This window comes from Aricia agestis, chromosome Z (genome assembly GCF_905147365.1).
Source record: "Aricia agestis chromosome Z, ilAriAges1.1, whole genome shotgun sequence".
NCBI classification, from domain to species: Eukaryota; Metazoa; Arthropoda; class Insecta; order Lepidoptera; family Lycaenidae; genus Aricia; species Aricia agestis.
The window spans coordinates 33,954,891-34,017,563 of NC_056428.1; the positions used below are offsets into that span (position 1 = coordinate 33,954,891).

The window sequence follows — 62,673 nt, forward strand, 5'->3', positions numbered from 1 at the left end:
TAGTCATCTAGCCAGCGAATTTGCTCAAGGGAACCTTACTTTGCAAATTATATAAATATTATTACTAGTGTGTCTCACCTTCAGCTGGCGACGCTATGCTGTTTTATCTAAATTCGTACTAATATTATAAATGCGAAAGTGTGTTTGTCTGTCGGTCTGTCTGTCTTTTAAGCCGATTTTGATGAAATTTTGCATGAAGATATCTTGAGTCCCCGGACGGGACATAGCAAACTTTATTCCAGAAAAATGTACGGTTCGCACGCGATGCACGATTTTCTGCACAAAAGAGCATTGCGGGCATCAATTTATTATTAATAATAATAATAATTTATTATTATTATTAAAAAAAAAAAAAATTATTAAAACTGTCTGTTACCACGTTTCCAGTTAGGGTGCCGGTTAGGTTACCATGATATAATATATATTAGGCACAACTACAAATCTATTTATTTTGCATAATAATTATAACAATATATTATATGAGTATAACCTTCTCCAATGCTTAAAAAAATTGGTTAGAAATATATTTTTAAGTACTCACCCATTTAAATACTTACAATGTATTTTTTTCGTTTTTGATCATTGAAATGTTACAAGACGTATAATTATAGCAAGATATAGTGAAAATAGTGTTGTCACCCCTTTTTTCAAGATGGCGGCCGGGGGACAAGGGTGGCGACCCCACAAACTTGAGGTTAAGCTTCTATTAACCCCCCCCCAACATAATATCCCAAAAATAAAATTGCGTTCTCTAATAAATGCAATGTTCGGTCCTAAAATTGTAATATTTCAACGGACTAATTGGTCGATTTTGTTTGGAAATGCCTATTCACTTTCTTGTTTAGGGAACAGTAATATACACAATGGACAGAACTAATCAGTAAGTCGACTTAAACAAATTTCAATCGACAAAGATTGTATTATTATGCAATTTTATTGATCGTTTGGATTCAAGGTGCCTTTCAATCTTATTGTACAATGTAATGTATTGTTCAATGTTGATGTAGGTTTAGACTTTAGGGACCGCCTAAGTCGGCCTACTGGTTCTTTTTGTCTACTATGGTATATGTCTATCTTCGTTTAGCAGTTATCGGCCTGTTGAAATTGGATCGGTGTGTCGGAAGTGGGAACTCGGTTAGGCCTATTTGAGTCTGATTCGTAACTAACGTCAATTTTCGTTACATACATCCCTGGGCTTTATTTTCAGCTAACCACATTGCGAATCAGGGACTCGATTCTGATACTTCTAATTTCACTTCGACCTCAGGCCCTTCTGCTTCTTTATAGAATCGCCGATCAAAATGTATACAGGGTGTAACAAAATATGTATACAGGGTGTGTACGTGTTCCTTGTAGAGAGTTCACTGTGAAAGTAGCAGCGCTGAAAGACCAAATTTTTTGTTCACTTTTGTATGGGGAAACTCGTAACGCTCGAACCCTTGCTCATACAAAAGTGAAAAAAAAAATTGGTCTTTCAGCACTGCTACTTTCACAGTGAACTCTCTACAAGGAACACGTACACACCCTAAAGTATTATCACTTATTTTTGTTACACACTGTATATGATATTGACATAAGCGTTCGATACTATGAAGTTGACGGTCGAATTTTGATGTCAATTACATACATTTTGATCGGCGATTCTATAGGGAAGCGATAAAAAAAACGTCTTAGCTAGGGGGCTCACGCTACTACTGTTCAGTTTAGATTCGATGAGCCATTCAAACTTTAACTTTATTACACATAAATTATAAACAAAAAACTTTTTGAAAAAAGCTTTTATTTAAATAATCTAAAAAAAAAAGAAAAATTTCTCCTAAAAAATTTTAACTATTAAGTTATAATCCTCAATACATTATACAATTTGCATGATAATAAAAGCTTGTCGCGCGATTTGTAAATAAAGTAGCACTAATAATGACACGTAAGGTCACGACAAGACACGACATGACACGACATGACACGACATGACACGCACGATACGACACGACACGACACGACATGACTTGAATATTATTTTTCAATGTACTCTCAATGAACCCTTTTATTTGATACCCATATTGCAGAAGTGCTTTAAAATAACTATTCCCCAGTTTCCCCTATCTCGGCTAAGCTGCCATATTGGATATAGAATGCCATTACATTCGTTTCCGAGTTACTCTCAGTAAGTCCTTTCATTTAATACCCATATTGCAAAAGTGCATTAAAAATAACTATTCCCGTAGGTATCTTGGATGAGCCGCCATATTGGATGTTGAATGGTGTTACATTCGTTTTCGAGTTACTTTCAATGAGCCTTTCATTTGATACCCATATTGCAGAAGTGCATTAAAATAACTATTCCCCTATCTTTAATGAGCCACCATGTTGGATGTAGAAAGAAATGACATTCGTTTTCGAGTTACTCTCAAAAAGTCCTTTCATTTAATATCCATATCGTAGAACTACATAGAAAATAATGATTTCGCCATCTTGGATGGTCGGCCATATTGGATTTAGAGCGATGTCACATACCACATCGTGCATGGTCATCCAAACTAAGCGTATGCAAAATTTCAGCTCAATCGGTTAAACATATACATATCTACCTTAAAATTGAGTTCCAAAATTCCACCGTAACATACATACTTCATACATACAGCCCAAGTTAAATAAAAGCTTTTAAAAAGGGTACATATTGAGTTGACGCAGTGGTTGTTGCTTGATATTACAATTTCGAATGGCTTATTTAAAAATTAATTGCAACGCCTAGAAACTTGATCGCCTAAATTGTAGAGTTGTGGTTACTTCAGAAGGTACCAAGTTCTGATGATCTACCTAACCTTCGTTAAAGTAAGGAGCTTAATTTTTGTGTCTTCTTTACTTCGGAATAACTGTAGCAATCTCGTCTTCTACTGCCGGGTACTTTTTACAGTCGCTTCCTACTGCCATACACCCTTAAAATCTTTTTTTTTTTTCACTTTCGCGATGGGGGATAGGGGGATGTAGGTCCCTAAGACAAATCTGACATGATTCCAATAAGCGACATAAACGATGACTATCATAGTGATATTATTTTTAGAGCAACATAATAATATAATGTTGACATAGTTTAGCAATTGGATAAAATATATTTTATTAACGTTAGTCGTGACATGGAACCAAATAGCTATCCGATGTTAATGTCCGATGTTATTGCTTACAATCAGCATAATATTTTGCTTTATTCAACTGCTTGTTATAATTAAATATGAGTTAATAAATGTTGCAATTTATATTTATACACCCAAAATGTTCTTAAATATGTCAAATAGCTCAAAATACAGCCAAAAAGTTGAGAATCATATTTTACATAGTTAACATTTTCGCATACAAAAACCGTTAAATAAAATCATTCTATCGCATAGGCACTTGACGCATCTCTAGAGACACATCACGCACGAAAATAAGCGTGTAACAAGCACTTAACAGTTGTTTATAGCATAATGATGCGTTGTTTTAAGTACTCTGTTTTATCATCTGTTTATTTTTGGAAAGTATAATGTCATAATGTTATAAAAAAAGTTAAACCGTGTGGACCACAAAACTCACACGCTTGAGTATGGCTTGAGTAAAGCTCGTCGGCTCGCGTGGAGTAAGTTCGAAGGAAAATAGATTTATTTAATTCCGTCAAGCCGGCTCGATGCGAGCCTTCGACCTGTGAGTAAATAAAGATATTAATAAATGTTATACTTAATAATATTAAAAATATAATTAAATATAACAATTAGTTTGTAAATTGAAATTATAAATTATTTTAAAAGAGCTTTAATAGCATTGACCAAGACTTTATAGACCGGGAGATGGTGACACCGGGTGATGGTAAAGGCAAAAAAGAAAATGATGGTCATAGCGCTCTTCGAACGCGTCGGATAAATGCTCGGCCTGATATAGATTGGACTTGTGAATCAATCGAATCGCTTTGCCTTACAATAACCTCTAATAAGTTACACTCCACGGTTGATTTGCATATCATTTTAGTATACATACCGCCTAATGACACCATTTTAACGCAATCTGTGCCTCGAGTTTCAGGCGCACTTAAGCTATTGTATGAACGAAAACCCTCTGACAATTACCTATTGGTAGGGGATTTCAACTTGCCCTGTTTAGACTGGTCAAACAGAGTTGGCTCAGTTAGACATATCGGCAGAGCTGAAGTTCAAGAAGTAGCTCAAAAACTTATTGACGATCTCTCATACTTAGGACTGAGTCAATATAATAATGCTCAGAATGTTAGTGGCAATATTATTGATTTATGTTTTTGTACCCTTCCTTTGGATATTCTCCAAACTAATCCCTCACCTCTCAATATTAACATATTGGACCTACATATAAAACCGTTTAAAGAGATTTCACAACCTAGATACAATTTCCGAAAATGTGATTATGACAAAATCAATGCTCATTTAAAAAACATCGATTGGCATGTTGAACTGAATGCTAGTGACATAGATACCGCTGTAGAAATTTTCTATTCAAAAATTTACGAATGCTTTGAGCTTTTCATACCAATTTCTTATAAAAAGTCTTCCTATCCTGTCTGGTATAGTCACGCTCTTATAAAATAATTAAAGAAAAGTCATCTGCACATAAAATATGGAAAAAGTACAATAACTCTGCTGATTATGATGAATTTAAGCTACTTAGGTCACGGCAGCATAAAATTCAAAAATTATGCTTCTTAAATTTTACTCGTAACGTAGAACATAAAATAAGGCATGCCCCTAAATATTTTTGGAAGTACGTAAAATCGAAAAAAGGTGGATCTATGTACCCGAATAAATTCACATTTAATGGCCGTGAATTAAGTACTGGAGACTCAATCTGTTCACCATTTAATAGCTTCTTTCAAAGTGTATTTGTTTCACCTGCCAATAGCGATGTCTTTGACGTCTCTTCCTTACCAGATTTTTCTGTTAACAACGAAAATTTATCTACTTTTTACATCTCCGAAAGTCTCGTATATAAAAAGCTTCGTTTACTAGACTGCACCAAGAGCCCAGGCTGCGACTCCATTCCACCTTTATTTTTAAGATCGTGTGCAGATAGCCTCGCATTACCTATTACATTGCTTTTTAACCAATCTTTAGCAGATTGTACGTTTCCGACTATTTGGAAAAAAGCCCACATCATACCAATTTTTAAAAAGGGTTCTAGATCTGAAATAACAAATTACCGTCCAATCTCTATCTTGAACACGCTTGCTAAATTGATGGAAAAAATTGTATTTGAAAATATATATCCAACCATCACGAAGGGCATCCCTGATACCCAACATGGTTTCCTTCGTGGCCGTTCCACTATTTCCAACTTAGCAGTTCATTCGAATTTCGTTTTAGAACAGATGGAAAAGGATGGGCAGGTAGACGTGGTCTACACGGATTTCGAAAAAGCTTTCGACCGAGTTGACCACGGTATACTAATACGAAAATTACTACATTTGGGTATTTACGGAGACCTTCTCAGATGGATATGCTCCTAATTGACAAAACGTTCTCAAGCGGTAATCATAGGTGGGTATAGGTCAGACTACATTTGGGTTCCTTCTGGTGTGCCGCAGGGCTCGCACTTAGGTCCACTTTTCTATGATGCATATATTTATGATATTCCATTATGTTTAAATCACGCTCATCACCTAACATACGCTGATGACAAAAAAATATTTATGAGTATAACATCAATTGAAGATTGCAAGAAACTTCAAAATGATTTAAATAAATTGTACAATTATTACGTAACAAATAAAATATCAGTGAATATAAGCAAATGTCAATTTATTACTTTCACTAGAAAGAAAAGTCCTTTTTCTTTTACCTATAACTTTAACGGCGTTCCTATTAAGCGAGTGTACGAAGTAAGGGACCTGGGTGTAATATTTGACTCTAAAATGACCATGATCAAACATATAGATACTGCAATCAGTAAATCCTATAAAAACTTAGGATTTATTTTAAGAACTAGTCAACCTTTTAATAATGTTTTGAGTTTTAAAGTCCTGTACTATGCATATGTAAGAAGCATATTAGAGTATGCTTATCAGATATGGCAACCTTATTACGCAGGACACATAAAAAGAATTGAGAGAATCCAGAAAAAAATTCATTAAACTGTTAAACTTTAAAGCTAAGAAGGAATTTAATGACTACATTAGCAATTGTCTCACGTACAACTTACTTACATTAGAGGAGAGACGTACACTAATGAACATGGGACTGCTTTTTGACATTCTGAGAGGTCGTATTGATTGTCCAGATCTACTTGCTCAAAATATGTTTAATACTCCGGCTTACCGCACGAGAAACTCCCCAATGCTAGCTGTACCGTCACATTGCACATCTTATGGACAAAATGCTGTACTAACAAAATTAAAAAAAGACTATAATAAAAAAAAATCTGATGTTGACATTTTTATCGGTGACAAAAAGTCTTTTATAAATAAAATAAAAAGTGTGCTATTTGGAAAGTGCTGAACTGAAAATGTTATTTTAATGTTGCATTGTACCAATTTCATACTACAACGCAACATTCCAAGAAATTGTAATAAAGTTTCAGATATTTGTTTCTACCGTCCTTTAAATATAATAAATTAGATTGTTTTGTTAGTAATGAACTTAAATACACAAATATTGTATATTCTTTTTTAATGTAGTCTTAAAAGTTAATAGCTTGTATGACGTTTATGGTCTATTTGATGGTATTCGGTATTTTGTACGTTGGTAAGGTTAATCATTATCAATCATGTAGATAACTTTTATTGACCTATAAGTTATGTATACATTGTTATTTCTATATTTTAAACTAAGTATAAGGTTGTTGTTATCTCAATAAAATAAAATAAAATAAAAAAAAATAAAAAATTTGTACTCTTGTCTCTGGGACGCAGCTGATCTCAGACTGGCCGTTTAAAGCATTGTCTAATAGTATCTAAGATTCAATAAAAAAAACTATAATCCATTTTCAATTTGTCAACTTGTTGTCAACTGACTTCAACCATAAATAAAGAGTATAATTCGTATGTATAGGTTTGTCACTCAAAAATCCGTCATTTTCTTGAGTGTGCGTATTGTAGTGTGTGTAATGTTTTATTTGTTAATTTTTTTTATGATAAAAGCATTATTTCAAAATAATATTAGCTCGATGCACTCTTTCATCATAATATAAACTATAAATGTGCAAAATTTTATTCGCCTACGTTTCCGCATTTTTCGTCAAAAGGGATACAAAGTTTTTCGCTTGCGTATTAATATATAGATGATGCATATATTAATATTAAAACATTTTTTTTGCAACGAAAATTTGTTATTAAATTGTAACAATAATATAATATTATGTGCTATCAAATCAACTGTTGGCAGCTTAAAAGCATCAGGTAGCTTGTTAATTAATAATAATAATAATAATATTTATTCAGTATTTACAATGATGGTGAGATACAATTATTATATTAGAGCTACTTAAACTAAATAAGTACAAATTTAATGATTATAGTATTGCCTGAACTAGGATAGGATTTTAGCCTGAAACACAGGGTCTGTTTCAGGCTAAAATTAGTGCTACAATAATTATTACGATACAAAATATAGCGACGCCTTAAAGTTACAAATTAAATTAAGTAGTTACATTAACTATAATTATTATACTTTTAAATTGCCTATACTAATATTAATTTATTATTACACAATATTATACTTACTTAATCTTATTCTAATGTTCATTTATTGCAAAACCACTAGAAGTTTTTTTGTTTCCTCATAAGTCATATTTTTAAGAATTTTTTTAAGGTTTAATTTACAATTAAAATAATTAACAGAATATATATTTAACAGGGTATTTATTCTTTTATAAAGAAGAGGACCTAAAAATATGTAGTACTTATCAGCAAAAGCATGTTTTGTATTTATTTCTAGTGGACAAACGATATCTTTCCGCCTTTTGTTGATGGAATCCGGGTAGAAGGGTAGAGATATGTGTTGCTTTAGTACTACGAGTACGTTTAGGATGAAAAGCTGACGAACTGTTAGTACTTCAAATGACGTATAAAGCTGGTTAGTAGGGAAAAGAAAAGGTCGAAAGTTACATATTTTTATTATTGCCCTTTGTGCTCTTTCAACAGTTAGTAACAGCGTTTTTCCTACTCCTCCCCAAGATGTAATACAATAAGTTAGTATCGATTGACATAAAGCAAAATACACCTGCTTGATTAAATGTTGGTCTAGTATATGACGAAGTTTCTTGAAAATAAACATCAACTTACGAACTTTTTCACATAGTTTATCTACATGAGGCCTAAAAGACAGATTTTCATCTATTATTATACCTAGATACTTTATATTGTTGATCCCATCAATACTAGGACATGTGCATGCCATATTAGAGAATGTTGTGCAAAGATGTGCATATAGTGGCTGGTTAGTAATTGCTGAGGTGGATTTACGCATCGAAAACTTTATGTGTTTAGTCTTTTCGGCGTTTAATGTTAATAAATGAGTCGATAGCCAATTGTTTACGATATTAAAACCTTGCTGTGCATACTCAAAAACTTCGCGATAGGTATGTGCTAGCAGAAAAAACAAGTGCTGTGTCATCAGCGTATGATATGATTATGCCACGGTCTAATTTTAGTTGACACAGATCATTTATGTATATTAAAAACAGTGTTGGCCCTAAAATACTTCCTTGTGGAACACCATAATTAGTATTATTTTCAAATGAGCTATATACACTGTCAACCTTGACACATTGAGTGCGGTTCTCTAGGTAGCTTTTAAATAATTTTAATTGTGTGTCCCTTATTCCTAAGGATTAGAGTTTGTGTAATAGGATTTCTGTAGATACTGTGTCAAAAGCTTTTGCAAGGTCAAGGAAGATTCCAATTACGTGATTACCTTTATCAACTTCTCGGGCTATATGATTTGTCAAATTATGTACGGCGTCAGCTGTTGAATTGAAGAAACAATTCAATTTATCCGACGCTAAAATTGTTTCAGACAATCTGCTTTATTGTATACAGTCCACAGTCCAAACAACGAAACGAAGTACAAAGCTTCATGACAATTTTGATGACTGGAATCATGTTTTATTGTCGCATTCAGAGACATTTAATGATGATTAAACTTCAATTTAATGAAGCGTTTGACAGATAATGTATCATGGGTCTCTTTAAATAATAATTGATAGTATTTGAATAATTATTTGTTATATTTAAACAATTAATATTCGTCTTTGAGTCCGGCCGACAGTACGACCTTAATGGTCGGCTTAAATATTATTTCAAATTTTCAATAATTCAGTACTTAATCCAGCATTCCAATGCCCGTTCACATTTTTCCAATAGTAATCCAAAACTAGATTGGATCACTGGATCGGAATAATGTAAACCGATCAATAGCTGCATATAATCCTTACAAATCCATGAGTCTAAAACAGCTGCTTTCTACAGTTTGTAGTAAGTGAACAATAATATGATCTTTTGCAATAATTACTTCGTTTATCTAAAGGCCCAAAGTGGCCGTTACTAACTTTTTATTTTAAGAAAAAAAAAATTGAAAAAAAAGTTGACGTGGACGCGGATAAAGTCACGGGCAACAGCTAGTACGGTATTTTATAAAACCGTTTTCCTAAACTGAATGATGATGATTGACATCATTCATCAAAAGATATGATCTAGCCCGTCGATCCCACTAATCTAACAAATTATATATCCATTATTTCCTTTTAAATGGACACTGCGGATTCGTCTGAAATGATTGAATCTGTAATTTGATAATAGCCCTGTTGTTATTCGATTTGACAGTGTTATAAATAAACGCAAAGGAGTTATGGGCGTCAACTAGTTTGTAATTAAAATAAATCGTTATTCGTTACATACATTTGCTTGTAATCTTACGGTGTAGCCGCCAATATGAATACTATAAATCTACCCCCTTACTAATAAACGCTGCATAAGCTTTGAATAGTTATACAGTGTTTTGTCTTCTTCAATCCAATTTAAAATGTCACTTGTGTGACTGGAACAAAACACTGTATAACTATTCAAAGCTTATACAACGTTTATTAGTAAGGGGGCTAATATATAAAAATAAGTCGGGTTTTCCTTCCTGACGCTATAACTCCAGAACGCTCGAACCGATTTCCACGGTTTTGCATTCGTTTGAAAGGTCTCGGGCTCCGTGAGGTCTATAGAAATTAAGAAAATTTAGAAAAAACTTCAAGAGAAAAGCAGGAAAACAGGGAAAATAATTTTTTGGCAAAACAACGTTTGCCGGGACAACTAGTATATGTGTAATGTATAAATTGTCTTGCCGTTCTCAGAAACAATTCGATAGCGCGATGCAGGATTGTGGCGCTAGTTGGGGTATCGCGCGTCTACATCCACATAATATTATACAGTGTGTTAGTGTAAACACAGTCATCCTTAAAACCATCAAAATATGAGCCCGTCAAAATGAACAACTTTTTCTATGAGAACAAAGCTGGGAACTAAAAAAACGGTTTCAAGCATACGGTGTTTACACTAACACACTGTATTTACTTCAAAATATACTTAATAAGTGTGAGCTTTAGTAAAATATGTAATAATTATATTTTGTAATTAATTGAACTTTATTATTCCCGAAACTGATATCAAACTGCATAACTGATATCAGATTTTTGACACTTTAGATAAATATCTAGAAATAGAATGTGTAAAGTGTCAAAAATCTGATATTCGTCAACGCGTCGTCTTTTGGTTTCAAAAGGACTTTCAAAGCGTGAATGTTAGGTTGTCCGTCATAATAAAAGTCCCAGAGCTTATAAAAAAGTGGTCATTGTGCCAATTTGGGTACAACCCTATAATTTCAATAAAATATATATTATTATTATTTTTTATCATTTTTTAAATTATTTATATTCCTTAGTACTATTATAAAATTAAGAAGTTTCTAAGTTTTTTATTGCTGTTTTGGTTTGGCTACAAATGGGTTAAGATGAGCTCAAAAGAATAATAAAAAATTTTGAAATTTTTAGCGTTTTATGTTAACACTAGCTGTTTGACCGAGCTTTGCTCGGTATTCGATAAAACACGAATAAAATGACATTTTCTAAAAATGGTACCTATCTAGATCGATTTATCGTCCCCGAAACCCCCTATATACTAAGTTTCATGCAAATCGTTGGAGCCAATTCCGAGATTCCAATTATATATTTATATACAAGAATTGCTCGTTTAAAGATATAAGCTTAAAAAAGTGACTATTAACAAATTAAGAAAAGCATAACAATTAAGCAAATTGTGATAATTTATTTTTGTTGGTGGATTATTGTTTAATGGTATGTATACTTTGTACCCAATTTTTTTTATTCCTTAATATTAATATTTAATCAGTTAAAATATTTTTTTAGTTCACGTGGCAGATTTGCGTTATATATAGCGTAAAGTATAGCGTTACTTTCGCCGCTCAATTAAAGTTATAAGGATTGTTGATACGGTTCTAGGATTGAGGATTTTTTTAGGCCTGTTCTTTAAGTATCTATGTTCAAATTTTGACTATCTCAAATAGTTTTTGAAACATTAAAAAAAACCAAACCCTACTTTTTTTTGGTTAAGTACTTTATTGTTTATAACTTTAATTGTTTTTTTTTCAGCCCCTCTTGGTATTTTGATAGAATGTGCTAGATGGTATTCCGAATCGAATGAGCCTACAATCATCATTTTCGGTGCAGGAGAACGGTTGAGGAAAATGGCACTTGCGGACCAGACAATATTTCTGAAGAAGAATATGCTCATTAGATCATAAAGTCAACTTTATTTCAATACTATTTTAACTATAATACTAGGATATTATTATTTATTACAAGTATTTTTTTAATTGCCCCAATGTGCTTGTTTGGGTACTATGATTGGGTATACTCGTATATAATTGGAAACTCGGAATCGGCTCCAACGATTTTCATGAAATTTAGTATACAGGCTGTAACAAAAATAAGTGATTATACTTTAGGGTGTGTACGTGTTCCTTGTATAGAGTTCACTGTGAAAGTAGCAGCGCTGAAAGACCAACATTTTTTTTCACTTTTGTATGGGGAAACTCGTGACTCTCGCACCCTTGCCCATACAAAAGTGAAAAAAATTTTTCGTCTTTTAGAGCTGCTACTTTCACAGTGAACTCTCTACAAGGAACACGCTCACACCCTAAAGTATTATCACTTATTTTTGTTACACACTGTATAGGGGGTTTCGGGGGCGATAAATCGATCTAGCTAGGAATCATTTCTAGAAAATGTCATTTTCATCGGATACCGAACAAAGCTCGGTCATACAGCTGATGTTATAATAGTTCACACCGGTTACTATTAATTACACCTGTCTTATAAATTGACTAGCTGTTGCCCGCGACTTCGTCCGCGTGGACTTCAGTTTATAGCGCGCGATGTCAACAAAATTGGTGTCAAAAGCTTTTATAAAAAAACCCTGGTACCCCTTAAATCAATACAGCTGTGCAGTGTGCAAACAATAAGTACTTCATTTTTGTATGTTAAACTTTATATATTATGCCAAATTTTAAAGCTTATTTAGCCCCCCAATTACACAACTTTACCCATAAACTATTTATCATTGATAGGTTTAGCCCCAATTTCACCAACGTCTGTTAGTGTTAACAGCTTGTTAAAATATCCTGTCTTCTCTTTTATTCATATGAAAAACGAAACAGCTAACGTGATACTAATTCGAGCATTAACTTTAACAGTCGTTGGTGAAATTTGGTCTTAAGGTTACGTCACTGCCTGCACAGATAAAGTACTGAGTTATTTAATACCGTAGAATAGATATAACAATCGAAAAAAATCGAGACTTAAATGTAAGATGATACCACCTCTTATAGAAAGACTTTTGAGCAAGCGTCAGCGCGATGTAGAATATAATAGAATGAATTTTTTGAACAAATTTACGACCCTTACAACCCTTTTTTCCAGTAAAAAAGTAGCCTATGTCCTTTCTCAGGCTTTAGACTATCAGTATACAAAATTTCATTACAATCGGTTCGGTAGTTTTGGCGTTTGGCGTGAAAGCGAGACTGACAGACAGACAGACAGACAGAGATACTTTCGCATTCATAATATTAGTACAGATTATGTGCACACTGCACAGCTGTTTTTGGGTATTTTGATTAATTAAGGGCCGCGCTACACCGGAATGGCAGCGGCGAGGCGAGCACTTTCAGCGCTGCCATTCCGGTGTAGCGCGCTGCGCGGCCCTAAGAAACTTTTTAAAAACTTTTTAAAACCCTGGTAAGTGGTACCCCACTTACCAGGGTTTTAAAAAGTTTTTAAATTTGACACAAATTTTGTTGACACCACGCGCTATAAACTAAAGTCCACGCGGACGAAGTCGCGGGCAACAGCTAGTTATGAATAAAAACAATAATATATAATAAAGTAGGTATGATTAGTTCTGTTATAATAATGAAGTAAAAAATAAAGCGCCATCTGTTTTCATATATTAGAATTAAAATGTAAAAATATTTTCTGGATGGAATATAGGCCAACACAACACACTCGAACTCCTTAGAAATGCAGTAGGAGTTCTATAAGATAAGATAGATTGATTATTATTATAGCAAGTGATAATATTATTAAACATAATATTCTAACGTATTAAAAACTATAAACAAAAACATAATAACTAATAAGTATGATTAGTTCTATGTTACAACGAAGTAAAAAAAAAGCGCCATTTGTTGAATCGTATTAGAACTAAAATGTTCATTGCATCGCGTCGATATATTTCTGGATTTTTTATAATATTATACATAAAATATATTTAAGATTTTTGAAATATTATTTTAATACACATCCAAGACCCAGGAATATTGAAAACTTTTTGTTCCGCCTGCGGGACTCGAACCCAGGACCCCCGGGATGAGCGCTGGCCACGCGCAATGCGAAGTAATTTTCATCGATATTTTCATGGAAATAAGATATTTTCCCACATCAAAATGTAGCCTATGTCCTTTCTCAGACTCTAGAATAACTGTGTACAAAATTTCATTGCAATCGGTTCAGTAGTTTTGGCGTGAAAGCGAGACAGACAGACAGACAGACAGACAGACAGACAGACAGACAGACAGAGATACTTTCGCATTTATAATATTAGTATAGATTGTTACAAGATTGTTAAAAGTACTTATTTGTCAAGTACCAGATTTTTCGCTGTAGAAGAGAATGATCCATAAAGATTCATTGGAAAACATCTAGGTAACATTTAGTATGATAATCAACTATGAGTTCAAAATGATATACTTCATACTTATGTCATTCATTCTGAGTTCACACATCGAGTATTCAAAATACAATATCACCCGGCTTAGACTAGAAACATCTGTCCCTTCATTGTCAATCGCGGTTTGTAAAGAAAACGATGAAATATGACAAGTTTTTTGACAGGGGTCAATGACCGCTACGGAGAGAATTCAGTGATTTGAGAATAGTAACAACTAACAATAACTTCAATGAACCGAATTGTTATTATATTAATTGTTAATTTGCGGATACAATTAGCGTTATGTTTCCGGGCCAGTTGGCACACCGCTTTAATAATGAATCATCCGGCCATCTCAACAATCCTTTAGGGTATAAATAGATAATGAGGACGTTTCACGCCACAACACACCCTTGTCAATTCAGACCGCAACGCGAGTCGCGACGTGTAGATGCATTTCTAGTATGGATTTGAAAGACTTCAATTGCGTGACACCTCATGCAATCTGTCAATTCAATACAAATTTAGAAATTCTTCTACGCGTCGCGTTGCGCTGAAAACTTAAAGGTACAGGTATTACATAGCCAGCAGTCTTACCCCCGAAACAGATACGATTTTGATTTACGAGTCTGATAGTTTCAAATTGAGCCGCAGCACGATCGTACGCTAGTATCGCTGTCAGGAGTGGGAAAAGCCATTGTGATCGAATTAGTTCCAAACTGAGCCGCAGCACGATCGTGCGCTAGTATCGCTGTCAGGAGTGGGAATCACCGCGCCGTTGTGATCGAATTAGTTCCAAATTGAGCCGCAGCACGATCGTGCGCTAGTATCGCTATCAGGAGTGGGAAAAGCCGTTGAGATTGAATTCGTTCCAAATTGAGTCGCAGCACGATCGTGCGCTAGTATCGCTGTCAGGAGTGGGAAAGGCCGTTGTGATCGAATTAGTTCAAAATTGAGCCGCAGCACGATCGTGCGCTAGTATCGCTGTCAGTAGTGGGAATCGCCGCGCCGCACAGTGGAAAATTTGGGCCCGTATCGGATCAAAAATCTGTAACTTCAAGGTTTTTCATCGGATTGTATTGAGATTTGGCACATGTATACAGTGATATACAAAGATTTTAAAAATAATCAATTTTTGTATTTTTTTTTCAATGTATACATATTTATTTTAGGTTAAAAAAAAAGAAAAGAGAAAAAAGTAATAAGAGTAGTATTTATAATATGTTTATTTTTTATAAATAAGTACTAATATGAGAAAAATTAAGAAAACTTGAACAATTACTTATCACATAAGCATAATAAAATACATAAAATTATAAAATCGTATAGTACCTATCTATACCTCACACCAAACTAATTGATCTCAGATTAGACAAATCTTATAATATTATTGGTTTTATATAACTAGGTTTTAGTTACTTAATGTTATATCTAATTGTTATTATCCTCGCTAATCCTAACTAAAATTACTTCCGATGTAAATGTAGGATCACCATCAGGTACCACCATCAAAAGACTTAGTGCCTCTTCATCAAGATCCTTCACATTTCTCACATAAGGTTTTCTTAAACTTGAAATGTTTATATAGAAGCGTTAGTATAAATCTATATAGAAGCGTTTTAAATACGTCTTCATTTGTATGCTATAAGGGAACATTTTCTGGCATGGTGCAGGCGCATATTTCTGTGGTCTTTATTGCGCGACTCTTGTGCATCTTCCGATAGTTGCCCAATAGGAAGAACAGAGAAATTTTTGATCACGTTTTCTCCGTGTATAAGTATTTTGTGCACGGAGGATGGCATGTAGTACCAATCATAGTTACTAACATAAATTCGCGCAGTTTCTAAGGCATAAACTCCAAATTTTTCGGGATCGATCATCATTCCAGAACAATTACATTACATACATAGTATTTATAAAATACAAGTTGTTTTCAAAAACATTTAATGTTTGCTGTAGAACTATGGACAACGATTCCAAGGTTCTGCCACGCTCGATATAGGGAACGATGAAATCGCCCTTAGTACAGTTGAAAGTTATTTTTTTTAATGAAATAAGGGGGCGAGCAAACGAGCAAACGGGTCACCTGATGGAAAGCAACTTCCGTCGCCCATGGACATTTGCAGCACCAGGAGAGCTGCAGGTGCATTGCCGGCCTTTTAAGAGGGAATAGGGTAATAGGGGAGGGTAGGAAAGGGAATAGGGTAGGGGATTGGGCCTCCGATAAACTCACTCACTCGGCGAAATACAGCACAAGCGCTGTTTCACACTGGTTTTCTGTGAGAACGTGGTATTTCTCCGGTCGAGCCGGCCCATTCGTGACAAAGCATGGGTCCCCCACGTATATAGTTGACATTTTAATGGAAATAACAAATTTAAATAAGTGTCACTTAATATGAAATACACGCTGAAGTGTGCAATTTGAAGATATTTGCTTCCCCTTATATACTGGTTTTTTAGATATGAAATACGTACTAATATCAATGTTATGGCATATTTACTCACGCAAGACGAGTGCAGAATAGAATATAATGAGCTATTGCTATCAAAATATTGTGGTTAATATTGTTTTTGTAAACTATGTCAGCAGTAACCGCAAAAGATACCGAACTATCTACTCCGACCTCTATCACATTTTTCCCCATAACTTCCAGGGCCGCAAACTTTCGCAGTTGATTTTTTAAATTTTTCATTTATGAATAATTAGGCTATCAAATAACATATAAAGTTGCGCGTGGGGAGTCGTGGGTAAATGTGAAAACCTTCGACGAAAAAAAAAAACCAAGTGAAAAATAGGGCATGTCAATTTTTAAGTACTTACTCAAAAATAAAAAGCATATTAAAAAAATTTACTAGCTCATTATTAAGAACATAAAATATCCTTTTTAAAAATGTATAAAACCGCATGCATGTGCTAAATACTTTTTTCACAATATTCATTTGAATTACGTGTATGCAAACATTTGAATGAGCCATCCGCTACTTCAACTTACCCTATGATAAAAAATATTTATGCAGTTTTAGTAGAAAAATGTGTCTGATTAGGATTATTTGGTTATTAGAGTATCGAATTCAATAAATATTTCATTCAAATTGTGATATTTTTAAAAACCATTTATGATATGCTCTAGTTCTACCATTTTCCATAGTGCGCCGTTGTGATCGAATTAGTTCCAAATTGAGCCGCAGCATGATCGTGCGCTAGTATCGCGCTATCAGGAGTGGGAAAAGCCGTTGTGATCGAATTAGTTCCAAACTGAGCCGCAGCACGATCGTGCGCTAGTATCGCTGTCAGGAGTGGGAATCACCGCGCCGTTGTGATCGAATTAGTTCCAAATTGAGCCGCAGCACGATCGTCCGCTAGTATCGCTATCAGGAGTGGGAAAAGCCGTTGAGATTGAATTCGTTCCAAATTGAGTCGCAGCACGATCGTGCGCTAGTATCGCTGTCAGGAGTGGGAAAGGCCGTTGTGATCGAATTATTTCCAAATTGAACCGCAGCACGATCGTGCGCTAGTATCGCTGTCATGAGTGGGAATCGCCGCGCTGTTGTGATCGAATTACTTCCAACCTGAGCCGCAGCACGATCGTGCGCTAGTATCGCTACAAGGAGTGGGAAAAGCCGTTGAGATTGAATTCGTTCCAAATTGAGCCGCAGCACGATCGTGCGCTATTATATAATAGTAGTATAATAGATCGAGCTGATTCAATTCTGATTCTGTCGAGAGTAAGGCAGCAGATTGCATTCGATACGTGACGTGCGACTAAGAATTATTGTCTCACCTTTGCATGGGTGGCTCCCCGATCCCCGCGGAAAGCGACCGCGACCAAAATTTCAAATGAAATGCCACTTTATGAACTATGCTATAGGTTTCATTATATTCCACGCTACTACAACGCAGCGGCGGCATCGGTCGCTAGACTAATTTCGATAGAAAATGAAAACAGTCAGTCGCTGTCGCGTGCCGCGAGAATCGGAAAACAGCTAAAGCTTTTTAAATGTCTTTTACGCAAAAGATCATGTACATAAACTATCTGATGTTTATTTTTAGGGTTCTGTACCCAAAGGGCACCCTATAACTAAGAATTCGTTGTCTGTCTGTCCGTCTGTCTGTCCGTCTGTCTGTCTGTCCGTCTGTCTGTCAGCAGGCTGTATCTCGAAAACCGCTATAGCTAGACTTCTGAAATTTTCACAGATTTCGTATTTCTGTTGCCGCTATAATAACGAATTCTAAAAACAAAATAAAATTAATAATGAAGGGAGGTTTCCATACATGAAACGTAATTTTTTTTTACTTTTTTTGCTCGATTTTAATAATAATATAACAACTAGACACTTGAAATTTTTATAAAATCTTTTATTATATGTGTAATTTAATAATTAACAATAATATTAAAATAAAATTAAAAAATTATGGGGGCTCCCATACAAAAAACATAATTTGTGGCTTACTTTTGCTCTATAACGGTACGGAACCCTTTGTGCGCGAGTCCGACTCGCACTTAGCCGATTTTTATTTACTCCGTTATCACCTGTACAATGTGTAGTAGGACGAAGTATCTACTGTAGAATCCAAGATATTTAGTTGCCGATTAGGTTTACCAATACTAGCTTAATTATTTAACGCAAAACCACTGGCTTAGTTCCGTTTAGCCGTAAACCAAAGTTAGCTGGTTGTGTAACCAAAGCCGCTTTGAGCTTTCAGTCGAGCTGATTGTCCGCATTGATTTGAAACAGTGTGCAGTACAAATAACTATGGACGACAAATACCTATAAGTATAAAATAGTCTGGTTAGATTAACCAAAGAGGTAGCAAGGGAGGTGTATCTTTTTCTCGTACGCCGACATCGGATTGAACCACTTTGAAATCATTTCAAAAACTCTGATAATAATAGCATATCTATAGCTATGTCTACACTGTGCGCTTTCGTTTTCAATTTTCGTCATGTTCTTTCATTCAACTTTCGTTTTGGCGCATTCAATAATTGAATGCGTCAACGAACGCTATGCCAACTGTCATTTTTAATAACAAAGCGAAAGTTTTGGATACGGTCAGAGGGCATGCGTCGCGGGCATGCCTCACGTTCGCTGTTGACTGCGCTATGACGCATCCCCTTGACAAACAGAAAATGGCACAGTGTGGACAAAGCTATCTATTGAGCTATATTCAAATCTAGCTCGTAGAAAACGACTTTTTGGCGTTAAATTCGATTTATGCGATTTTTTTTATTCGTCACATAATATACGTGTCACTATTTTCCATACCGCGTTACTATTGGCAGCTATTTCCCAATACTGCAGCCCAAAGGGTATTTGATATGAATCTGAGGGCGTTGGCTCAATGCTAGTTGTAATTATTTTCAAAATGATGATGAATAATTTCACTCTTTTTAGTTACCTAGTAAACTATCGCGTACTATACGTAGAATAATTAATACACTATATTATTCTACGTATCTTATTACAAGCTCACCGCTGAGCGAGACACAATAGAATAACAATAGATTTCCAAGAATCCACGATCGAAGGATTAATAGGAGTATGATCAGTAAAACCGTTTCGGAGGAGTAAGGACACGAGAATTTTAAATAATTAATGAAGATAAGAAGATGTACTTATTTATTGTATTAAATATTAATATTATAAGGCACTTATTTAAAGGGGCAGTTGTAAATTGCAGGTTTGGTAAGTTAAAAATTATAAATAGCACGTGTAATAACTAGTTTAGCAGTTAAAACTAAGCAGTAAAGTAAATAAAAATGAGTTATAAAAAATAATGAAACAGATCATTGATAACATTATTGAACAGTAAAATAATTAAATGAGCGGTAAAAATTAATGAATGAGTGGTTACGAATGAGGTATATATATTATATACCTCATTGTTTATAATATTATATTTTATTATTATTATAATAAAAAATAATAAAATCGGCCAAGTGCGAGTCGAACTCGCCCATGGAGGGTTCCGTACCGTTATAAAGCGAAAGTAAGACGGTCGCCGGCTGCTGCTGCAGCACGCTCCCCCCGTCCCCCCGCTACGGTATCCGTGGTTAAGTAGGCCTTCTGTTAAGTCGTTATCGAACCGCTCATTCCATCATTTTTATCTCTCATTCAGTTATTGGACTGCCCAATTATTTTTTTATTACTGTCCATGTTTTACAGTCGCAATAATTAATCAACCGCCATAAAATTAAATAACTGCTCAATATTTTTTAAACTGATCATAATAACATCTCAAATATTTAAATGACCGCTCAAAAAATTAGTTCCCATATTATAATAAACGTAATTATCCTAAAACGTATATAAACTACATAATAGAACAAAAGTTCTGATAAAATTTTAATAGTCTAATTCAGAAACTCCACAGAATATACATTTGTACAAGCTACTCTAATTTAACGAAATTATAAATGGTTTCTTTTAAACACATTAACTTATAAGTAGGGAATTATATCGTAAAAGAAACACAAGCACGAATATATTTATTTGACAACTACTTTGCTACATATCCACCAATAGGAGGTGAATTTGTGTACGAATTCGGACATCTACCGGTCCCTAGCACTTGTAAGTTGTATGACTCGAGCGATCTTTACACGAAATATTTCGAGTGTTTTGAGAATACACAAACTATTCGCAACAAATTATATCGTGCAGGAAACCGGTCTCGAACGCTTCCACTCCCAAGCGGCCACATGTGGTGTACGAATTCGGATCTATAACCGGTCCCACTCGTTTGACTCGAGCGATCTTTGCATGAAATATTTGAATGTGAAGTTTTGAGAATACACAAACTGTGTTACGCTCGTAAAAATCTCATAATTTGGTATTTTATTCGAAGGTGAACTTTTCTCACATCCTGAGAATTATGCCCCAGGTGCATTGGTTGGTTGCATATTATGGTATCTATGACTATCTCGATGGCCGCTGCGGCTCGGCCGCTAGTGTGCGCCCGGCCCCGCGCCGCTCGCTTGACAGATTAAAGCGAGACGGCAGACAGTTATTGTACTAATGAACGCTAAACGCAACGCATAAGCTTGAAATTAGGTTGTTTTCCAGAATAGTAGGTAAATAATATCTCGGCAATTTCGCGCAGTTTATATTACTTTGTATGGAAGTGAGACATGCATGTTACTTTATCGAAGCAGCTTACTTCTCAGAAGTAATGTCAAATGTGTGCCTTACGCTCTGGAGTTAAGGCTGAGTTTGTTATGTTTAATTTTGGTGACATTGGTGACCCTGACGTGGTAATGATGATGATGATGATGAATGTAATTTGCAGAGTAGCATATGCTTTCAGTTCTTAAAACAGCGCCTAAGCCCCCAAACTTGTATTTATAAGTAATCCGGAGTTCTGTTAGTATCTTCGGAACCATAGTATACCTCGGTGCAAAATCTTGCGTTTTGGTAGCATGTGCTTAGGATGCTTCTTATAAAACCAAAATCACCATATGTTTCCATATAAATTTCCAGGAGTTTCCTCGATTACTCATGGATCCCCTCATCAGGTAACCAATTTTGTGAACATGGTACCAAATTGGAGTGAAACTAATACAACAAAACAAAAATTTCGAAAATCGGTTCACAAACGGCGGAGTAATCGTTGAACATACACAAATAAAAAAAAATATATCCACAGCCGAACATATAACCTCCTCCTTTTTGGAAGTCGGTTAAAAACAATGGCGCACGTATCGCATACGAGAACAACTATAGTCGTTTCTCATTACAAATTGAAACTGCTACGGATTTAATCGAAAACGGTTTTGTAAAATTACTCGTAATGTTATACATAAACATTAAACGCGTGTACGTGAGCATTAATTTATTGTATGTACAGCCTGGAATCGTATGAAAATTATATAGATTTAGTTGTTCAGTGACAGTCGTGGTCAGGGAGCCCTAGAACATTTTTTTGGTGATTACTTACAAGCTAATTTTTTGTTTTTTAACTGTTTTAGGGTTCTGTAATCAACAAAACTTGGTTGACTACTGTATCCTAAAACGGAACCCTAAGCAGCAGATATTGGTAGGTTATGCCCGTTTTCACCAACGACACCTAAAATTTAGGTGACCCTTAAGCGAATATAAGGGGCACCTAACGCAAGTTTTGTTTTCACCGACGTTTAAGTGACACCTAAACCATTATAATTTAGGGGATGAATTGACAAGCCCGTAAAACTTAGGTGACGTATATTTTGATTAAAACAACCTATTATGCGATTCATCCGTCAAACCATTAGGTGACCCTTATAATTTAGGGGATGAATTGACGACCCCGTAACACTTAGGTGACGTATGTGGCAACGACGACGACGTTAGATGACGGTTGCCTTGACAATGAATCTGTTATCGAATGGTCGTCTGATATTTTACTTGTAAAATAGCGAACTCCCATAAATATCTTCATATTTACCACAAGCCTTCCCCTTTAATCACTCTATCTATTAAAGAAAACCGCAATTAAAGGGAACAAAGGGACATGTGGACAGAAAAAGCGACTTTATGTTATTCTATGTAGTGATATACGTCACCTAAGAGTTACGGGATTGTCAATTCATCCCCTAAATTATTGAAACAAAACTGACGTTAGGTGCCCCTTATATTGGCTTAAGGGGCACCTAAATTTTAGGTGTTGTTGGTGAAAACGGGCATATTTGCCCGTAATAGTTGGGCATAGTTTTATAATTTATGTTTGTCCTACAAGTAAAACAATCCACATTTTAGGACCATCCATAAATCCTTTCTATCTCTGTTAGCTACCACCTTCTATATATATAAAACTCAAAGGTGACTGACTGATTGATAGATCACTATGTCAATCAGTCAGTCACCTTTGAGTTTTATATATATAGATATTTAAATAAAAATGTTCCAAAAAAGCTAAAAGTTGAATAGCCGTCATGGCAAGGAATTATAATTATTTTGTGCGTATTTCACTCCTGGAAGTTCTATGTAAACACAAAATCGAAACAAACCGTAAGATTGTGGTTTGATTTCATTTATTATCTCAACACATGGTGCGTTGTACGTTTTTATTTTATTTCCCCCGTACGTAATACGTAGGTCAATTTTTACAAAAATATTTTATGTTTTCTACATTGGCTTGATTTTTTTTTCTTACATTCCTTGTCTCCTAATAATTCTCTGTGACATTTTTATACTACCGTGCTATATTTTTACATATCAATACACCCTTATTATATATTTCTCTTGATACAATATATTATCATTTTATATTATTATCTCTATTTTCATTTATGTACATTTTTTTCCTTACATATTACGCCTTCAGTCCGAAGTGTCCAACTCGTAATTAGTTTGCATATAAATTATATCACTATAATTATTTTGCTATGTCGCGATTACAATAAGTGCATATTTTACATTTTTGTGCCTTAATAGTAGGTGCGTTGTACGTTAAGACACCGTCCGACAAAACAATCAATATGTCAATAACAAAATATGTATGTAAAACGGAACAACGCATTCCAATACAACGTAGAAACAATTTGCCATACAGAAAATCGCGGTTCGTCCCAAATCATAAAAAGTACAAGTGACACAGAAATCTATACATCGATTGTGATAGTCCTGTGTTTTTCAAACAACGAGGCCAGTGGACCGATAGAAACAAAGGGTTAGTAGTGTTCGACTGAGCAGGGATCCCTGTTTCACATTCATCCTACTAGCGACATTTGAGTGCCGTATATGGAACTAGAAATTACAGTTGGCGCCGCGCCAGATCCCTGCAAATATCGGTCATGATTTTTGATGTACAACTCCGTACATTTGATCATTATTGCTTTAGTTATAAGGTTTATGAGTGAAAAGTTTAACCAATATATATATTAATACGTGAGAGAAAAACTTTGTAACCCTTTTTACGAAAAATGGGGAAACGTAGGTGCATGAAATTTCGCACAGTTATAGTTTATATGGTGAAGGAGTGTATCGAGCTAATTTTATTTTAAAATTATGCTTTTAACATATTAATTTTTAACAAATAAAACGTTACACACACTACGACTCTACTACTAGGAAAAATGACAGATTTTTGAGTGACAAACCTATACATACCTATGCGATCCTCTTCAAATTGTCCTCCTGATGATATAAATATGCATATTGCCATGGCGCAACCCGGTGCCATATTATTTGAACCGAAATTGTTTAAACAATTGCAAGGAATTTTTATTTTTCAACCGGACATTTTTTTATATTCTATGGCACCGGGTTGCGTCATGGCATCGTGCATTTATATTATTGGGAGGGCAATTTGAAGAGAGTCACATAAAAAAAATGAGGTGGAATAGTTTTCGGTACTCATGCGAAGATTCCTCCTGGACTAACTTGTTTTAATGTGTTTTGACAAAAAAGCATATTTTGTCTATTTTAGCGTAGGTACACAGAAGTTAGGTATTTCACCGTAAATTTTATTAAAACTGCGTTAAAATCAAAATCGAATATAATTTTGAGGCTCGCATGGCGATTCCTTATACAGAAATTAGTGAGATATACGTTTACACATTTTCTTTACGAGTATGGATTTATATTTCATGCGGTACATACTAATACACAAATAACACAAAAAATCACTTATTATGTATGTATACACAAGGATAACAAAAGTATGGAGCCTAACAAATAAACATACACGTACGAGTGTACACTTATCCTATTTAAAGACGCAAATTGAAAAATCTTGCTCAAAAGCATAACTAGTTAAAGCGACCGCTCATCCCACGCTCATCCGATCATTAAAATTCAAGTGTCGAATGTCTCGATACGAGAGCGATCCATCTGCCATAACACTTATTAGTTCACGAATATATTATTATTATAAAATGAATTTAACTCATCTTGAATTTAATGGAGATTTTGACATAGTCTATAGTCTTTAATGTACTTTTAAACTCTTCATTTAATTAGGATAAGTAGTCATTAAATTTCTATGACTGCGGTTGTTAAAGTTAATGGATTTCTGGCATTGTAAGAACTGTATAAGTGGTAGTAAGTAGACCTTTTTTTATACGGTCCACAAACAGGTTTAGTCTTGGAGTCGCAGGCAGCAACGAATATAATAGAGTATTTTTTTTAATGAAATAAGGGGGCAAACGAGCAAACGGGTCACCTGATGGAAAGCCATGCTTCGGCACGAATGGGCCGGCTCGACCGGAGAAATACCACGTTCTCACAGAAAACCGGCGTGAAACAGCGCTTGCGCTGTGTTTCGTCGAGTGAGTGAGTTTACCGGAGGCCCGATCCCCTACCCTATTCCCTTCCCTACCCTCCCCTATTCACTTCCCTTCCCTACCCTCAACTATTACCCTATTTCCCCTTAAAAGGCCGGCAACGCACCTCCAGCTCTTCTGATGCTGCGAGTGTCCATGGGCGACGGAAGTTGCTTTCCATCAGATGACCCGTTTGCTCGTTTGCCCCCTTTATTTCATAAAAAAAAAAACTACCGTCGCCCATGGACACTCGCTGCATCAGAAGAGCTGCAGGTGCGTTGCCGGCCTTTTAAGAAGGAATAGGATAATAGGGGAGGGTAGGGATGGGAAGGGAAGTGAATAGGGGAGGGTAAGGAAGGGAATAGGGTAGGGGATTGGGCCTCCGGTAAACTCACTCACTCGGCGAAACACAGCGCAAGCACTGTTTCACGCCGGTTTTCTGTTAGAACGTGGTATTTCTCCGGTCGAGCCGGCCCATTCATGCCGAAGCATGGCTCTCCCACGTATAAAGAAGGTAAAAGAAATTGCTAAAACCGTTATAGATTGGTAGTAGGCAAAAAATTGTGTTTTTGTATGGAATCCCATTATTTAATTATTATTAATTATTAAAAAAGAAATCTGAAAAAAAAAAACACGTTTGCTGTATGAGAGCCCGTCTTGAATTTTATTTCATCTTTAGTATTTGTATTTTGTTTCTCCTGAAACCACAGATTATATGTTTCTGTAGCGGCTACAGAAACACATAATCTGTGGTTTCAGAAGTCTAGCTATAGCGGTTTTTGAGAACAGCCTGGAGACAGACAGACGGACAGACAAACGTACCCTTTGGGTATGAAACCTTAAAAATATGTTGTTCAAAACTATCGATTCACGTGGGCCGTAAGTTGGGTATAGCTGGTTTCATATATTATGTTTTTTAAATTTATCTACGAAACTCGATATATATAGGTCGCTCGAGGCACAGAATATATATTAGTAGTACCAACAGAAGTCCAACTCATGAAACTCGTTTAAAAAAATAACAACTCATGCTGCGATACTATAAAGTTCAAATTCCTACAATTATATTTGCCTACATGTGCGCTCACTTTCTATCGCGTAAGAGGTACCCTTTCTGACGAAATCAAGATTGTCACCTTTTAGAAAATAAAATAATCTACTTTTAATTACTTTAACTACTAATAGCAAACTTTTTTATAGTAATAATCAAATTTTAGTAACCCAACGTATATTTTATGATATACGTTTTATATATTCGATTATAGTGTAGGAGCTGGTCAAGAATTTTTTACAACTTAAACATAGTAACTTGTGTTTATTTATGTGTAGTATGCGGTTTATTAGTAACAAATTGGTTTATTTGTCATGTTTGTGTATTTTTTTAAATCTTTTTTTTTTAATTTAAAGTCTTAAATTACTTTATTAAAATATTTCTTTGACTTTTTTCAATTGTTCATATTTATCAGATTAATAACGATTCTGTCACAGCGGTTAAATCAGTACCTAGCTATATGCGACAAAAAATTTTGCGCGCGCGTCACCGCTGGCTTGTGAGTCCCTTGTGATCTGCCCCTTTAAAGGGGTACTTACAGCTCGATACCTAAAGGCGCGAGTGGGACAGGCCTGCTCGAGGCCTACACTTCAGTAAAGGACCAAACCGCAATAAACAGCTAGCATTCATAAAATTTAATTGCAGAAACGTATTTGTAGGTAGTCCCACTGGCGGTGGAAATCGGATAGCCCTTTTAACAATAAACCCCGTGACCTACATTCCGAGGTCAAGGGTTTCCGCGTAGGCCACGAAACGCCACTCAGTCGCGCTAATAAACGCGGTAATTATGCGTTTTGTTCAAGTATGTAAGGCTGAATTCATATGCACTCTTGGGGGGTAATTTGCAACAACTTAGGTTCTTATCATTTTTGTAAAAAAATTGAAAATAAAGAAGATGTGATCAAAAGTAGGCTTAACTTTTTAAACCAATATAATAATATTAATGATATAATTATTATAATACTCGTATGTGCTCGTATAATATATCATTCATATTATTATATTGGTTTAAAAAGTTAAGCCTACTTTTGATCACATCTTCTTTATTTTCAATTTTTTTACAAAAATGGTAGGCAATGTGAGGCCTTGCACAAATTAGCTAACATTATTGCTTTATGTATTTTGAAATTAATATGCACTGGACTAAATTTGTACCTACAGCTACATGAGAAAGGAATTTTGACACAACACGAAATCTAGAATCTAGAATAAATCGAATGTCGAAATATAGCTATAAGTAATAGTAAGTTTCATCTGTATCAAGGGCTGTAGGTGATAATAATATTAATATTATCTTTATTATTACGACACACCAATATTTTTTTACTTACAGTATTTTTTCTATACATAATATTATTTTACTTTGTACTAGAGATCGCCCAATGGTCGAAATTCGACCTTAGATTCAACGACATTAGGATTACTACCTATATTTTGTTAACAAATATTGACTTTATCATTTTTTTTTTCAAATCTTGTCTCTGGGACTTAGCTGATCTCAGACTGGCCGTGTAAGCATTGTCTAATTTAGTATTTTAGATTCAATAAAAAAACTATAATCCATTTTCAATTTGTCAACTTGTTGTCAACAGACTTCAACCATAAATAAAAGAGTATAATTCGTATGTATAGGCTTGTCACTCAAAAATCTGTCATTTCTCATGTGTGTGTGTTGTAGTGTGTGTAATGTTTTATTTGTTAAAAAAAATGTATGATAAAAGCATAATTTCAAAATAATATCAGCTCGATGCACCCCTTCACCATATAAACTATAACTGTGTAAAATTTCATGCACCTACGTTTCCCCATTTTTCGTAAAAAGGGTTACAAAGTTTTTCGTTCGCGTATTAATATTATGATGTTCGCCGCTTTGTCGCCTCTGTACTCACAACAGCACTCGCACATTTCAAGGCCGCTTACATATTTCAAGTGGGAAATGAACTTGAAACATTACTCCGCTGCTTGAATAAATATGTCCTACTTTAGCTAATGCGTTCGTTTATAAATTTTTTATAGTTCAATTTTAAAGACGGACGAAAAATCTTGTTTATATTTTAATAATATGGGCAAAACAACGTTTGCCGGGACAGCTAGTATTTTAATAACTTTGTTGTATATAACTGGATTTTCCACGTAAAAAATAAATTTTGCGGGAACCATTCATTTTCCCGCAAAAATAGCCTGTGTTCTTCCCCGTGTCAACTTTTCATATTGACTAGAGATCGCCCAATGGTCGAAATTCGACCTTAGTTTCAATGACATTAGGACTACTACAGCTATATTTTGTAAAAAATGTTGACTTTATTATATATATTTTTTTATTCTTGTCTCTGGGACTTAGCTGATCTCAGACTGGCCGTGTAAGCATTGTCTAATAGTATCTTAGATTCAATAAAAAAAAAACTAAAAGCCATTTTCAATTTGTCAACTTGTTGTCAACAGACTTCGACCATAAATAAAAGAGTATAATTCGTAATGTATAGGCTTGTCACACAAAAATCTGTCATTTCTCATGTGTGTGTGTTGCAGTGTGTGTAATGTTTTATTTGTTAAAAAAATGTATGATAAAAATATAATTTCAAAATAATATTAGTTCGATGCACTCCTTCACCATATAAACTATAACTGTGCAAAATTTCATGCACCTACGTTTCCCCATTTTTCGTAAAAAGGGTTACAAAGTTTTTCGTTCGCGTAGTAATATTATGATAAGTGCATTTGTTGAATAAATAATAGTAAATTATCACAACTCGAGACTGACGGCGACCACTGTTTGTGCGACGGGATGGCGACGCGACGGACGTCGCCATGGTGACATACTTATTTAGTCACTTCAATAAAATAATACGGGCGAAACACTTTATATGGCAAAACAATGTTTGCCGGGACAGCTAGTAATATTATATTTTATAACTAGATGACGTCCGCAACACCGTTGCGCCAAAATTAGTGTATCGCGCGGGAAGCGTATTTTTTCCGGGATAAAAAGTATCCTATGTCCTTTCCCGGGACTAAAAGTATCTCCATGCCAAATTTCAGCAAAATCGATTCAGTGGTTTGGGCGTGAAGAGATAACAGACAGACAGACACACTTTCACATTTAATAATATTTGTATGGATGTACATATTAGTGTAGATAAATATGTTATTCTTGTAACTTTATAGTTTAATATAAAAGTAATTTACCATTATAATTATAGCAGATATCTATATATTAATACGTGAGAGAAAAACTTTGTAACCCTTTTTACGAAAAATGGGGAAACGTAGGTGCATGAAATTTCGCACAGTTATAGTTTATATGGTGAAGGAGTGCATCGAGCTAATATTATTTTAAATGTATACGTCCGCACCGTACCGTATGTTATTCGAATATTCGAATGCTCGTTTTATTCGAATATTCGACGATTTTATTATTCGAATACTAGGCGAATTATTTTTCGAATAATTCGAATAGTAAAAATATTTTTTATTTTTGTTTAAAATGCTATCAAACATACAATTAACATGGAATAAGAACATAATTAAGTTAATTTCGGAAAAATAATATTATTTATGAATATTCTACATCTTTAATGATAATATTATAATATACAAAAATCTTTTTAGTCTAACTAATGAGTATACGACCATTCATCGTCGCCGTTGATCATGTTTTAGAAACGTCTAATAAATTCATTTGCATGTTTTTTGGCAAAATAACGATTTTGCCTAAAGACATGAAAACTAAGATATTATAAACCCCTTTCAGTCATGGATTTCAGTATCGTCAGTAATGGTTGCTTACGATCTGTATCCATTGACTTTTTTCAAGCATAATCACATAAGAAAAGTAAAAGGTGCTACGATCGAAAACGGGTTACACTTTACAGCCTTTCTTTTATTGCCCAGCTGTAACCTTAAAATAAACATTTTTAAAGTGTTTGACGATAAAAATTAACTATGTCATTTACAAAGATTTATGTTGATAATAGTAAAAATTTGAATTGCTTACTTCGTAGTATTAACAAAATAGGTTGTACATGGTTGTACGAAGTTTTTTTGTTACTTTTGTTCAGAGTTTTCTGAATTTTTCAATTTTTTTTAATTATTCGAATAATATTCGAATTATTCGAATAGTAAATTTGTCGAATAATAACATTCCCTATATATATTTTTAACAAATAAAACGGTTTTTTAAATTTAAAAAAAAAAAAAATTTTCTAGTAATAGTGTCGTAGTGTGTGTAACACTACGACACTATTACTAGAAAAATTACAGAGAGAAGTCAATATTTTGTACAAAATATAGGTAGCTGTCCTAATGTCGTTGCAAGTAAGGTCGAATATCGACTATTGGGCGATCTCTAGTCTTAATAACCATGGTCGAATTTACGTTTGGCCGAGCAATGTGTACGGTGCGGACCGTATACATCAAATAAACGATAGACGAGATAATTGGCGCTTGTTAGTGAATGCCAGAATTGGAAATATCCGAATTTATACGGATATTCTATACTATTTGGAAACGAGCGACACGCGACAACTGCAAACGACATGTCGTCGCGACACTACCGGTTTGTATGTATTTTATATGAAACACCCTCCGCAGCTACGACACGAAGCTAGCGACACTTAGGCCGGTATAAATAGTCAGTACTCAAGAAGCATCTCCGTCTCAAGACATGGTTCAGGCTCTGTGATTGGTTGGCTATCATAATTTGGACCAATCACAGAGCTGAACCGCGTCTTGAGACCGGGTCGCATCTTGAGTACTGACTATTTATACAGGCCTTAGCCTGGGCGCGCACTAGCGACCAGGCCGCGGCGGCCATCGAAAGTATGGTGTGGCCGCAGGTCGCGTTGCGGCCAGGTGCGCGTCGTTTATGGCGGTTTCATACGAAGGTTGCTTGCCCGCTTGGCCGCTAGTGCGCGCCCGCGCTTATTCATAGAAACAAGGGCGTCGCCAGCCGATGGCGCAGGGGGGGGCAAGTTGACTTTACCTACTACAATTCATACTTTTCTCATTCTCTACGAATGAGAAAAGTAGGTATGAATTGTAGGTAAAGTTGACAGCACATGAAGGTTTTCACTTGTACTACGAGCCTTACATCTACAGCGATTGAAAAAAACAGTATCTTAGTACTATATAAATATATATTCTGTGCCAGTACAGAGTCCAATGTGTAAGCTACGAGCACGAGCTCTTGACTATGCAATAAAAAACTTGTAAATAAGTTATAATAACATTGTATTTTTTTTTTTTAATTATCAGATTTTAATTTATAGTGGTCGTTGTTTGCATTATATTTGGCAACTATTTTAGAAACTCTGGGGGGGGGGGGGGGCAGCTGCCCCTCTTTGCCCCCCCCCCCCCCCCTTGGCGACGCCCTTGCATAGAAATATTAAAACCAGTAGTGTCGCGACGACACGTCGTCTGCTGCCGCTTCATGTAGCCGGCTTCCAACTTGTACCTTATACTTGTATTGATTTCTAAGGACAGGCTCCTATAAAATACTCCACACAGGCTAAAATACTCCTTGTATGTTTTTCACGGTCTACAAGACTCTAGAGTAATGCTTGTATTGATTTGATAGGAAAGATTCGGATGCTAGCTTTAGGTATTCAGCCAACATGATTTATTTGTATTGTAGTAAAATAAGAGAGGACCGAACCGAACATTACAATGCGCACCTTGTAATGATGCAATGTGTAATATCTTGATAAAACTTGTAACATCAATGCTGCAATACTACATGACAGTGAAGTTAGCTTGCTATAGGATCAAAGTCGAATTTATAATATTACATTACACGCGAATGCTTGTCAGTCAGGGAGGTGGTACTGTAATGTAATGCTCAAAGTCGTATCCATGTTACATAAGACGCGCTCTCGGTGAGGAAGCTCCTTTAGCCGGGCGCGCACTAACGGCCAAACCGCAGCGGCCCTTGTCGCGACGGCCATCGAGATAGATACCTTAGTATGAAACCGCCATAGACCACGCGCACCTGGCCGCACGGCGGCCAGCGGTCATACCATACTTTCGATGGCCGTCGCGACCTGGCCGCTGCGGCTTGGCCGCTAGTGCGCGCCCGGGCTAAAGGTCAGGTTCACACATTTTGAATGGTTCTATGTACATTGTATGCGCTACTGGTTATTCGTTAAGATGTATGCTGCAAAAAAAAAATCGGCTAAGTGCGAGTCGGACTCGCGCACGAAGGGTTCCGTACCGTTAAAGAGCCAAAGTAAGCCACAAATTGTGTTTTTGTATGGGAGCCCCCTCATTTTTTATTTTATTTCAATATTATTTTTAATTATTAAAATTATTAATAAAGGATATTATAAAAATTTCAAGTGTCTCATTGTTACTATTATTGAAATCGAGCAAAAAAAACCAAAAATCACGTTCCTTGTATGAAGCCCCCCTTCATTATTAATTTTAATTTGTTTTTAGTATTTGTTGTTGTAGCAGCAACAGAAATACACAATCTGTGAAAATTTCAGAAGTCAGCGGTCAGTAGGCTGTATCTCTAAAACCGCTATAGCTAGATAGCGGTTTTGAGATATAGCCTGCTGACAGAGAGATGGACAGACAGATAGCGAAGTCTTAGTATTTTTTTTTTTATGAAATAAGGGGGCAAACGAGCAAACGGGTCACCTGGTGGAAAGCAACTTCCATCGCCCATGGACACTCGCAGCATCAGAAGAGCTGCAAGTTCGTTGCCGGCCTTTTAAGAGGGAATAGGGTAATAGGGAGGGTAGGGAAGGGAAGGGAAGGGAATAGTTGAGGGTAGGGAAGGGAATAGGGTAGGGGTTAGGGGATTGGGCCTCCGGTAAACTCAATCACTCGGCGAAACACAGCGCAAGCGCTGTTTCACGCCGGTTTTCTGTGAGAACGTGGTATTTATCCGGTCAAACCGGCCCATTCGTGCCGAAGCATGGCTCTCCCACGTAAAAGGGGCCCGTTTTTACCCTTTCGGTACGGAACCCTAAAAGGTGCAGGAAACGTGCAGGACAATGCCAAACCTAACCCAATGTTTCACTTTATTTGGCGTAGCGCCTCTACGACGCGTAGCACATCTGCTACAGGCTACGAGACAAGTGACGTAGCACTGCTACGGATTTCGCTACAAGTGAAAAATTCTGTAGATATCAGAGATTTCATTCATAAAATTATTTTATTTTATTTTTGAATATATTTCGTTATTATTTCAGTAAGGGCCTGTTTCACCACTTCCTGATAAGGCTATCCAACACTTAACTTGACACATAGAGTATGGAAGATCTGTCAAATAAGCCTATCTGGCACCTTATCAGGAAGCGGTGTATGTAATAACATATAATATCTACATGTCAATAAAAATTGCCATGGTAAAGCACAAATCAAGTTTTATACGTGGGAGAGCCATGCTTCTGCACGAATGGGCCGGCTCCACCGGAGAAATACCACGTTCTCACAGAAAACCGGCGTGAAACAGCGTTTGCGCTGTGTTTCGCCGAGTGAGTGAGTTTGCCGGAGGCCCAATCCCCTAGCCTATTCCCTTCCCTACCCTCCCTTATTCCCTTCCCTTCCCATCCCTACCCTCCCCTATTACCCTATTCCCTCTTAAAAGGCCGGCAACGCACCTGCAGCTCTTCTGATGCTGCGAGTGTCCACGGGCGACGGAAATTGCTTTCCATCAGGTTACCCGTTTGCTCGTTTGCCCCCTTATTTCATAAAAAAAGCGTGATAGTTTTTCTCGTAAGGTGTACCACAAAATATACAGGTTGTGGGATATACTGGGGCTCGCTTCGCTTATTATTATTCCCCGCTGTACTTGATGTGGAGCGAAAATGAATAATTGTGCCTGACGTTTCGTTTTCGCATCTGCCGGCACTCACGGAGTGCAGCTGGTTGTATTTTTTGCAGATCATTATAACATTACGAAACATGTTTGAGCTATAGCATAGCTTATATCACGAGCAAGGAATGCCGTAATGGAAAAACCTAACCCAGGGGATTAAGTTGTTTTCGTTACGGATGATGATGAACGCAACGCCGCGCCGCACCGCTGTGACGGAAATCGGCACGTTGCTAGTGTGCCTGCGGCTACACGTATGCGAATTGTTATTGCATAAGTTAATGCAAAAATACTATGAAATAGCTTTACCGCGGCAGTCCCCGAGTGCCACACGTATTTTTATAAATATTTTTGAGCAACGTACTGGACTCTAATGATAACTCATCATTTCGTAACGATTCACTAGAACACATCTCATTCTTCAGTCGCATTCAGTCCCAGCTCTAAATGGTTTCGGAGATGAAATATGCAATCACTTGAATTGATTGCCTCGGATGATATCGTTTTATGACTTTTTTTTTCATTATCGTACTGATAATATTATATAATGCCAATGTCAGTTTGTTTATCACGGGAAAATTAATCAAGAGATTATTATGAAACTTTGCACATATATTTTTAAGCTATTGCAAAGCTTTTATCGCATGCTTGAGCGCGGAGACCGAATCAAGAAATTCCGTAACGAAAATAAATCTAACACTCCCCACTTCAATGCGGCGTTGCCGTGCATCATCTAACGTCGTTTCAGTTCGGCAGACTTGTGTGCATGCGTCTAGACATATGCGAATTATAATAATTGCATAAGTTGATAAAAATGTTATGCTATATACCTTTACCGCGGCAGTCCTCGAGACGAGTGCCACACATATTTTGGGTAACACGGCATACTTACTATTAAAAATATATAATATCAAAATATGTAATCAAATCAGCCTATATTCGTCCACTGCTGGACACAGACCTCTCTCAATGAACGCTAAGATGGCCGATCTCCTGCTACTCGCATTCAACATGGACGCGCAACTAAAGGGTTAGTACAGGGATTCCACGTTTGTTTCCCAGGAGTCTCAATTTCCGCGCGTAGCCGAAACATAATATTATCGTACTTGATTACGATGAGATTAGCCGCGCGCCTTCAAACAATGTCTTCATATTATAACTAGACGACGCCTGCAACTCCGTTGCGCCAAAATTCGTTTATCGCACGGAAACCGTACATTTTCCGGGACAAAAGTATCCCGGGAAAGTTTTCCGGGACTCAAAGTATCTCCACACTCACACACAAAATCGCTTCACTGGTTTCGCTGTGTAGAGGCAGCAGACAGACAGATAGTCAGACAAACTCTCGCAATGAAAATATTCGTAATGATTTCTAATTACACCGTCTTTATTATTATTTTTACTTACCTACCTTTTGATTAAATATAGAAAGAAACTAAACGTTCCGCATACACATAAACCCATAAGGGTCAATTCGGACCGCAACGTGATGCGTAGATGCATTTCTAAATTTGTATTGATTTGACAGATTTCAATTGTGTGAGACGTCTTGAAAATCTGTCAAATCCATATAAATTTGGAAATGCATCTACTCGTGGCGTTGCGGTCTGAACTTACCCTAACGCGGTAATCCTCGCAATTATAGTTTGTGCGTTTTAAGATGATATGGGTGACACTTCTCATATTCCTTGCTACGGGTTTTTTTACAAGAAAACTAAAAAAATCAAAATGTAATAAATTATATATCATCTACAAAAACAAATGTTTCCTATACTTAATTGTAAATGAATAAAAATGAAAAGTTGCTAAATGCTAACTTATTAATATAAAATTATAAATTTTAACTGTGAAAATTATTGTTACGAAAATATTTGAAAAATGTCAGATGCATGAAATGGAACTTATGCCAATAGAGATTGACACTGTTGAATCGAAATCAAATCGATAAAAAGGGCGGCCATTTTAAATCGCCGGCGCCACTCTTAAGCGTCAGTACGAAATCGATAATTTCGATTGCAATTCCTTTACGAAGTGATTCGATATTTTTAAATTATCTTACTATTGTCAATTATAATGTGTCACCCATATCATCATAAAACGCACAAACTATAGACAGTTGTGATGTGGTTGTGAGTTGGCGCAGTTGACAGAGTGGATTGAGGGAATTACGTGTGACTGCACCAGCCGAATAAAAGCAAATACACGTCGTAACGCCAAAAACACGATTTAACACGAGAGTGGTACTACTAATATATATTCTGTGACGAGAGCGAGTTTCTGTGCATGGAACACTAGATAGCACTAAATTGTTTAGACTTAAGTCTACTGAATAGTAAGTCGTTAATTATAATATTATAGTGTAAAAAATGGAATCAAAGGTTTATAATTGATAAAATAAACGTTTCGGCCAAAAAACTATTTATATAATGACAGACATAATGCATAGTTGCTGTCGAAATAGGACGCAAATATTTTTTTTTTGTTTATTGTACCATCGAGGAAGTTGATTCCTATGCAATTGACAGACCAACGTTATTTGGTCGAATATGTCAATTCAATGTTAATTGTGATCTGTCAGCTGGGTTTGACGTAACGCAACCAAACTACTCAGGTCCCCGATTTGCATAGGAATCAAGTTCTCTGATAGTACAAACCGATTTTCAATGTTACTTGCCTATGCTTAAATGTTTCAAAGCACATTTCTGCCATCAGAATTTGAAAAATCTAATGATTTTTTTTATTTTATGATACCGCGATTAGCTACCACCGAGTGCGACCGCGTTCAGCATTGATCGCAAAAAGCCTTTTTGGGGTTCCGTAGCCAAATGGCAAAAAACGGTTTTCAAATAGGTACTTTATCCACTTTATTGCATGTTTGTACATAGCGTTCCACTGCTTAGCAAAATCCTCCCTTTCTTTCCTTTCAATCACATACGATTTTGCGCAGAAAATGTGTAAAGAATTTATGTAAAATATTTTATTACCATTAAAAGGTTTTCGTGTCGTATCAAATACTTAATACGTAAAGAAATCTCGCTTAATGCCATCGGCATTTCAACTCGAACCTTAGGGACTACGCTAAAAATAAAATACCGCAAATTCAATCAAAAAGTAAATGAAAAAACTTTTTGTTTTCCTGTGTAGGCAGACTGTAATCAGTAATCACCAATATCGATGACGAAACATAACTACTTAAGATTCTTTTGCAGTTTTAAAATTAGTCCTAAGAAAAGGTAACGGTTTCGAGTAACTGCCTAATAGTTGGGGAGGGGAAAAGGGTATTTCGGGAGTAGCTCTAGCGTGTCAGATTAAGCTTGTACAGGCTTCCGACATGTGTCTAGTTATCATGGTATAGAAATCAAATGTCTCAACTCTCATGTGGTGCGTTAATTTTTTTTTTTTTAATTAAAATGTCATCGGATCTGTCAGATTAAGATACTGAATGTTTAGTATACCCCGAAGGAGCTTCCATATAAAGCACTGACGATTCAAACGTTTGGTAAGTCTGTAGGTACATTTTAAAATATAAAAAAGTAAAACTTCATATTTTCCTAACTAAGCTTCGCAGATATTTTATTTTGCACTAAACTAAATGATTTAGTCCTTGCTGTCTAAAATATATTTATAACTAACTTAAATAAGTAATTTTCTGAATATATTTTCTATTTCAAAACTTTAAAATGGCTGCAGTTTCTGAACTCACCACTAAAATAAAAAACGCTCTTATTATTTTTATCAGTTTTATCTAATGTACAAAACCTACTAAGTCTCCATGACGCTCGAGTGACTACAAAAATAGCACCCTCCCCTCCTCTACTATAACCTAATAATTACACTTTACAATTAAAATTAGGTGGGTACTATTATAGAAGTAGGTACATTCATAAAGTAGTTATAAGGTTTATGGTTCTAATTTTTAAGTACTTCTTTTAATGATAATAATTATAACAATAAAAATAGTAATGAAACGATTAAAATAACGTACAAGATTATCAGTAATTTTTCTTTCTCACCTATCTCTATGCGCTAATAAGATTGTTTGTTTTAAGATTGTTATTTTATTAATGAAAATTGAAATCATGTTTGATTTTGAGTTACTATGAAGGCGGCTAAACTCGTGTGTACCATCGAGGAAATTTATTTTGATTGAGACCCACGTCATTTGGTCGGCGTATGTCAATACAATGTTATAGCTGTGATCGGTCGGATGGGTTTGACGTAACGCGATCCTTAGGTCCTCCATCTGCCTAGGAATAAACTCCTCTGATAGCTTCGTTTCATGCCGATTCAGGAGGCCTACAACGAAACCGTTTTTAGACTCAAACGATCGTATCAGAATGCCGCGTCCTACTTTAACAACGTCATTTCACATTTGTCAGAGTAGCATTCTAATTCGTTCGATTGAGTTTCAAAATGGTTTCGTTGTACGACCCCAGGATGAAGAATGTTTAAAAAAACCCACATCATGTTCTTTTATAAACTGGAATAAATAACCCTCCCCCTGCAACTCTCACGATAATTTGTCAGCGTCTCCTTTGAAAATGAAACCATGCATAGTTTATGTCAGGTTCAAAACTCAATAGCGACATTAATCTTAACAAGGGATAGATGAGGGACGAATCCTTGATAACAGGTAAAGAATATAAATTCAAAGTGCCAACTATTTCACCATCCTAATTGCGAGAATAATAATTTCAATGCAGGGATACCCGACTGCAATGAAACTTTATAATGTAAAAATTTTGGTTTTTGTATTGCCCTGTCCCACTCAGAGAGGTTTAATGATTAGTTAAGTTCAATTCAAAGTCGATTTTAAGACGTAGCCCCTTCTGCAAAATAAATTTAATTATACCTACCTACATCAAAATTTACTCGGGGTAAGTGTATTGTTACACTTTTGGTATCTTTGCCACGGTGTAGTTACAATTCGTGTGGTCTACGATTATTTTTGAATTTGTTATTTTTCTGTTTATATTATTCGGAGCATGCGGCAATCGTTTTCTTTACCCCTTGCACCCAGCAAGGGGTAAAGAAAACGATTGCCGCGCTTGCCGTGGCAAAAATATGCAATCAAAGGGGCTCATTAGTAGTCAAACAAACTTGTCAATCTTGTTTTGAAATTTTTAGAAATTGGGGAATGGTATTTGTATCGTAAACTGCAAAAATAGTATACAAATTTAATGTTTTTCCTAAATCCACTAGGAAATTAGATCAGATAGCTGCTGTAAAAATGAAAAAAAAATGTGATTCGATATAACATAAAATTGCATTATCAGTTTTATTTGAATTGCATTTTGTAAAGATATTAATTGAGTACCTAACTATTGTTTTAGTGTTGATGAATGATGGACACCATGTTCCACCACCACCACCATGTTCTCCAAAACCCGACGACAAAACTTGCAATGATAGTTTCATAGAATACCTATTTTATTTAAATCCAAAGTATCAGGTAGAAGAAACAGTGACTCACAGATTACGATAAACCAGATACCACATCTGGTTTAACTTATGTCTATGGGTTTAACTGTTCTTAGCTCTTCTACATTCCTTACATGTTCTGCTAACACCAATTTATTTCCTTTTAGCATAGATTGGGTTTGGGCCTTGAAACTTATTGAGTGTTTTATACTTTCAAAACCAGTTTTTTATGATTATATTAATTTTCCACAAGTAGTTTTCAACTAAATTTAACCCAAATACCATTAATTATTGTTCTATATATATTTTATTTGCTATAATATTTACAAAATAAACAAACTCTTGTTGTTTATTTTTTGACACATGCCCCTAAAACTTCGTTTGAAATATGTCACTACTGACGTGCACGTTCCGAATAATGGTAGTGTTTTTCTGTCATTTAAAAATGAATAAAATGATTCTTGTTCTTATTCTCTTTTTCTACGCGGCGAAAATGTATGCCTGCTTCAGTTGTCTCGTTCCCACTCCAGCATTCCCTGAGTATAAGGGCCGATCACACCGGAATGGCAGTGCAACGGCGAGCAGTTTCAGTGTCATATGATTTTAAACTTTATTTTCATTATTGTTATACATACAATGTATCCCTTGACAAACTTGGAAAGCGGCCGCCCGCGGCTGCCGTCAGCCGTGATTTCTCAAGCGATACTATGTATTACAATAATGAAGATAAAGTTTAAAATGAAATGAATAAATATTTATTATTATTAAAATCATATGACACTCAAAATGCTCGGCGCTTCGCTGCCATTACGGTGTGATTGGGCCCTTACCCTTTTTTTTCATTCGTATACAACCTTTTTTTTTTTTTTTTTTTTTTTTTTTTTTTTTTTTTTTTTTTTTTTTACATGGGGAAATGCGTTACGCATCCCCACCCCATGGTGCTCATCTCACCTCTTAGGCAAAGTTACGGGCACGATCAACCCACCGCAACTTTCATTCGTATACAACCTAAGAGTGATTATTATTTTTTAACAAAAAATTTAAACTGACTTCCAAGGTAAAACCAATTATATTCTTAAAGATCTGATCTAAAAAGTATGAAATAATTCTTATTCTTCATTAGTGCCTTTTTCCAAATTCGACTTCACCTCAACCAATTCTGTACCTATTTAATTTTCATTCGTTTGAAGTCGATACCAGCCTAGAACTGAGATACTTGACATATAACTTAGCCAGTACCGAATTCAAATGAATTAAATTGAAATAATTATTTCATACTTTTTAGATCATATTTTGAAGAATGGTCTTGTTTTTGTCCTTGAATGACCTTGGAAGTCGGTTTATTTTTTTTAAATAATAATTTTACTTTTTTAGTTATCTACAAGATAAGACTTATGCGTAAATAATCATTACGAATGTTAACTGTTCACATTATGTTACTGTAAGCGAAATTGTGGCAAAAGCTTGCAGTTATCCAAGCGATACTGCAATTTCCCAACTTTTATCTTTAAAGGTTCAAGAGTTCTGTTCAGTGCCTTCGGATCAAGAGACACCTTCGTATTTTGTGTTTTAATAAATTTCAAGGATTTACCTCGATTACTCATAGATCTCATCATCAGATCACCACTTTCGTAATGTGTTTATGAAATTAAGATTCTATCCTATACAACAACACAAGATTTTTGAAAATTGGTCCACAAATAGCGAAATAATCATCAAAATCTGCTTCGAGGCAAAATGTCATGAAAAGTACCAATGAGTCATAATGTGATGATGCATGCCATAATTATAGTTGTGATAATGATGATTAATCAAATTGATATATTGGCTTATGCTTTCAGTTGTTTAAACAACGCCAAAATCCCCGAACCTGTATCTATAAGGATTCAAAAGTTCTGTTGGGTACCTTCGAAACCAGGGTCTAACCTGGTGCAAAATCTTAGTTTTTGGTAGCATAAGTCGAATACTTCAGAAAAAATCGAAATCACTATATTATGTTTCCATATAAATTTCAAGGAGGCCCCTCGATTCCTCATGGATCCCATCATCAGATCACCACTTTTGTCAACATGGTACCAAACTCGAGTTAAACCCTATATAACACAAAAAGAATTTTGAAAATCAGACCACAAACGGCTGAGTAATCGTTAAATACACAAAAAAAAGATGTACAGGATGTAACAAAAATAAGTAATAATTCTTTAGGGTGTGTACGTTTTCCTTGTAGAGAGTACACTGTAAAAGTAGCAGCGCTGAAAGACAAAATTTTTTTTTCATTTTTGTACGGGGAACCTCGTGACGCTCGGGCCCTTGCCCATACAAAAGTGAAAAAAAATGTTCGTCTTTCAGCGCTGCTACTTTTACAGTGTACTCTCTACAAGGAAAACGTACACATCCTAAAGTATTATCACTTATTTTTGTTACAGCCGAACGTATTACCTCCTCCTTTTTGGAAGTCGATCAAAAGTAAATTGAACGGTAATTTTAAAGCCGTGGAGTGCGAACATCGACCAAATATCCTAGGGGTATTGGTATGGTATTGGTAGTTGTTCGATTAAAGTTATGGTCAAAGTTATGGTTACAGGCTAACTTTAACTTTAACCTTTACTTTGACAGATGACAGCTGGTCCGATAAGGCCTGAAATTTATATGATTTTTTTTATGAAATAAGGGGGGCAAACGAGCAAACGGGTCACCTGATGGAAAGTAACTTCTGTCGCCCATGGACACTCGCAGCATCAGAAGAGCTGCAGGTGCGTTGCCGGTCTTTTAAGAGGGAATAGGGTAATAGGGGAGGGTAGGGAAGGGAAGGGAATAGGGGAGGGTAGGAAAGGGGAGGGAATAGGGGAGGGTAGGGAAGAGAATAGGGTAGGGGATTGGGCCTCCGGTAAACTCACTCACTCGGCGAAACACAGCGCAAGCGCTGTTTCACGCCGGTTTTTTGTGAGAACGTGGTATTTATCCGGTCAAGCTGGCCCATTCGTGCCGAAGCATGGCTCTCCCACGTGTACATGATGACAGCCTTAGTTCCTTTTTTCGCCACGTTCATTCTAAGCCTTGTCGAGCTGGTTATAGTTAAAAATGGCGTCTATTTTTACTTCAACCAAAGATTTGACATTTTGCATTGTAGTTATAGTTAAAGTTACAGATAAAGCTAAAGTATGTTGGTGCAACCCACCCTTAAATCCGTGTGCGGTGTGGATTAGTAGACTCTGCAGGTTTATGAGTTTTTACACAAAGCATAATGAAATCGAGCGATGCGGGCTCAGGATGCTTAGCTTTATATTTTCGTCAAAAACCCTTTTATCATGTTTTAGTGATAAAAGGAGGATTAGCTTGTAAATGATACTAGGTCTTTTAAAATTATAATTCAAAAGAGATTGAGATTCTTTAATGACAGAATTATGAGAATCAAAATCCTTGTTCTCAAGTTTGCACAAACTTTAATATTATTGTTAGAAATTAGAATATATTTAAAAGTCTTGACAAACGTTATTCTAGGCTATTTATTGTTTGTTTAGTGATGCGAGATAGCATTCCTTGTGGAGAGGCACTTTGTTGTACGTTTATCAAATAAAACCATATCGAACTTCGAAACACATAACGTGACTCTTTTACACTAACCATACTAATATTATAAATGCGAAAGTGTGTATGTCTGTTTGTTATATATTCACGCTTTAACCATTAAACCGATTTTGATGGGTATGGAGATAATATATTTTAATTTTTATTTTCCCGAAAAGATGCGATTAACCTTAATATACCTAGCGGAATAGAGAAACAGATGCCTGAGCAAGCGACATGTCACTATCTGTAACACTGTGTGGCAAAAGAAAATATATATTTATTTATTTATTTATATATTTATATAAATCTATAAATCGATTTAGCTAGGAATCATTTTTAGAAAATGTCTTTTTATTCGTGTTTTATCAAAAATATATGTAATGCAGTCTCGTTTATTTTTTAATTACGTATAAGTGTAGTACTGCAGACCCCTTTATGCACAATAAAACTTTCGAAACTCCGCCTATGACCTCTCGGGTGAAATAAAAACACAAAGTAAGTTTGTTTTTTTTTTTCGTCTGATTCGAACCGCAACCGTAAAGTTGCTCGTTCCGTCATAATATTTCACTCTTTCAACTTACCACCATTTGCATAAGAAAGAAAGTAGTTGGGAAAAGTTAACAAACTTTCAACAGCAACATTTCCCTCGGATAGCATTAAATTCTCTTCAAAGAAGTTATTTTACAAACAAACATTATTTTTGTGTAATTTAGACGAAATTTATTGAATTTTTACAATAGTATTTTGATTGTATCAGTTAGTTAGTAAGATAAGTAGTACAATAAAAACTATTAAGTATCAGTTTATGATATTGAATGTACTGTAAGTTATTGGTGGAAATTCATGTTTCACAGCAATTATTATAGAGTATAAGTACACTTTCATTGCGCTTATAACACTTTATTAATTATTATATTATGTTTCTTATAATATTAATATTTTACACGACCGGTTTCGAAACAGTCATCCTCAGGTATAGGATCTGTAGGATTAAGTGCAAGAAAAGTGTATAATTATTGCTGTATATAATTTATAGAATCTACAATTATATTTTTTGTTAATATGAGGCACTCTTAAATTTTTGTCACTGAACACATGGAAAATCAGCCAGCCCATTGCTTTTTCCTTTCACTTGTTCATCAATATTTGGCTATTTCGTTTCTATAGGCAGAAGAAATCAATATTTTTGCAAGTAAACTAACACAAGTTATAAAGATATACACTATCCGTCAAAACCAAGTATTATATAACAAAAATTCTAGCAGACACAAACGAGCAAAAAGAATAATCTTCAGGGTATACCCAGACGTCACCTAGGGTGCTAACTCAGTTAGTCTATCGCCCTGTCCCCAAATTGATTGTTTATGAAATTACGCCAGGATTCCTGGATGCACCCCAAACAGTTCATAACCATTAAGGCGAGGATAAACCCCAATTTGTTATTCCGTGACTCCCGGTTTACCTAGTTCCAATATGTAAACGAAGTGTTAAAAAATATGAGATATAAAGCACAATATTCAAAATACCTTAAACCATAAACATTTTAATAAAACGTAATACTTTGGCTGTAATTAATTTATAAACTTACCTCCGAAAAAACTCTATTTCATCGAAATATAAGTATTAACTAGGATAATTGTACATTTTATTTGAATAAATTGTTAGTAAATCTATATTAAAAATTCTTTAACCGAACAATTTTGTTTCTTAATATTTATTTCCAAAGATATTTAAAAAAAAACATGAAAAATAGAGAAGATCCGCCCGGGAACTTACAGTTTTATACTAAGCTAAAATGAATCTTATTGCGATGCATATACGCTTGATCTTTGGTTGTGTGCAAGGTTATCGTTTTTGATTGAGATTAATCCCCGCCTTAACACCCTATCAGATTCCTTAATTTGCTTGCGGTAAATGGTTTGGTTGATTAAAATAAATTTGTGCGTGAAATTTATTAATTGTAGGATGGCAATTTTAATGGAAATACATAAATTAGAATGTAACGATTTTAATATTGTAATTTTGCGGTAGAGTGTTTTCGAGGCTTTTCATTTTTATGAAGAGCCTAGAAAACACACCCAGGCAAAAACGTAGAATGCTTTTTATTGCGACAAAAATTTTGTCGCAATAAAAAGCAAACAAATTTCTCTATCAGAATTTAACGGTATATTTAATATACCGTTAAATTCTGATAGAGAAATTTCAGAATGACGAAATTGCGGTCAATTTAAAGGTAACAATAATAATATATTCTGTCATAATAACATGAACGAGTGTTTATTTTGTCTATGGACTACGATTGAAAAATACCCTTGATAATTATTAGAATATTCTATAGCGTATCCATTGTGTAACTATATTTACTAGGACGTACGTGTATTTATGTTATCTGTTAGGCACACATACAATCTAAGGGCTTACTAATATTAGTTTGAACCGTCTACAATAATTACAATTTCACATCCACATTACGGTATAGAATATGGATTATTATTCTCACGGACACTTAAACGTAACAATAAAACCGTTGTATCCTTGTTATTTTGGAAAAAAAACACTCCATAGATAAAACATTATGATAAAGCCCATTTATTGTGTAACTATGTTTACTAATAAGGTGGCGCGTATTTATGTTATCTGCTACGAGTAAGAAAAATATAAACTAATTATCTGTTACACACTTACAAACACATACAAACTTATGACTTACTAATATTATATTAGTGTGAATCATCAACAATCACAATTTCACACCCACACTACGGTGTACCGTAGTGTGGGTGTGAAATTGTGATTGTACAGCTGCGTCATTATTCTAACAGACGGTTTAATCAGCACGAACTCTGAATGTTTAAGGCCCACCTGAGCCCATTACCAAGACGTTTTCTTAATCGCTTCTTTATATAAACTAGAGATCGCCCAATGGTCAAAATTTGACCTTACTTTCAACGACATTAGGACTACTACCTATATTTTGTAAAAAAAATATTGACTTTTGACTTTATCATATTTTTTTCAACTCTTGTCTCTGGGACTCAGCTGATCTCAGACTGGCCGTGTAAGCATTGTCTAATAGTATCTAAGATTCAATAAAAAAAACTATAATCCATTTTCAATTTGTCACCTTGTTGTCAACAGACTTCAACCATAAATAAAAGAGTATAATTCGTATGTATAGGCTTGTCACTCAAAAATCTGTCATTTTTCCTAGTGTGTGTGTTGCAGTGTGTGTAATGTTTTATTTTTTAAAATTATTATGATAAAAACATAATTTTAAAATAATATTAGCTCGATGCACTCCTTCACCATGTAAACTATAACTGTGCAAAATTTCATTCACCTACGTTTCCCCATTTTTCGTCAAAAGGGATACAAAGTTTTTGGCTCACGTATTAATATATAGATAATCGTTGATCATGGAATTGACATAAGCCTTCGATAATTATAAAGTCGGCATTCGACACATTTCACATACCTAGTAAAGACAGCAGGCAAAAAACTGGCTTAAGACCAACGATATCAAAATACGTTCTAATTCTATGCTTAAGACAGGGAGAAATTGAAATAATTGAAATAAAACATGGAGGAGGCCTTCACCCGACAAGGGACCTATACTACACAAGAAGGCTCGGCAGGGAACAGTGGAGGTTCTGGAGACACAGGTACTGACGGGTCAGGGTGTTAGGGTGACAGATTACCTTAAAAGTCTGCCGCTATGCTCCCAGGGTCCGTCTGGGCTGTGTTACCTTAAATATCCACTGTGCCACGCCCAGCCACGTGAAATTAAAAAGTAGTAAATAATAACAAATATAAATGTAATTTTAAAACATTGTGTAACTTATAGGAAATAAAGACTTTTTTATTTTATTTTATTTATTATTCAACTCATAATATCATGTCAATCCCATACATTTTGATCAACGTGTCTATAAAGAAGCGATAAAGAAAACGTCTCGGCGAGGGGTTCTGTTTAAGGCCCACCTGAAAGGGCTCAAAGGACGGGGTAACGAACCTTCTACGCAGCCGCAGACCCTACAGATCCCAATACCCTTGACCTGTTTTCTGTTTGTTGATTTTGGGATGTGTGCTTAGGAGATAAGTTGTAATAAAGCGAAGAATTATTGAGGACAAAATGCTCTAATAGGTTTGTAGTATTTGTTATAATGGAATCAATTAATATTGATATACTTAAATAAATATTTACGATTGCTATTGCTATTGGTATGGGTGGGCATCATATACTTTTCCAGAAAGAATTATTGTTTGTGACCAATTCGAAAGTATTTCATTTTATATATATATATATATATATATATATATAAAGAAAAGCAGACTTTGTGTATATGTCGTAGGATGATTTGATAAATCGAATTTTCGCGAAAATCCTAGGTATTTCGCGAAAACACGGATTTATCAAATCATCCTACGACATATACATTACTTAGTTTATGTTATTTTTATAAGCCCTTTAGCAAGTGATTGATTGGTTGTGGTGGTTGATTCTCTGCATAGTAGGTATATTATTGTAGGATAGAAATATTTAGTACAGCTTAGATTTAGAAAAAATATCGCGCGGGAAACGAACACTTTTTCTGGATGAACTGTATCCCATATCCTTTCCCAGTAGCGTTAGTACGGCGACCAGCGGAAATGCGAAAGTATGGACAAACTGTGGAAATAAACCTAAAGTGCCGTTCCGATCCTTTTTTCGTTCCGAAAAATTCAATTAAAATGCCACTTTAAAGTATCTCCATACCTTTCAGCAAAATCGGTAGAGGTTTGGACGTGGAGACATAACAGACAGACAGACAGGCACACTTTCGTATTTGTAATAGATATTAGTACTTATTGAATTGTATCGCTTAAGTGTGTGAACACACTAGGCCGAAAATACCTGCGATGCTCTACGCATACGCTATGTGTGTGTCATCAGTCATTTAAAATATATTGCAGGCGTAACCATGCTGAACTTCGGCCGCATATTTTCGGCCTGGTGTGTTTTGGTCACTATAAAAGAGTATTTTGTATCGTTATCGAGTGGAAAACCGCTCGGAAGTGCAATATTTACGAACGCTATAACGGCTGTTCGTGCAACATTTACACTGGTAGTCTGAATTTTTACGTAGAGAGAGCCTCTCAGGAATCAGAAATCTTGTAAGCCCTTCAGTTAGTTGTAATTATCTGCAAAGTTGTAAACATACGATAATATTATTTCGGTACAAAAATAATATATATTATGCTTGTATTTCTATAGTTCTTGGCCGAGTTTAATTTCAAGCTGGAAATGACAATGTGTCCTTGAACTTTATATTTTGTTTTTATATCGAAGTACCACGAAAATTAGACTCTGGAGCGCGTAGCTAATAGATCTGTGTCTTTTTAGAAGTATTGTCGTCTATCGAACTATTATTAGATTACTATTATTAGAGTTCGTACGTGGGAGAGCCATGCTTCGGCACGATTGGGCCGGCTCGACCGGAGAAATACCACGTTCTCACAGAAAACCGGCGTGAAACAGCGCTTGCGCTGTGTTTCGCCGAGTGAGTGAGTTTACCGGAGGCCCAATCCCCTACCCTTTTCCCTTCCCTACCCTCCCCTATTCCCTTCCCTTCCCATCCCTACCCTCCCCTATTACCCTATTCCCTCTTAAAAGGCCGGCAACGCACCTGCAGCTCTTCTGATGCTGCGAGTGTCCATGGGCAACGGAAGTTGATTTCCATCAGGTGACCCGTTTGCTCGTTTGCCCCCTTATTTCATAAAAAAAATATATTAGAAAAGTTTTCCGTACCCAAAGGGTAAAAACGGGACCCTATTACTGAGACTTTGATGTCTGTCCGTCTGTATGTCTGTCTATCTGTCTCCAGGCTGTATTTTAAACCCGCTGTAGCTAGACTCCTAAATTTTCACAGATTGTGTATGCTATTGCCGCTATAACAACAAAACTTGCTAAAAACAAAGTAAATTCAATATTTAAATATTGAATTTACTTTGTTTTTAGCATGTTTGGTGGGGGCTCATACAACAAACTAGATTTTTTTGCCTTTTTTGCTCTAGATGTCAATAATGGCAACATGTAAACAGTTGAAATGTTCGCAAAATTCTCAATTATATTATATTGAAATAATTAATAATAAAATTACATGGGTCTGTCTCCCTTACAAAACACAAGTCCATGACTTAAATTATTGATGAAAATAAATTAATTAAGAGACTTTTTTATTTAGAATTTATTCTCAGATTTTTAAACTACAACTAACTTTAATGATTACCACTTTCAAACTTCAATATCGCTTTAAAGTATTCAATACAGTTCTGTATTGAATATGAAGAGTTTTGCAGTAAATATGCTATGAAATGAGAAGCAACGATACTCGGGGGCACTGGTGATACAATATAATTATATAGAGTAGATGATATTTGCACAAAACCAACGAATCGGGCGAATGCATAATACTCGTATTATGCTTGATTCCGATTGCTTAATTAAGCCTACGAAAACGAGGCAGTATTTGGTCACATGTGCCTAGAACTTGTCTGTAAGTGGATTAAGTTTTAAGGACAGCCGTTCTTCAAATTAGTTTTATGTCACTCTAGATTAACCGAACATTTTTCCGGGACTCAATCCTTTGTCCTTTCCCAGGACTCAACTAAATTTCAGTAAAATCAGTTCAGTGGTTTGGGCATGAAGAGGTAAGAATACAGACATAATATATACAGACAGATAGACAGACATTCACATTTATAATATAAGAATGGAAGTATGATTTGTGTGAAATAAATTTGAAGTAACCAAACAATGTAGTATCTCGTCGCGTGCTCGTTTACTTGTCTCTGGTGTGAGTAAGATTCAAGGATGAGTTACAATACTGAATGGTTGTACTGTATGGATGTATTATGAATCAAATCTACCCTCTGTGCTGGAAATGCTATTTTATTCGCCCGCTCTCGATGCAGGCATTCTGCATCGATGTTATTTTTACAATTCCAATCGTTTTTACCGAACTTTTAACACGTTTGATTATCGTGCATAATTTTATTTATTTCTACCGTGAATCTGTCCCTCAATCAAAATATTTTCATATAAAATTGATATTGTATAACTTATTTTGAACTTCGAATGGACCATCGAGGAAATCGATTCCTAGACATTTGACGGACCTACGTCATTTGATCGGCTTATGTCAATTCAATGTTAGCTGTGATATGTCAGCTGGGTTTAATATAACGCGACCAAATGACATAGGTGGTCAACTGCCAATGAATCAATTTATTCCTCATCTAAAATCTGTGATTTATTCGATACAGCGATGGTACAGTAATGAAATACATTGTTTACATAATATGATTAACATTTATTACTGTCTCTTGAAACATTTTATCTGCTCTACCGCGAGCAATGTTGACGGAAACTCTGTACTTTTCAGATTAAATGTACACTACTAAATACGTACAAAACTATCTAAATTCGTGAAGTAGATTTTGTTTAAAGAAAATATAACAAACACTCAAAAACCCTTACCTTTACATTATTAGTGTAAAATGCAATAGCATTATAATTACATGAGTTTAATTAAAATCCTAACGAGAACTGTAAATTTTAATACTAATAAAATAGACGGTACAAGATGTTTTAATTAAGCGCTTTACCAGCAACTAACACATGTATTTTACTCAAAGTAAAATGCACAGCGCTATACCACACAGAATTCCGATTCAGAGAAATGACGAAGAAATTATTAGCATCATACATTTAATTACTTCTAGACTGCATGTAAAAGCTCATAATGTTATATGGGTTTTTATTTATAGAGCGGCCATATTAAGTCTAGATACTAATATAAAGGGAAAGGTTTGTTTGTATTTTTGTTTGTAATGAATAGGCTCAAAAACTACTAAACTGATTTAAAAAATTCTGTCACCGACGGAAAGATACATTTTTTGTGATGAACATAGGCTATGGTTTATTCTGAAGAATATTAAAGATCCTTCCAAAAATTGCAAAAATGTAAATGCAGGAGAATCGTCATTTTCTATGGTTAAGAGGACTTAACGTTGATTTTGGGCAATCAGAGGAATGTACTCCTGTTGTTTATAGTCGCTTGTCTTTACATAAGTTGTCTATATACAAAATACTTATGTTAAGTCACGTTGGCCCATCATTATGTAAGAGACGGACAGCAGACGGAGAATCGTTTTAATAACTGGGTCCCGTTTTCCCTACTGAGGTACGAAACCATAAAATCTATTAAAGCTAAATATTCATAAAACCGTTTTCTGGTCAAACAACTAAAACATTTTTATACGAGAGGTTAAATCATTTAAATTGACGCCAACGTAAAACAGAGACAAAAGCGAAGATTCTAAACGATCATTAAAATTGTGAGCAAAAATTCTCGAATCTCGTGTGTATACTTCTGGACTGAGTTATTTTTACTCTGAGTCTATGAAAGTCAACCCTATGTCGTTGGCATAGAGGTCCTGTTACGGGTCTGAACTATGTGTAAAAAGTCGTGAACGTTTGAAGCGCTTCGTCTTTGTGAGAAGGCATTGACCCCACTTCCACTGTTTGTACATTATTAATAAGCTTTAACTGTCAAAGAATTATACTTTTTTACGGAATAGATAAAGTCTGTTTTGGAGCATGGTCTTAATAAGAGCCACCATGAACGTAAGGATAGCTATAATCTACGAATAATAAAAACTAAGGAATCGTAACTCCCATACTATTAAAGTTTTAAAGGTTCCTTTTGATCTGTCATGTAACGTCAGCCTAGTACCGCTCAAGGTCACCTAAATATTGCAAATCTATTGAAATGTGTACCTAAGGTACACTTTTTTGACAAGTATTGTGGAGCATGTTTTTTGACGGAATTACTTTTCCTTAGTTTTTATTATTCGTAGGCTATAATATTATTATTCCTACGTCAGACACCAGAATGGCTTCGCATTCTATACGTCATAAAGTGACACCTAATTACAAGGTGATGGCACCAAAAATTTCCACGCTCCAAAAAACCATTGTCGGTCTATCAATATTCGCAGCCCAGAGAAGACCGCGTCTCTATAGTACCACAGTATAGCAATATTAGTCCCATATGACATATTGCTATACTGTGATAGTACTGACTTATAATACAAAGCATAATAAACATTATTGATAAGCTTAAACTGTCAAAGAATTATATATTTTCGCGGGAAAGATGGTACAGTTTTTGTCGTGAAACGGACGAGCGGATATTATCGTAATTAATCATCGTTAGAACTCAGCATGACTGATGTCTTTTCCAGTTTTTATAACATCGATTCTTTATATCGGTCGTGGGTGGACTGAGTTGTAACCCAAGAAAATATTCAAAGGGCAACCATTTACGATGGATCGTTTCGATCTGAAGGTTTCTGAGACAGGGACTATAAGAAACCAAAGGTCGATTCATACCAGTTTGTGACGAACCGAAACGATCCATTGCAGTGCGACTGCCTTTATACTTTCACAAATAAGGGAATTCACAAAATGAGTCCGTGCGTTGGCCTGCTCATAAAAGGGAGAATTTAGATTCACTTGTATAAAAGAAAAATACATTCACGTTTAGAACCTCCCCCTTTTTTACTCGTATTTGCACAGTAATGTTCGTATTTTCCGCATACACTGACAGGTTGAATCGCCAAATCGGTCGAATGATTTACCTTGACCTCTGTTTGTCTGTCAGTACGTTTGCGAGACAGACATACAACTGCTGCAGCAGCGCTTAGGGGTCTGAAATATCCCATTTATAGAAATTACAATACGTCGATCATTGTTAACCTAATAGTGCGAGTCGGACTCGCGCACGAAGGGTTCCGTACCGTTATGGAGGAAAAATAGGCCAAAACTTGTGTCTTTGTATGGGATTTTTATTTTATTTATTTATTTAATAATTTATGTACACATAATCGTTGACAGAGAAAAGCTTAAAATAAGATTTACTTTTATTTTATCTTAATATTATAATTTAATATAAAAGTAAAAATTCAAGTTACCCTTACTGTTGCCATTATTAATATAGAGCAAAAAAGGCCGAAAAAATCACGTTTGTTATTATGGGAGCCCCCCTTAGTTATTCTAAAAGTCGTCAAGCCCCAAGTTTGTTTTATCTAGCTGTCATATATCTGTCTGACACGACATTTGACACGAAAGACGGTCCCTCTGGCGGCAAAATATGATTATCGAAAACCCTCATAGCAATCGCGCCGCTATTTAAATAATTCGTTATACTAAGTACTCACATACGGTTTTGCTCGATAGTTTTACTCCAAATCGAGCAATAACTATCGTGTGGACCGCAAAACTGACAGTTCGAAAGCTCGCTTCGAGCCGGCTCGATGGAATTAAATACGTCAAATATGTCATTTCCTTCGATTCGGAGTAAAACTATCGAGCAAAACCGTATGTGAGTACTACACTTGCTTGTACTCGTAATCTCGCGATCAAAATCAAAATCAAAAACATTTATTTCCAAATAGGTTAACAAAGTTAACACTTTTAGAACGTCGTGTCTACATGAGGCCTACCACCGGTTCGGGAACTACCCCGCCGAGAAGAACCGGCGTAAGAAACTCGCACGGGGCCACCTTTTACCAAAAAGGTGGAAAATAACAATGATAGTTTAAACTAATTTACGCTAAGTATGTAAGTAAAGTAAGTAAAAATATGGTACATTTATATAGAAGCGACCTATGATCAGTCAGCTTATTATTCCCAAATGTGCTATCATTGAGAAAATCAGTTACCTTATAATAAGCCTTAGCACACAAACGATCTCCAACAACTTTTTAAATTTATTAATTGAAAGATTTTGGATGTCGTCTGGGATTTTATTGTATAGGCGTATACATTGACCTTTGAAAGATTTTCTTACTTTGCTCAGCCTGGTTATTGGTATATTTAGCTTGTGCTTATTCCTAGTGTTCCTGCAGTGAATGTCACTTTTTGTTTTAAAATTATTTACATTTTTTCTCACGTACTTATAACACAATGTCCAAAATCACGGTCAGAACTCTTATTTCTTTAAACTTTTCTCTGAGAGATTCAAAGGATGACATTTTATAATTGCGCCGCCAAACCGCACGTTCGGGCGGATGCATATAAATCCAGCATAGTCTAAAGTCTAAACCATAATATAAATTCATTCATTATCTTGACAAATGTTCGTTACAAACATAAATGTTTTCTTGGTTCACTGGAAAAACTTTCTTATGAACATAGAAGGGAAGTTGGGTCCGAAGTAAAGTTTCGGTAAATATGGGACCGTCCCAAAGCGGGCCACTCCAGAGATTGTTCCGAACTCTTGTAAGAATTACTTTAAAAACATTCGGCGCATTTAAAATATTTGATTTTTGAAATTTGGGAATTGGAATATAAGAACATTTTTTTTTTCACTCGTCAATTTTTCAAAATTGGGAAGTAAATAGTAATTGAAAAAAGAATAATTTCTGTTCTTCCTAAACAACACTTAAACACAATTTCTGCAATAATTGTAATAATGTCTGCAGCATTCACAATCAACATAGATTATAGGCAATCAAAGCCCAATGTGCCCTTATATAATTCTCTACACCTACGTAATCGCTTGTATTGGACATTTGCTATTTGTCCATGATGGGCTACGAATAATAAAAACTAAGGAAAAGTAACTCCGTCAAAAAACATGCTCCACAATTATACTTGTCAAAAAAGTGTACCTCAGGTACACATTTCAATACATTTGCAATAATTAGGTGACCTTGAGCGGTACTAGGCTGACGTTACATGACAGATCAAAAGGAACCAAATTTAAAACGGTAATAGTATGGGAGTGACGATTCCTTAGTTTTTATTATTCGTAAATGATGGGCTAGACAAGAAAGAATATTGGAATTTCGTAGGCATTCCTTTTTGTGCAAGTAATTATAGACGAATTATTTGGCTAGACTTTATATAATATGTTACCTTAATTTTATTTAGTATTTCTCTCTATTTCTCCATTAAAATTAATTACTTATATGAAGTTCATCTGTGAGCATGAAAAGTTAATAAAACATTTTCCTAATTAAGTACTTCGAAATGTGAATACTTACAGAATAATAAAACGAATAAAGTTTTGAAAACGTAATACATAATCTTCTTTAGAGCAAAGACACATTGCTACGCTGCGTTTTAGGGTTGATTCAGACCGCAACGCGACGCGTAGATGCATTTCTAAATATGGATTTGACAGATTCGCAAGACGTCTCACGCAATTGAAATCTGTCAAATCCATACGTCTTTATGCCGCGCCGCGCCTCGTGCGTTGCGGACTGAATTGGCCCTTATCAAGCAGCGTCAACGATGCTTCGTTTTACGTAATATTATAAGTATCCAAATAAATATAAATAAAATTATATTGAAACTAGCTGTTGCCCGCGACTTCGTCCGCGTGGACTTCAGTTTATAGCGCGCGATGTCAACAAAATTGATGACAAAAGCTTTTATAAAAAAAACCCTGGTACCCCTTAAATCAAAATAGCTGTGCAGTGTGCACATAATATTTCTTTTTTTTTTAATTAAACTTTATATATTATGCCAAATTTTAAAGCTTATTTAGCCCCCCAATTACACAACTTTACCCATAAACTATTTATCATTGATAGGTTAAGCCCCAATTTCACCAACGTCTGTTAGTGTTAACAGCTTGTTAAAATGTCATGTCTTCTCTTTCATTCATAAGAAAAACGAAAGAGGTAACGTGATACTAATTCGAGCGTTAACTTTAACAGTTGTTGGTGAAATTGGGGCTTAAGGTTATGTCACTGACCACTGTATTTAATATAAAGTACTGATTTATATTAAATAACGTAAAAAAGTAATAACAATCGAAATTAGTACTGACTTATATTAAATAACGTAAAAAAAGTAATAACAATCGAATATACCCAATTTAAAATGTAAAATGATACCTCCTCTTATAGAAAGATGTTGGGCAAGCGTTAGCGCGATGTAAGAGACGCACGGCGTCATCTAGTATGAATTTTTGGAACTAACTTAATTTGAACAAATTTTCGTATTTTCACCCCCTTACAACCCTTTTTTCCAATAAAAAAGTAGCCTATGTCCTTTCTCAGGTTTTAGACTATCTGTATACAAAATTTCATTACAATCGGTTTGGTAGTTTTAGCGTGAAAGCGAGACAGACAGACAGACAGACAGACAGACAGACAGAGATACTTTCGCATTTATAATATTAGTATAGATAATTATATGATATGTTTTATTAATAGCCATTATTTCGTTTAGTCTTCGCTATGAATAATAAAAACTAGGGAAAAGTAACTCCGTCAAAAAACATGCTCCACAATACTAGTGAAAAAAGTGTACCTTAGGTACACATTTCAATACATTTGCAATATTAAGGTGACCTTGAGCAGTACTAGGCTGACGTTACATGACAGATCAAAAGGAACCAAATTTAATCCCGGCCGCACATTGTCCGAAATTTCTGATCAGAAACAGTTGAACGTCCTCGCTGTCTCTTACATTTTGTACTGAGCCGAGTGAGCTCGAACTCGCCGGAAGGATATTTCGGATAGTGTGCGGGGTGGCGGTCCGGCGAAATTCAACTGTTTCTGATCAGAATTCGGACAATGTGCGGCCGGGCTAAAACGGTAATAGTATGGGAGTTACGATTCCTTACTTTTTATTATTCTTAGTCTGCGAGTTACAAAAAGAGACCCGAATGCATGCAAGAATTTTGTGTATTAGTGACAATTATTGTCAACGGCCTTATTTCGTAAATTTGAGTGTAGTGTTTCGTAGCTATTGCAATATTTTTATAGTGTGCGAAAAGCTACAAATAACGAAAACCAAGGGTGGGTTGCACGGTAGGGTTGCCATCACCCAAATTCCCTTCGCCGGTCAGGCACGACAAAATTCCCGGACATTTGGCCGAAATATGGTTATTTCCCCGGACACCTCTTTTAAACAGTATTTACGATAACGTCTTGCCAATTTTTGCTTTTCCAACAAGAATTTGTAAAAATCTGACTAACTCAAGTCCGTGCAAGAAACCGTGTGTATGCTTAGCGAGTTTTTATCTTTCGTTTATTGCTGCAGCTTGCATTACTTAAAAGTTAAAAAACCCGGACACTTTTCAAAAACCCGGCCGGACGCCCTTCAAACTAGGACAAATCCGGGGAAACCCGGACGGATGGCAACCCTAAAGTTGCACCAGAGGCACAATAGACATAACTACCAGTAGTTCGACTGTAAAGAAACGGACAGGTTTCAATATCTGTCAAATTCGTCGGGTTTCACTAGGATTATGAACGGAATGTGCCTCGCGCTGGCTGATATAATTTATTTTTAAATATTTAAAATAAAGATTCCAAAATTGGATTCTGACAATTTTAATCGCATGTGCCAAAACACAAAAAACAATACGACCAAAGAGGAACACGTCCAGCGAATATGTCATAGTTTTAAATTCGTAGGTAACAAGTTAACAACCCTAGCGACGATTTTCGTCATAATACGTAAATTTAAAAACTTCAACATCAGTTCTAAGTCGGCATCATAATATTAATACGCGAACGAAAAACTTTGTAACCCTTTTTACGAAAAATTGAGAAACGTAGGTGCATGAAATTTTCCACAGTTATAGTTTTTATGGTGAAGGAGTGCATCGAACTAATATTATTTTGAAATTATGCTTTTATCATACATTTTTTTAACAAATAAAACATTACACACACTACAACACACACACATGAGAAATGACAGATCTTTGAGTGACAAGCCTATACATACGAATTATACTCTTTTATTTATGGTTGAAGTCTGTTGACAACAAATTGACAAATTGAAAATGGATTATAGTTTTTTTTATTGAATCTAAGATACTATTAGACAATGAGATCAGCTAAGTCCCAGAGACAAGAGTTGAAAAAAATGATAGTCAATATTTTTTACAAATTATAGGTACTTAGTCCTAATGTCGTTGAAACGAAGGTCGAATTTCGACCATTGGGCGATCTCTAGTACTCTATAATTCTGTCTACTTTGCCAGTGGCGTTGTTATAGTTAAGGTTAAGGTTATCATCAACTATGGCGTGCGTTATGGACTTTTACTGGGGATTTGACAGTTCATTTGACATTTTGTTATGTGGGACGTTCTTCTTTTTTGTCGAGAATGACTTGTTTTCAGCGCAAAAAAAAATTATATATTGCTCTTAATTATACTAAACTTCTCATTATTTATAATAGTCTCCGATGTTATTTACGGAACAACAGCATAGCTAGCACAAGCACGTAGACAAACGAAAGAAACTAAATTTTGACAGTTTTACCGGAAAAACATTGGAGTAAAAGTTTCTTTCCTATCTCGATATCTTTCGCTTTTGAAAATCTATAAGTCAAGCATGACGATCCGCTTTTGACATTTAGTTTCTTGATTCTGTTTTTATTTTTATTATGGCACTTGGCTATAAAACCATGGCCAGTGTCGAGTAAATGGCGGCAAATTCAAAAAATCGATGTATAGCAACCCTGTCTATAGCCGGAATTATAGTTTTGATCTACAAACTACGAATAATAAAGTTCCTTAATTTTTATTATTCGTATTTCGTAGATCAAAACTATAATTCTGGCTATAGACAAGGTTGCTACACGTCGATTTTTTGAATTTGCCGCCATTTACTCGACACTGGCCATGGTTTTATAGCCGAGGTGCCATAATTAAAAAAAAAGAACCAAGAAACTAAATGTCAAAAAAAAAAAATTGCCGTTGCTTTAATGGTTGCTATGGAAAGAGTTTCTTGTCTTTGTCCACTGAAACTCAAGTCGATGGGTGGTGCCATGCTCGGGAATAAGATAATATGTAGACATGGGAAAGAAACTGCCATTACTTTCTTCCGAAGAATCGACTGGGAAACCCCGTGCTAGCTACGCAGATGAGAGTAAAATCTATAAAACGCGGTACTCTATCGCCGTATAATATGTTGTGATGTTGCGTGTTGTTGAATCGCATGGTATACATTTTGTATTTCCGTTGCGACGACGCGTACGACGCAGCGCAATGTGACCTCACCCTTAGCTACTTTGCCTTATGAAACATTTCAAGAAAATACCTGTGACTTAACGTTAAAGAATGTCGCTTACAGAGGTAGCAATTCATTTATTATTTTAGAATTTATCGTCTTATTATTGAGTTGCGACTAACTATTTTACACACTTTAAAAGTAAAAGGGAATACTGCACTTATGTAACTTAAAGATGATTTAAGGCGAAATCATTTCAAATTAACGCTTATATTATAAGGCGTAATGTACTTTGTAATGCTGAACAGCTGATCTTAAAATAAAGTATTCAATGATGTTTGGTTTTTTTCCGCTAGTCAATATTTGGGGAAAGATCTCTACATATTTTGCATCGTAGCATATGCAATGTGAACGGTTCCGGGCAGTTTTTCCAGATCGAGGTCGCGAAAAACATGAAGGGACCAATTCCCATACCTCAAAAGTTGATTCTATCGCAAGTAGGGAATGCAATACCGGGATACCGGGATCCTGAAATACCGGGATCCCGCATGCATTTTGCGGGACTAATCCCGGTCGAAAATTTAGCGGGATCCCGCGGGACTGGCGGGATTACAAAGAAGCGTGATTCATACGTGTAACTCTGCAGGCGGAGGTGCGTGAACTGGCTACTAGCAGCCCACTAAACAATTATTTTCCTTCAATTCACTTTTAATGACAATGGGGATTGTCCATTTTTTTTTTTTGCTCATTACAAAAACGTTTCGAGGAATAAGGTCGTTTTTCTGTATATAAACGAAAAAAATACCCATTAGTTACTTATATTTTTGAACAAATATGTTTAACCTTAGTTTGACCTTCAATGGCGGAATAAATTCGATCAACATTACGTTTCGAACTTTTGGTAAGCTTCTCGTATCAGCTTTCACATAATGAGAACTTGTATTTGACGAACCAGCCATTATAAATAAGATTGAAAGGAAATTTAAAACATACTACAGAGGTCAATTGCGGCCGATGATGACGTCAGAGCGAAACTTTAAAAATTTATTGAGAAAAAACTAGCCAACGAATTTCAAAATTATTTAATTTATATTCTTAAAATACTCTATTTTAACGAAAAAAAATATAAAAGTACATGTGATTTTTTTTGGACAATGCCCATTGTACCAACCAGCGTGGAAGCTGAGCTAACTTTTTCAGCTGTTGGCTACCTAGTGTGGAATATCAGGAGCCGTTTGGCAGACGACACAAAATTAATACCTACCTTAACTTTTTAAACATACTTTTATAAGTTTGTGCTGTATGTATATAGCGGACTCTTTGAGTTCAATTTTATATAGACTATGTTTCGAAAAAAAAACTTAATAATAATTATAAGATGAAAATAAATAAGTGAGTTTTTTTGTTTTTTTTTTAACTATTATTATTATTACTATTAGACACTAGACATATAAAAAAAATAGTTTTCATTTATTTTTATTATTAAACCCCTGTAAAAAGTGTTCCACAAAGATTGTTTTATTTCTGAGCATAGAAGGGGGTATATCAAGTACGAGTATCATTATAACGATTTATTTTAAAAGTTTAAAATCAACCTGCGGGATCCCGCAAATACCGGGATCCAGCGGGACTGTGATGGTTCAATCCCGCAAATACCGGGATTGAAATTATCTTGCGGGATTGCATTCCCTAATCGCAAGTATCTGACTCGCGAGTGATCGAAACGAGACTCGAGACATGAGGATGTCCGGGTCTATTTCTCTGCATGATTGACAACAAACAAGCGAAGATTTGATACTATTCTTCAATCTCTACGTAATATAAGCCGTCTATGTCACGAATCGAATTGGAAGAGAATATCTCGTGAAAACGTTTTTTCACCGCAGAGAATGTAAATCTTTGTAAGTCCGTTTAAATTAAATTTACGAGGGGTTCACTGGCTGCCATTTAATACTATGTTAGTAATGGTATTGACGATTACAATTTCATTTAACAGCACAAATCGGTAATCATTTAAGCTGCAAGATTTTTGAAAACGATATCTAGAGTTATTACAGAAAACAATTTGAACGGAACATAAAAAATTGTAATTTTAAAGCATAAAAATTAAAAAAAGAATCGATTGAAAAGCAAAATACTTTACGTATAATTATTATTAGATACCAATCAATATTTTATTAGTCTATGATAATGTGGTACATAATGGGAGTCTCAACGGAATATCTTTCTACCGAGCTTGTAGAGTGTATACTTATTACTTGGTCAGGCCGAAGCCCACTGACGTCATTTCAGACATTGTATAACAAGTCGCATCGAACTCAGAAACTACTGAGTTATTCAGAACTATCCGCTAGATAAACAACAATAAAAATAATAATAGATACAAATACTATCAATTACGAACACAAAATCGAAGTAATAAAAGTTATAAAGCTATAGATGGAAATTCGTGTAAATGTTCCATAACTTCATTATTTATTAGCGAGAAGGATCAACTATAACTCTCGAAGCTCGTTAAGCTTCTGATCCTTCGACGACCACCTTTGATTATAGCTTTTACAATTAAACTTAAATCATTCTTGGGTCACAAACAGCAGGGAAAAGAGGAAACACCGGCTTTCAGTTTTTTTGTCGTAGATTTTACTGTGGCGACCATTATGGATTACTACTTTCGAAAAAAAACGTTTTTTTTCTACCTAGGAAACAAATCAATTGAAAAAGAAAAGTTTGTGCAACTTTTGTTAATATTGGGTGGCGGCAGCTATGCTTGATCGAAAACATGCTCGCTTGAAAGTAGCTGGAATGAACCTCAATTCAAGCTCAATTTACTGTAGAAAATCATCAGCCTCCTTTTCTTTTTATAAGTTAGTCCTTTGTCTTCCGTTGCTTTTCATTTTTTTTTTGCAAAATCTTTATAGATCTCTAATCAACTTCGATTGTGATCCGTACTCTCGAATAAACTCGAATGAATATCGATGTCGCTTTGACCAAACGTCAAACTTCTCGATCCTAGTTAGTTTCAAATTGAACCACGATCGTGTCAAACGACCAAAATCCTACAAGATCCAATTTATACGATTTTCAATTGTGACGACAGGTGACAAAAAGGACAGTGAGGATCCTGATTCGCTGATCTTAATTGCGATCGCACATCGATGCAATGCGATTTGTCAACGATCAATTGAAAACTGAACTTTATCCAATACATGAGAAAATACACATTAAATTGACAGACTTGTCGCTCGCAGAATCGGGCTACCAGTTCCAAATTTGAATCCAGGAATTC

The 62,673-nt window shown here is 35.4% G+C and overlaps 1 long non-coding RNA gene across 1 annotated transcript; it reads left to right on the forward strand.

Moving 5' to 3' along the window:
• Positions 1-19,167: 19,167 nt before the first annotated feature.
• Positions 19,168-59,116, forward strand: LOC121738914. Its single transcript, XR_006037360.1, has 6 exons — positions 19,168-19,179; positions 33,745-33,854; positions 36,870-36,872; positions 46,411-46,417; positions 52,524-52,531; positions 59,105-59,116. It is a non-coding gene; the product is annotated as an uncharacterized LOC121738914 (long non-coding RNA).
• Positions 59,117-62,673: the final 3,557 nt, after the last annotated feature.